We start from the raw sequence: 72,089 nt of genomic DNA on the forward strand, positions 1-72,089 counted from the left end.
GAAATAATCATCTTTTCATCTCTATGAAGCAGCAAACTGAAAATCCTCCTTAATAATTCAGTTCACTTACTTATTCAGCACCCCTTCTCAGCTATCAGTTTTGCAACCTCAACAGCTTAAAATGGACAGGAAACAATTGGTCAATGTCAGTTTCCAATTTATTGGAACCACGGATATGTTCCATGGGAGAGGCATATTGTCTTGAAGACTTTAATGTGAAAAACCACCCGATTGCTATTTTGGCGGGAAGGAAAAGAGAAAATCTGTAAATGATTTTTTGGTATAATAGTGGGAGGGGTCACTTTCTACCCCAAGCAACCTATGATGCCATTCCCCCAGGCCAGGTTGGGGGAGAGAGTGACCCTTCCCTGGGCCTGCTCCACAGGACCAATCATGTCCACGCTCATCAGCCTTAGGATGCCTCCTGGCCTCTGGCTTCCTTTGGTTTGTCTAGGGGCTCACAGTCCTAGTCTGATAAGTTCACCTGTAGAGCCTGACCAACATCTGTTGTCCAGTACCTGGAGAACCAATGCCAAATATCCAGGGAGATCCTTGATCATTCCCAAAGGCTCTCAAAGAAAGCAGCACAATGCCCACCCCTGCTCGGCCTTCTAGGGGTAGGGAAAGGAACAGAACAAGAAGTGGGAATGAAACCAAGAAGGGGTGCACCCCCTCTCCCTCCATCTTTTCTATGGGTTGCCCTACTCTCTCTCACTCTACTTCGAGCTAGTGCCACCTTGAAGGAAAAAAGATGAAGGGGCTCCCTGCTGTGTATGGAGGGGCCTGTGCTCTGGGAGATGATCATAACACACAGCTCCATGATTACGGTGCAGGGTCTCTGATCATCACCCAGTGTGTCATGTGTATTTATACATGTGCATGCTCGCTAATACTATTTCTTCTTAGTGCCAGAGAATCCAGTGCCTGAAATACTTTCTTTTTAACCTCACATTTACCCCCAAGACCACAGTTGTGAGGAAGCATGTGGCCAGAGAAGACATCCTCTTACCTATATCTGCATTCCTAGCCCTAGCCCTATTCCTAGCCCACTTATCTGGGGCCTTTAGCCCTGGCGCCTCTGCCTGAACTTCCTTATGGGGAGAGGGAAAGAAATCTTCAAGACACCTTTCTCTATGTGGACTCAGTACTCAGAACTTTTTCACTCCAGGCCTTCCCCTCTCCTTATTCCCAGGTCCATAAAACCACAGGAACCTTTGTTCAGGGATCCCTTGACAGTGAGACTATTCTTCATGCCTGTGCTGATCCACCTGACCCTTGAGTCAGTGCTATTCCATGGGGGAAAAAGGAACAGGATGGAGTTGGCACTTTCTCTGGTTTAGCCTCTTGCTTATACTATCACAGTGAGTGATTAAAGGCTTGACTGTTACTTTCATCTTGACTTGTTGTCCTGACAGGTACTCTGACACCTAGCAGCTCACCTCAGCCTTTGACAATGCCAAGAAAAAGAACATTACCATCACCCCCAGAAACTCCTCGTTCTTTTTCCTCATTTATTTTTCCCTCCTTCCTTCCCAGTGGTAGTGAACTACTATCGTAACTTTGAACATTATAATCTGGTTTCACTAGTTTCTAATGTTTATTTAAATGGACTCATACAGAGATATTTCTTTTGGTCTGAACTCTTTATTCAAAATCAGGTTTGTGAGAGTCATTCACATTCTTGCATGAAGTTTAGTTCATTCAATTTTGTTGCTATATAGGATTTTATTGTACTAATAGAGCACAGTGGACTTAATCATTCTAATGTTGATGCTCATTTGGGTGTTTCCAGTTTTAGATTTTATAAATAAGGCAGGTATGAATGTCCCTGTATGTGTGTTCTGGTAAATATGTATTTCTGTTGGGTATATACCTAATCGTGGAATTGCTGATAAAGTTTTGAGGTCTTTGAGATGCTGCATGTAATATAAGAAAAGTAATCAACAGTCTGGACAGGAGAACTTAGAGAAAAATGTGTTCTTCCAATCCTGCTAACAGCCTGATGCACACTGGATGTCTCTTTCATTAGTAGCTCTCCCACTAGTGAATTCTCACTTTGGTCAGTGTGCTCACCCTTGGGTTTATTAAAAGGCTTCAACAAGGTCAGGCATGGTGGCTCACTTCTATAATCCCAGAGCTTTGGGAGGCCGAGGTCAGAGGATCACTTGAGGCCAGGAGTTCTAGACCACCTTGGGCAACATAGTGAGATCCCATGTCTACAAAAAATTTAAAAATTAGCCAAGCAAGGTAATCCCAACTACTCAGGAGGTTGAAGTAGGAGGACTGTTTGAGCACAGGAGTTCTAGTCCAGTCTGGGCAACATAGCAAGAACCCATCTAAAAATAAATAAATAAACAATAAATAAAAAAATTAAATGATGGGGATGGTACTCAATCAGGGCATGGACAAAGCAAGCGCATGTGCGTGCATGCGCACACACACACAGGCATAAACACACAGATGCACAGAAATTACTTAAAATATCTCCCTGCAGGCATTCCACACTGATAGTTCATAATTAAATTCAGTCCTCTGAGTTGAACTCATAATCTACAAAAATGGTGTGATTTCTGTGCTTTACATTCAATCATTGGCCAATGTCATTAAGTTTTTAGGGACTTCCACTACTCAGATACCTGCAAAGAAGTCCTTTAAGTTCTTTCCCAAGGACACACAGCTAGTAAGTTGCAGAGGCATGATTGGAACTAGGTGTGTGTTATCTGTAGCCTGTGTGCCCTTAACCCTACAGCACCTAGAATGACATGGAACTTATCTGCATGTGGGGGCAGGTGAACAGATATTCATTAAAGGTATGTTGAAAATGAAGATAAGGAAAACTAACTTTTTTCTTGCCATCTAAACAAAATGCTTTTCATATTTTTTTTATTTTCATCTTGTCCTTACTTTGTATATACACACATACACACACACAATATATATAATTTTTCTCTCTCAACTTACAGTCATTCCACTAATGTTATTACTTTGTTTTTGTAACCTGTGTTTTTAATCTTATTTGAAAATAAGTGCATTCTTTCTGATTACAAAGCTGGTTTCTTACTGCAGAGACTTTTAGATTCATAATTTCATAATGGCACAAAGCAGAGAATAAAAGGTGAACTATACTGCCATAATGTCAATCATCCAGAGAGAACAACTCAAATTTTTACTTTTATTCATTTTTTACTTTTTAAAATATTTGTAAACATTTTTATATATTTCCTTCTACTCAGTTCTCTACATACCTACCCATTTTTCCTGTTATAAAACTGGAGTCACGTGAAAACTTTCAATTGTACCTTCATTTTGCTCAGGACAGAGTCTTGAAGACACCCACATGTAGGTGGCAGGAATGGAGGAGTGCATTAGGTAAATGGTGTCAGAGGAGGTAAATATTGGAATCCTAAATGCAAAGAGAATTCCAAGCACTCATCAAATGCTTCTGAGGGGTGAGATGTAAAGGAGAACTGCTAAGAGGAAGTGGCGTTCACTACCGAGACGTTCCCGTATGTCATTGGAAAGCAGGCCAGTAGGAGTCTAGAGCGTCAGTTCTAGACTCAGGGCAAAGGAGGCAGGGAGGGGTCAGGAAGGAGAGGGAGCAAGGACAGGGTGTTGTCTCATGTCAATTTGGTGTGCGAGGTAAGCAGAGAGGAAAGATGATGCAATTTAAGGATTTTGGGGGTTGAGAAGCTCTGAGAGGTAGAAGATCTACTGTCATGTGAGAGAGGGATGAGATGCAAGGAGAAGGAAGGTCACTGATGCAGCTGGAGCCAGAGCTCGCAGGACGGGGAGGGATCAGAGACACAGTGAACAGAGGAGGAAGCAACAGTTATTCCAGTTGGGGGTTGGGTGCATCTGTGGAAAGGTGTGCTCAACAGAACTGTTCCTCTCTCAGAGAACATTCCTTCCCCTTCCTGTTCTTCACTCTCTTCTGTCTCCTGGTTTCTGCATAAGACAGGTAGGCTCAGAATTGTCACTGCAATGCGGGGTAGAGAGGACTCTAGACAGCTGGGGCAGCTTGAGGGCACTGTACACCTGAGTGGGTGTCAGAGGATGGAAGCAGATGGTACCCATCAGTACCAAAGATTCCAAGAAAGCATGCAATTACAAGTACATATTTCTTTTCTTTAACTCAGGTTTTCTCAATTTTGTTTTAGCATGGAGAACTTTCATCCATATAATAGCTGATAAAAACTGCTGTTTCATGAAGTTCGTCTAGAGAAATTTCCTAATGTACATGTAAGCATTTTGGCAACACTTGGAAACTCTGCAGATGTTGACACTTCCTAGTAGATCTGTAATTTGACGTAACAACTGAGCTGATCAGAAATGTGACTCTCTTTATAACTCATCTCAATGTGCTCATAAACTCTCAACCAAACCTTGCCACTTAAGGTGACTCAATTCCTTCTGATTTAAAATATAATCACTTTTGGGCAATTAATTGCTTATTTTGTTCTTGACTTCAGTTGTGTAGATTTAAAGTTCAATATCCTTATGAAGGCTGCCCTATCCTCTCATGTGCCCTTCCCTACTCTCCCTCCTTATCCTTCCGCCTTTTCCTCTTCCTTCATCCCCTCCTCATGCCCCCTTCTCTTCACCTCCCTCCTGCTATTCTTCCTCCTCTACTTCTCCTCCTTTTCTCCTTCTTGTCCTCCTCCTCCTTCTCTCCCTCTCTCCCTACCCAGTCCTCACTTCCTTCTCCTTCAACTCCTCTTCTGCCTCTCACTCTTCTTCCCTTCGTCTTCCTCCCCAAGAAATTATCTGGCTACAGATGATTGCAGCAAGGAGGATGGGCCTGTCCCTTTTGCTCTCCCGTCTCCCTTGGTCTTTGAGTGTTTGCCATTTTCCCCTCTATCTTCGACAGATAAGACTGACTCTTCCTGGCCTTTGGCACACAGATGCTGGTATTGATGGTTTCCATCATGGCCTCCAGTTAGGACAGCTACATACTCTGAACTATTCTCTTCCAAGTCCTGGTCCTTGTCTTGCTGACCAGTCTTCTCAGTGCCTCTATGGAGTCTCTTTCTGGGCCTGCAGCTGGAACTCATTCATGCTACAAATGACCCATAGGGAATCTGACAGCACTGTGGCAAGACCTCTCTTTCCTAAATGCCAGGCTGTCGTTTTTGAACTCCTGTTGCCGCTTCTTGTTGGTGTGGGGCACTGAGGGCAGGTCTCACTCCTAGAGCTACCAGTAGGATGTGGGGCAGCATGCCATTATGCTCCAGGATTCCCAATCTTTCATGGTTCCTGTCTCAATACTCCCTACTTCTTTCCCAAGCCTCCCTCTAGGGTCACTGCATGCATTTACACATATTGTGCACTCTGCAATTAAAGTAGATTCATTCACATGCAATATATCCTGGAGTTGTGCAGTGTACAGCCTGCCTGACAGTACATATTAACCCTGTGGCCAGCCCCCTCCCTCACTCCACCTTGCTCAGCTCTAGAAGAGCCCCTACTCCCTCCTAGGGGTCAGATAACAGCACCTATATCTCTCCGAAAGATCTGAAGTTCAGCAAATGTATACTTAAACACAAGTTTAGCTCTAAGAAATTGTACTCTGAACTTCTCTCCATATATAGCAGTCACTGAAAGAGCTGTGCACAACTTTGGGCACCACAGTACTTAAACAGTGATAGGAAGAATGTGGAGATGGTCCCAATGAAGGGAGACAAATTCAGAATTAGTGCAAATGCTTTTATAGTTGTGATTCACTTTATGTACTTGATACATGAAAACAAACTTAAGCGTTATTCTTTCTTCTCATGTGTAATTCAATGTAGAAATTATGTCATATTTAGGTCTTGTTTTATGTTTTCCAGACTTTCCCAAGCTTTTTTCCATGAGGATTTTCCTACGTATGGAAAAGTTGGAAACATTGCTCAGTAAACACCTGTACACCCTCCACCACAATGCAATGATTAGCTTTTGGTCATATTTTATGGGCATCATTTTTAATCTCTAAAAATAGTTCATCAAATCAATGCATCTTAATTTTTTTAGACAATCCCCCCATTTGGGATATATTCCTTGACTCCAAATTCCCAAAATTATAAGTAGTAATGCTTAATGATAATCTCTGAGCACAAAGACCCTCCTTCCTGAATTTTTAAAGCCTGTGACAGCTGATAAGCTAGAATGTTGATGCCAGTGCCCCTGAAATTTTCATCTTTGAGGAAGGGTCTAAAGAGACTAATAGAGAATAGAAATTATAAGTGAATTCAGAAGAACAAGTACCTTGATATTGCTAGGAACACAAAACTTAGAGAAGGCACAGTCTCCTGGGACTCTGTGAGTGTGTGTTTATCGGGGAGGTGTGTCACTGGATTCTACTTGTTCTGCCCAGGAGTACAGGCGTGAGTCACTGCGCCCAGCCCATGAAATGTTAAAGTGGATTTATCATATAAGATCTGCTTACCCACGCTGGAGGATCCAAAAAACATACGTCTCATGACTGTGAGAAACAGATTTGTGAGGGGAGCCCCTGCAACCCCAAAAAGCTTTGTAATCGCTCTTGTTTATAGGTCAGAAATTCTAGTGGAAACTACTGCCACTGAACCAGTATAATTAAATGCAATGAGGATAGCTGGATTTTGGGGTGGCAAGGGCCAAGTGGGGGCACTTAATTGACAAAGACAAAGTGTGCATAGTTACTGTAATGGGCAGCAGATCCAATGCAGCAATAAGAATAGTCTGACTCACAGAGACATATGGCATTGATTAGTCGATCATGGTGTCCCGTGAAGAGAAATAGATGGGCAGTCTACTAAATTCTTACTTGATATATATAAGTGGATGAATTCTAGACTGAATGCACAGAAGTCTAACCTGAATCACCAAAATAGTCCTAGCCCTTCGATCAATTCCCAGATTTGAGCCAATTTACAGACCCAGAACACTATGAATAAAGAAGGACTCCACTACAGTACACTGCCAAAAATATATACCGCTAATTTTCTGGAGCTTTCCCCAAAGAGATCTATGGCTTTAGGGGTCAATGTGCAGTAGGGAAAATGAAATAATCAAATTTTTCAGGGATTGCTGTATATTGCTTCTGAACTAGCAGTGATTCCAAAAGCCTCAAAATGTCACTGCAGTTCACCTGTCAGAGTTAATAGTTTATGGTGGTCAGGTGATTAATGGAGTTTTAGTTCAGATCTGTCTCACAATGGGTCCTCTGGGTCTCTAAACTTATCCTATGGTTATTTCCCCAGTTCCAGAATGTATAATTGGAAGAAAAATACTCAGCAACTGACAGAATCCTCATACTATTTCCCCGATCTGTGGAGTGAGGACTCATGTGGTAGGAAAACCCAAGTGGAAGCCACTAGAACTGTCTTTACCTAGGAAAATAGCAAACCAAGAGCAGTATCACACTCCTGGAGAGATTGCAAGAGATCAGTAATACCATCAGTGACTTCGAATATGCAGACATCCCCATTTAACTCACCTGTTTGGCCTATGCAGAAGCCAGATGGATCTTGGAAGACGGTAGTGGGTCATTGTAAACTAAGCCAGGTGATGACTCCAATTGCAGTGCTGTTCCAGATGTGGTTTCATTTCTTAAGCAAATTAACACATTCCCTGGAACCTAGTATGCACCTCTTGACCTTGAAAATACTTTTTTTTCTCAATAACTGTTAGTAAAGACCACCAGAAGCAATTTGCTTTCAGCTGGCAAGACCAGGAATACACCCTCACCATCCTACCTCAGGCATATTGTACATCAATTTTCCAGCCCTACATCATAGTTTAGCTCACAGGAATCGTGATCACCTTTTCTACAAGACAACACACTAGTCAATTACATTGATGACATGCTAATTAGACCTAGTGAACAAGAAGTAGCAACTACTCTATACCACAGGGCTCCTCTAAGTATCCACTGGCTCCAGTTTGAAATCTCAGTATCCACTGGCTCCATGACTTTCATGCTGTTTTGTAAGGAAAAGGCTCTTCTGAAAACACTTCTGTGCTAGGTCTATGATGTATGATCTAGGAACCAACCTGCCATCGCTTATCATCATGACAGGGCTCAATAGAAAAGAAAAATTATGACAGGAATCTGAGGGTAAACTTTCAACAGAAAACCACAGTCTGTCCCTTTGGACCCAACAAGAGAAAGGGATGGTTTAAACTCAAGGTTTTTATGATGCCATGACCCTGAGTTAATGTGTGTATGTGCTTGTGTGGAGGGTGTGGGGAGAAAGCCCATTTCAGTACACACATGTTCCCCATAGGTCTTCGGTCCCTCCCCCACCTTCTCCTGATGCTCCTGTTCCTCTCATTTAGACAAGCTTACTTGGGTGCCCCTGGGACAGTGACCCCAAAGCCTCAGTGCCAAACTGTCTAAGTTCACAATTAACTGAGACCCATCTCTGCAGAGACCAGACTGCTGCCCCTAACCTAACAGCAGCTCACAGTTTCAAGCACTAGCTGTGTGCCAACCGTGCGATTACCACGGACATACTGCTCTCCCTTTAACCCTCCAAACAACCCCAGAAGGGTCTATTACCCTTTCTGCATTTGACCAATGCAGAAAGTGAAGCCCAGCCAAGCAAGAGTCACTTGCCCAAAGTCGCACAGCTAGTAGGGAGCAGAGCCAGGAGTTGAAAGCCCCCTTTGATCTACCTCCAGAGCTGACACTATGACAGCGACACTGCCTCCCTGTGGAAACCAAAAGCAATAGGTCACTCTTCACTGCACTGGGGGGAAATCTGGAGGATGAATGTTCCAGAGAAGACTATCAAAAAAAAAATAATAATAATAATCACTGGCCCGTGTAAGGTCTACTGAGGGCAATCAAGAAAATCTGAATGGGGAACTAAGACAGCGAGATATCTCAGTCCTCTGGACCCACCAGACCCAGAACCCTGTGAATAAAGGGGAGGCTGGGCCTCCTTGAGGAAGATGGCAGATAAAACCTTTCTCACTCACCTATTCCCTCACTTTCACAAGCTCTATCTTTTAAAAGTCATACATATACTTTAAAAGAGTTACAGCTTCTTCACAGCTCGCCTGTTGCAGCTTCTGCACCCTGCTGTGGATGTCCTGGGACAGGATAGTCAGAAACTGTTCCAGCACCAGCAACTCCAGAATCTGCTCCATGGAGCGCATCTCAGGCCGAAGTCACCCATGGCGAAACTCTAAGAGCAGCCTGCGGGTGTCCCGGGCACCAGCAGCCTCTTGGAAGCAGAACCCTCAGAAGCACAGGTGGGAGGCCGCCAGACTAAACCTTGAGTCGGGCGGTAGCAGCAGGAGTTCTGGCTCCAGGCGTAGGAACTTCCATAGTTTCCCTCTCACGGGAGGGGAACCCTTTCCGCTCGTGGGAACCCAGGCCAGAAGTCACCGTCAGGCTCCCAGACCACCTTGGCCCCGAAACCAGTTGTCCCCGCCGGCGAAGGCGCCCAGGGCCAGGAGAGAGGAATGATGGCTTCAGCAGGAGTCCGACATGCCCGGGTTTCAAGTTCCAGCCGGTAAGCCCAACTTTGGACCCGGCGGAGCTGTCTCCGGTAGCTTCGCCTCACTGGGCTTGGGACAGTGCAGCTCCTGCCCCCGTTTCGCTTCCACCAAGGCCTCCGGGAGGCACAAAAGCAGGCAGCTTTCTCCTGTCTGTCTTGGACCCACGCAGGACCAGGCCCCCTGTCCACACGCAGAAAGTCCTAGCACTGAAGTTTGACGTCCACAGACCAATTTGTCAGCTTAGGACCAACGATAGGGCTGCGTTTCACGAACGACACCATTGCTTCAGGCGGCCATTGGATCAGGTCTCGCCACAACTCGCAGCTGACCAATCAGAAAAGAAAATTTGGCTCCAGGACGGGACCAGCGAGGGACCAATTGAAAGACAAGAGGCGGGGCCAGCAGGCAAACCTTAAGACCCCAGAGACTTCTGTGGCTATCGAAGGCAGAGGGTAATGGGCGGGGTCGCGAGATCGAAGCTTAGGTCTTGAAGATGGGGGATACTAAAAAGCAAATCCAAAGCCACTGTGAACTGCAGGCTGACGACCGGAGTCAAAATCTCCAGAATAGTTTATTAAAATGCGAATCCCCGGGTTCCTGTGAGATTCAATGCATCGGGGTAGCGGGTGGAGCCCCGAAACACGACTTTTTAACAAGCTCTCCCTACAAATTCTCCCCACACAGCCAGGTTTAAGAATCACTGACCGTGTCATAACAGATTTAAAGGTGGTCCCCACCCGCTCCAGTTACTCCAAGGCTCAAGGAGCAGAAGCGCTCATTTGGATAACGACCCGGGGTTCACCCCACCCAACACCCTGGGACTAAGAAGCGCTTAAACAGGAAACAGGAGCCCTTCCAAAACAGCTTGAGGCTGGTCGAAGCCAGGAAGAGCCCCAGCCCCTCCCACGTCAGCATCCCTGTGGGCGCACAGCGCGGCGGGCGGCGTGTGGCCTGTCGGGAGATGTAGTCCGCAGCGCAGCCCTGCGCCTGCGCCCTGGGCAGTTGCCGGTGAGCTTGGGAGAACCGTGGGCGCTGAGGCGGTGAGTCCCCGAGCGGCCAGAGGGCGTGGCCGTTCCCTGGGGCGCGGGCGCGGGTAGCGGGGCTCCTTTCCCTGGCCGGGACCATGCCAACTGGGTGATTCCAGCTGTGCCCCGGACGGCGGGCGCGGGAAGGAGTGGTGGGCGGCGGGCCCCTATCCGGCCAGGGTCCCCGCCGCCACTCCCTGCGACCCGACCGGGCCTTCCCGGGAGTCCTTCTGGGCTGGGAGCTCCCCTTCAAGTGGCGGGACCTCGTCACCCAAGAGTGAACAGGGGCCGCGCCCGAGACACTAGCATCCGATTTTGAACCAGCTTTTAGACTTTTTAGGGACGTGTCACTCTTGCCGTTCCTCGAGTGCTCTCTACACACATCGCTTTTCTTATAGGCCCCATGAGGGTGGATTCTCTACGAGAGGGTTTGGAGAGAAATCACTGGTCCCATAGTGAAATGAACGTTTCTCTGGGAAGGGTCCATCAAAGGAAACCCGAAGGGTCAATTCCCTGGTAGACGTGGTGGATGGTTTTGGGTCAGTCAGGGAAGGGCTGGCCAGCTGTGAGGCTGGAGCAGATTAACGGATGGGTCCAGAGCCAAAAACAGCACAGTTCCTGGATGCCCTCCAGCAACGGTTAGGTGCCTAGACTCTGGGAAATAGAGGCCCCCTAGGAATGACTCCTGACAAGCAATAAACTTTAATTGAGTGCTTCCTCTGTGCTGGGCATGCTGCTATTCGCTTCCCATGCAATTGGATCCACGCAGAACATTTTATAAAGTAGATGCTATGATTATCTTCTGTTACAAACAGAGGCACTGGGTGTCAGGGTCACACAGCTAGCAGGTTATCATACCTAAATCGATCTCCTAAAGTCAGGCTACCATCATGGTAAAGGGGGATACAAGGACAGAGTGCTGATTTGGGTTGACTGGGTAGGAAGAGAGTCATGAGTATGTTTTTTCCCCTTGAATCCCCTCCAGATAAGAGAACAACTACAGCAGCTGTCTCAGCACATGCAGAGAGAGAGGAACCATGGCACATGGGCAGATACAGGTCTTGAGACGTGTAGAAACATGTATATGACTGTCTCTGTGACCTCAAAGACTACACCAAGAACATTTAGACCTTTTGATTGCTGGAGAATATAGATTTTGACATAATCACCATTTCCCTCTGGCATTTACCATGTGACCTTAGACAAGTTGTTCAATCCCCCTAAGCCTCAAACCTCAATTCCCTCATCTGTGTCCAGGGGATAATACTAGTACCCAGCTCCTAACCTTGGGTGAGGGTTAATTGACTAGTATATGTGGAATGCTTAGAACAGTATCTGGCACATAGCATGAACTCAATATCCCTCGTTGAGAATGCATAGCAAATTCCTAATGGCCTCCCTATTGCAGTGTATTTTTCACATAGGAAATCCTCTTGGAATGCTGTGGTGGAGAGGAGTGGGGAAGGAAAGGCATGGGGTTAATGGGGGAATTACGCAGACTCAGTAAGGGCAAGAATGAGAGATGGACAATTTGCTGCCTTTGCAAACCATGGCTCTACCTAAGTTCACTTTGATTGAAGGCCATTAGGGGGTACTTAAAGCTAGATGGACTTTCAAAGTTTTATGGAAGTATTGTTAGTATTCCTTCTCCATTTCTTTTGAGAGCTACATATATTCAGAAACACATGACAATTGGAATTGAACTGGGAATAGGTTAAATGCCAAGAGATCTATAAGGGTTCGTTTATTAATAAATTCAGGATCCTTAGCCTGAGACCATGGAATTCTAGAGCAGAGCTGTCCAATAGACCTTTTTGCAGTGAAGTCTATTAAGCATTTGAAATTTAGCTAATATTACTGAGAAGCTAAATTTTTGACTAAACTTAAAGTGTCACATGGGGCTGTTGGCTACCATATTTGACAGCAAGCACAATTCTAGAGGCTTTGAGATTATATAAACTTTTGAAACTAGATGCAGAATAGGACGTGTATATGTATTTTTCTAGGAAGTGAGTCTGAAGCTCTCATCAGATTCTCAAAACCAAGAGAAAAATAATGAACTGCTTTAGGTCTTTGGTAAAAAAGAAGTTAACGGAGGTTCTTTGGTTAAAAAAAAAAGAAGTTAACGAAGGTAAGTAAGCCCTCTTGTGACCACTCCTGTTTCTCCTTTCTCATTTTTTTCTGTCCTTAGCTGTAGGTGGCTCCCTCCCACCCCAACGATTTCAGAGAGAAACGAGTTGGAATCTGAGAAGTGAGGCTCCAGATAAACTGTAAACTGCTGGAAGGGGGCGATGGCTGTGGCCCTGGGTTGTGCAATCCAGGCATCCTTGAATCAAGGCTCTGTGTTTCAAGAGTATGATACTGACTGTGAAGTTTTCCGTCAGCGCTTCAGGCAGTTCCAGTACAGAGAAGCAGCTGGGCCTCATGAAGCATTTAACAAGCTCTGGGAGCTTTGCTGTCAATGGCTGAAGCCAAAGATGCGCTCTAAGGAACAAATCCTGGAGCTGCTAGTGTTGGAGCAATTCCTAACTATCCTGCCCACAGAGATAGAGACCTGGGTGAGGGAGCACTGCCCAGAGAATAGAGAAAGAGTTGTGTCACTGATAGAAGACTTGCAGAGAGAACTTGAGATACCAGAGCAGCAGGTAAGAAAAGAATGTGGGATCTTTGTGATTGGTCCAAAGGAAGTAGCTGCGGCAGCTGGGACTACACCACACATTTGTCTCTGTGTCATTCCCCAGCCTCAAGATTTCTCCAGAGTCCTTTTCCTTTTTCTCTTCTGCTGAACTCAGCAAATGAGTCAGTGCTTTTAACTCTATCAGACTCTTTCCCTTCTATAACAAATAGTTTGTAATGTCCACTTTCCTATGCACAAATGAAATTGATAGATAGCATAATCTACCCACATACGTCAACCCAAAGCATCAGTAAATTGCTCAATGGCCTGAAGGCCAATTCTAGCCTGTTTATCTGTACTCTGTATGTAATGGTTTTTATCTTGTTGAAAGGTCATTGAAAAAGAGAGGAAGAAGGAGAAGAATTAACAGTGAATGTGCCCCACAGTGCCTAAAATGTTTACTATTTGGCTCTTTATAAAGTTTGCCAACCCTGAATCAAGTCTAGAAGGAATAGAAAGGAAAAGAAACATAGTTTGTTACAAATTGATAGGGATTTGTACATACACATGCTGAGGCCTGACCGAACGTCATGAAGTTGTCAGATGCTTGCATCTGTGCTTACAATCATTGTGAATGGGACAGCCAGAAATTCAGACTGATAAAGCTCAAGTACTATGAACAGTTTTCCTGCTCATCATGTGATTTTCCAAAGTGGCATATGACTCTTGGTAAATCTGAACAATAAGCAGTGTAGTCTTTGCTTTTCACATTAGTGCATTCCTAGAAAATTTCATTTGTGCTGAAACTATGCAAAAAAACACAAAACAATTGTACTTATTTGACCAATAGGGTGGGGTTCTTGACAGGTTCTTTTTACTCACATGAATGTTTGAGTGGGACATTCCACACTTGGTAGGGACCTGGAACAATTCTGCATTGTAAATTATGTTCCATTAAATTCTGATAGCCACCACCTGTCAGCATATCCAAAACTCCCCATGGGGACAATGGCACTGTCTGCCATTCAGAATGACTATGTAAAGCCTCTTTTCAGAAGTGCCATGACTGAGAGAGTGCAGTATCTTTGGGAAAAGGGAGCAGGAGCTTCCAGATGGGCATCAGGGATACTCCGATCTTGTCTATGGGGGTTCTCTGCAGGAGCTGTTAGCTTCAGGGCTCCTGAACAGGAGTCTTCTGAAGTTTTCTGTCTCCCTAGGGTACTTGGGTTGGTGGTTGCCCTTCCTTTCTCTGTCTCCTTGGTTTTGTTTACTATATAAGATTTTATCTTCATGTGGTCTAGACATTTGCTGCTGAATACAGTCACTACTAGTCATGTACAGCTCTTGAGCCCTTGAAATATGGCCAATGCAAATTGAGATCTGCTGTAAGTATGAAATACACACCACATGCAGAAGACTTGGTATGAAAAAAGTAGGTGAAATATCTCACTAATAATTGTTCATATTGATTACATGTTGAAATCCTGATTGTTTGCATTGGATTAAGTAATACGTACTATTAAGATTGGCCTTAACTTTTTAAAAAATTTATTCATATGGCCACTAGAAAATTTAAAATTACATGCATGATTCTCATACAATTCTACTGGGCACTGTTGGTCTAGACTTGAGAGTGATGGTTCTGGCATTTCCCCCAGGTTGATATGCATGACATGCTCTTGGAAGAACTGGCACCAGTGGGAACAGCACACATACCACCAACCATGCACCTAGAGGCACCTGCACTCCAGGTAATGGGACCTGCCCAGGAGGCCCCAGTAGCAGAGGCGTGGATCCCACAGGCAGGGCCACAGGAGCTGAACTATGGTGCTACTGGAGAATGTCAGCCCTTTCTGGACCCTGGTAAGACAAGGGTTTCTCTCCTTTCTTTTGTTTCTGTTTTGAGAGTTGAGGAATTCTCAAGGGTTGCGGTTGGGCTACAAACACCAATTACCCAATGGAAACGGACCACTCAGATAAAGAAGAGGAAAAAAATCTCTCTGGGAATAGTAGGGAACAGAGTACTTTGGATAGAACCCTGGGATTAGGAACCCTTTAAGCTAATGACCCTGATAAGGAGTCTTTTGATCAAGAATGTTACACAGGAAAACTATGGGAGTCTGGATTCTGGATAAGGACTCATTTCTCAGCCCAATTTTAATCAACAGGAACTGTGATGTCGTGGGCCCCTAGGGCCTCGGTTGCTTTCATGGCATCAGAGCCTTATTCAAACTTAATACTTTAGTAATATAGTCTCATTAGATCCTGTAAGATCAACCACTTACCACAGTCTAAAGGAAATATCTACCTCATTAAATCAGTACCTATTACAGTGTTTTTCAAACTGTAGTAAGCAGACCATTCGCAGCATGAACACCAGGGGTGTATGTTTAGCAGGCTCTGCAGGTGAGTGCTACACACACTAAAGTTTGAGAATCACTGGCCCAGACACAACAGGGGTTAGTTCTAGAAGGAGAAAGTCCAAGTGGAGAAAGGCAGCAGGATCACATAGTCCAGTTGCTCCTATATTTTATTCCCCATGGGGTTTTCTTCTTTTCTTTTTTTTTTTTTTTTTTTGAGACGGAGTCCTGTTCTGTTGCCCAGGCTAGAGTGCAATGGCACAATCTCGGCTCACTACAACCTCCACCTCCCAGGTTCAAGCGATTTTCCTACCTCAGCCTCTCAAGTAGCTGGGATCACAGGCATGCACTACCACACCCAGCTAATTTTGTATTTTTAGTAGAGACAGGGTTTCACCATGTTGGCCAGGCAGGTCTTGAACTCCTGACCTCAGGTGATCCACCTGCCTCAGCCTCTCAAAGTGCTGGGATTACAGGCATGAGCCACTGCACCCGGCTTCTCCTTTGGGGTTTTCTTACCCAGTGTTCCCTGTACCTCTTCTACCCCTCACATTAAAGCTTTGACCCAAGTGTGGCCAGAATCCTCTCCCCTGACTCCTCCAGGCACTGTTTCAACATGGTGGCATGTTCAAGAGACTGTTAAATACTGAGATCACAGAAGACACATAAGAAATGAAAATAAGAACTGTCCAAGTTATAAAATGTAAATGTCTGATCCATCCATAACTAGCTCAGTACCCAGGATTAGTAACCATGTCCCTTTCCACATCATATTAATATCATTTAGTCATTTGACCACTATCTACGAGCACCTTTGAGGAGCCAGACACCATGCCAGACCCTGGGGATTCAGTAACATACAAGGCAGAAAAGCAGCTCTGGTCATCCTGGAGATTACAGTTCAGTGGACAATTCAGATATGTCGGTAGGACTTTTTGTCCTGTATGTGACAGAAATCGGAGAGTAAATTGTGTGTTGGGAGGAATAGAATGCCCGGGAGCATGGATAAGGGCCACCTAGCCAACTTTTGGCTGAGAGGGAAGTCTGGAGGAAGGAGGATCTGGGTTAAAACCTACAGGATGGATCAAGGTGAGCCTGTGGAGTGGTGTACATGGGAAGCAGAGAGGGCTGGGATCAAAAGCAACAGCATGTGCGAAGTCCTGAAGGGAGAGAGAAGACCTCCTGCTGCAGTGCAAGGGACATAGAAGAGCAGTGGGATGGGAGTGGCAATAGAAGAGGCTGGAGAGAGAAGCAAGGTCCTAGGTCATGAAGAACTTGTAGCCTCATGGAGAAGTCACACTTGATTATCAGGGAAGTGGGGAACCATTTTGAGGTTCTCCAATACCAGAGCAATACACACAAATTTGCATTTTAGGAGATTATTCTGGCTATAGTAGGAATGGGTACATACCACTGAAAGCAGGGACCCCATTTGGGAGGTTGTTGCCATCATTCAGGTGAGAGGATGTTGTTCTAAAGCAAGGGCATGTTAGTGATGATGGAGTGAAAATATAGTTCAAAAGATATTTAACAGGTGTGAAATAACAGAGCTTAGTGATTGACTGGGTGTCAGGGTGATGGAGAAGAAGGGATTAAGGATGGAATCCAGGTTTCTGGCCATTCAACTGGGTAGATGGTAATATTATTCGCTGACATGACAAACAAAAGAGGAAGATCAGATTCGACGGGTCAAGTTGAGTTTAGATTTGAACATACAGAGTATGAGGTGCTTGTGGGTCTCCAGCATATTTTTAAATAAAAGTGACAAAAGAGGAAAACTTTACAAGTATACATATTGTGGTCAAAGCAGAACTATGTAATATTGCCATTTATGTTCCAGTCTTTACATCATCTACATTTCATAGTCTATTGAGGAATTCTTAAAAAAAGTCTGTGTTTATGCGTATATGCCTGGAACAAGTAGTAAAACTTAGCTAGTAATATTTGAAGTATAACTCTTTCTGTATTTGCATTCTGTTTCCCCATGTTAATTCGCTCCTTTTGTCAACATTGCAGGTACAGATATCACATAGTAGCAATATTTATCTGGTGTCAATATTTTGCTCTCTAAAGCACATGGAAATCTAGTATATTTAACAAAGGATAGATATAATTAAAAGATAAAAATTACAAATTTGGAGGACAGGAAATTATCCTTTTCTTATGACCGTTTAAAGTGATATATTATGCTTTGGAAAATGTTGCAAGGCTTATTCTATTATTTAAAGGTTACTTAAACCTTTACTTTAAACGAAAGTATATTTGATGTATCACATGAAATACGTTCTATTGTAAACTGAATGGAAAGTACAAGATGCCAGCTGAGTGGAGAAGAAATTCAAAAGTGATAGAAGAAGTCAATTGATTTTATATTAACGTTTGGAACCTATTTCCTATCAGCAAAAAATTAGGTTGTTGAGTATATGTGAATTGTGCATATATATTTTTTTCATGTAATATAACTGAAAACACATATACACATTCATTGCAAACTAAAAGAGAACTTAAGTGAACAATATAAAGTGATCTAAGGAAGACATAAACTTTAAAACAAAATCCCTTATTTGAATTCATACTGGACACTTTGATGCCAGAGATAAGCAATAATATTAGAATGTCTGCAATCAGAAAAGCAGCAAGGAGACGCTGGTCCTAAAAACATAAAATATATCATGCTTATCTTTGAAAATATGGAGTTCAAAATTTGTATACCAAAACTGGATTGCATTTTGAGTTGTCAAAGCCTTGGGTTTTTCGTTTCAATTGATGAGGTTTCATTTGGAATGTCTGTGAAATGTGAAAGATCACATCTTTTTGGTGATGAAGGATATGAGAGATGAAAATTTAAAGTAAAATATAGGACAAACAAATGCTGTCTAGAAAGCATCAGAAGATTCTTATAACTTAAACTTCCTCAGATTATTCTACTATACCAAAAAATTTACCATAAGCTAATATCTAACCCCTAACTATAGTGATGACATTTCTTGGTGTAGTGAAGCTCTTATGAGACAGTCTTTGCTAATGGGGCTTAATGAAGCCATTGCCTGAGTATAGGATGAGGAGAACATTCAGTGAAGCACCTTCTTTGTTAATCTCCAATTGCTTTTCCCTCTTTGCATTGGATAGCTATTGAAGGGTAATTAATTATCCCCAAAACTTAGCAGCTTAAAGGGAAAAGTATTTATCATGTTACTGTTTTTGAGAGGAATTCAGGAGTGGTCTACTAGATGTTTATGGCTCAGAGTCTCTCTTGTAGTTGTGAAGATGTCAGCAGGGACTGGCAGGATGCCTCAATTCCTTGCCAAAGGAATTTCTCCATAGGTTACCTAAGTATCCTTATGATGGGGCAGCAGGCTTCCTCCAGAGCAAAGGATCCAAGAGAAAGCAAGGAGGATGACACAATGTCTTTGATTTTAAATCAACCATGCCTGGACTTAATAGCCTTTTACTTAAAAAAAAAAAAAAAAAATCAAAAACTGATTTCCTTTTTTTTCTTCAGTTAACTTTTCCTAAGTAAAATTTCTTCACTTAATTTGGTCAAATATAATATATCTTATCATGGATCTCTTAGTTATAGCCAGAGGATGAGTTTAACATCCTGGGCAATATAGTATTGTCATTGGAAAACTAATGTTCTAGACTATGGTCTCCAAACCAGGAGACATGATTAAATTTAAGGTAACAGGCTTTGGTTTCTATCTGTAGGGCCCTCTTTTTTTTCCATTTATTTATTTTTTGAGATGGAGTCTCGCTCTGTCGCCCAGGCTGGAGTGCAGTGTTGCGATCTCTGCTCACTGCAAGCTCTGCCTCCCGGGTTCAATTCTCCTGCCTCAGCCTCCCGAGTAGCTGGGACTACAGGCGCCCGCCACCATGCCCGGCTAATTTTTTATATATTTAGTAGAGTTTCACCATGTTAGCCAGGATGGTCTCAATCTCCTGACCATGGCCTCCCAAAGTGCTGGGATTACAGGCATGAGCCACCGCACCCAACCTTTCCTTTTATTTTTAATTGATATGTAATAATTGTACCTATTTATGGGATACAGAGTGATATTTTGATATGTGTGTACAATGTGTAATGATCAAATGAGGGTAATTAGCATATCTATCACCTTAAACATTTATCATTTCTTTGTGTTTCTCATTCCTGTGGGAGCTAAAAAAAAAGGGGGCTCATAGAAGTGAAGTGTAGGGCCCTTCTCTTTTTACTGACCAGCAGTTAATGTTTCTTCTATTACTGTAAAACCACTCATCCAATAATAGTACTTTACAGATAGCTTACATTGAGGGTAAAGAGAAGAGCCCCCTGACAGAAGTAGGCATTAATGCCTGCTTTTTTATTGCCACTCAACTTTGACCCAGAAGCCATAGAGCCAAACTAGAAAACATTTGGAGAATACAATATATGCAGGTATTGATATGATAAATTTCTAGAATTGGGATTGATTGATTAATGGGCATTTAAAACTTTAATAGATATTGTCAAATTGCCTTCTGAAATTATTGTACCAGTTTATTCTCCCACCAGAATATATAGGAATGCCAAATTCTGCTCGTCTTCACTTATCTTTGCTATGTAAGAGCTATAGCTGTTCTCGCTATGTTGGCCAACAGACAAGGGCAAATATATCTGTGGAAACGCTTTCAGTAAGCGTCAGTTTTATTCAGCATTCGTGGTGGTATTTTATTCAATATGTAAGAGTAGAGGATGGGAACTGATACCTAAAAGGTGAGACATGGGTCAAAAGTGAATGGGAATTGGTTTTAGCTGACTTGGACTGTGAAAATAAGGTTGAGAAATGCAAATAAACTGATAATAGTGTCCAGAAGTATCTGAATATTACTCAGGACAACAGGGTTGGGGTGGGGTGTGCTACACATATAAGAAGTGCTTTAGGTTGACATCCATGAAGAAGCTCAAGTTTGAGCACCATGTTTTCACATCCAAGGTGTGGAGACTCCTGATGCACCCAGTTTGGGGCCAAGCTTTTTGAAAGCTGGCACCAGGAATATGATGCTGGGGACAAGGAACCAAAGCAAAAGTACTCAAATCTCTGTAATTTGGTGCTGTGCAGAAAGTAGCAGCTAGACTTGAGGGCCAATATGGGAGGCCCATGAGAGGCCCATGAGACGCAGCTGCCTTTAGATCTCATGGGTACCAGATTCTGCTTCCAGGGCTACATTTAGTCCTTCAACTAGGTCATAGAGCTTCTTTTACCTAAGGAGCAGGTGTCTGGGCTTGGTTTTGAAGTGATATTTGATGAAATCTATAACCTTAAGAGTTTCAAGTTTGTGCTCTGTAAGATGAGAATAGCCATACGAACAATTCCTGTCATTCCCAAAACTGTTTTTCTGGCTTTCATATTGAAATCTCCTGGGCCTCCAGGCTTCTACCATCCTAAGTCTTTGCTACTTGCTGCTCTCCCCAGTTTCAATTCCTTCTCCCTTCTACTTGATGGCAGCTTTAATCAATGAACTCCAGTTTATTTTTTCCACTAACTTAAAAATTTTTTTTGTTTAATTTGTGTGGGTACATACTAGGTGTATATATTTATGAGGTACATGAGATGTTTTAATACATTGCATGCATTGCATAATAATCACATCATGGTAAATGGGGTATCTGTCTCCTCAAGTATTTATCCTTTGTGTTACGAACAATCCAATTCTACTCTTATTTTTTAAATGTATAATTTCTATTTTTGGGGGGAGGCCTGTTCCACCACATCATTCAATTATCCCACTCCTGGGTTTAAATCCAAGCATTGTTAACAAAATAGTGAGTTTATGAAACATTTTATTGGAAGTGTATTTTATATTTCTTAATCTAAAATCTATTGTTTTTTTCCCTGTGAAAATATGAAATAAAGTATTTTACACTACTTCCTAGGATTTGATATAATGTACTGAAATCTAAATTTTACTTCAGATTAATGTTAGCCAAACTAATTTGTTAATATCATTTAATGATGTCAATATTTAAATGTTTTTTTCTACATTTACATCTTTTTTTAAATAGCATTATTGAAATATAATTCACATACCATATATTGTCACCCCTTTGAAGTGTACAATTTAATGTTTTTTGGTGTATTCACAATATGTACAACTGTCACCGCAGTCAATTTTAGAATATTTTCATCACCTCAACAAGAAACCCTGTACCCTTTAGCTATCACCTCTTGGCCCCCATCTCTCCCACTCCGAAGCAACCACTAATTTACTTTCTGTCCCTGTAGATTTGCCTATTCCGGATATTTCATATCAATGAAATCATACAATATGTGGTCTTTTATGACTAACTTCTTTCACTGAGCATATTTTCAAGGATCAACTTTGTTGTAACATGTATCAATACTTTATTCCTATTTATGGTTGAATAGTCCATTGTGACGTTATACCACATTTTGTTTATTCATTCAACAGCTGATGAACGTTTAGATTGTTTCTATAGTTTGGCTATTATGAATTATGCTGCTATAAAAATTTGAGTATGACATTTTGTATTTATATATGTTTTCATTTTTCTTGGGTATATACCTGGGAGCACAATTGCTAGGTCATATGGTAACTCTATGTTTAAACTTCTCAGGAACTTCTCAACTTTTACAAACTGGCTGTACTCTTTTACATTCCCACCAGCAGGGTACAAGCACTCTTATTTCTTCACATCCTGGGCGACATTTATTATTATTATTATTTGACATTTTTATTCTAGCCATCCTAGAATAAATGAAATAGTGACTCATCGTGGTTTTGATTGTTTTGATTGTGGATTTGATACTCTTCTTTCTTTGAAGAGTAACAATGCTGAACATGCGTTCATGTGCTTATTGGTCATTTGTATATTTTCATAGATCTATTTAGTTCCCTTGCCCATTTTTAATTGAATTATTTGTCTTTTTATTATTGAACTGTCTGTGTTCTTTATACAGGTGACCCTTGAGCAATGTGGGGGTTAACGGTGCTGACCTACTGTGCAGCTGGAAATCCATATACATAACTTTTGTTTCCCCCACATTTAACTACTAATAGCCTACTGTTTGACTGGAAGCCTTACTGATAACATCAGTGGTTAATTAACACATATTTCATATGTTATATACTGTATTCTTACAATAAATAAGCTAGAGAAAAGAAAATGTTATTAAGAAAATCATAAGGCAGAGAATATATTTACTATCCATTATGTGGAAGTGGATCATTATAAAGGTCTTTATAGCAACACAAATGAACTAAGACAGTGTGGTACTTCCATAAGAATAGACATGTAGATCAACAAAATAGAGGAGAGTTTAGTCTCAGGGGTGGCAGAGGTGGAAGAAAATCTGCCTATAAGTGCATTTGTGTAGTTCAAACCTATGTTGTTCAATGGTCAACTGTGTATTCTAGATAAAAGTCCCTTAATTAGACATATGATTTGCCGATATTTTCTCCCATTCTGTAGGCCGTCTTTTCACTTTCTTGATAGTGTTCTTTGTAGCCCAAAAGATTTTTTTAATTTTGATGAAGTCAAATGTATTTGTTTTTTCTTTTGTTGTTTGCCCTTTTGATGATTTAAGAAATCATTGCCTAATCCAAGGTTACGAACATTTTCCCCTGTGTTTTCATCTAACAGTTTTATGATTTTAGCTCTTACATCTAAGACTTTGATCTATTTTTCATTAATTTTTAATAGGGTGCAAAGTAGAGGTCCAAATAATATTTTTTTTTTTCCCATGGAGACATCCAGGTGTCTCAACATGATTTGTTGAAAAGACTATTCTTTTTATATTGAATATCCTTGAAACCCTTGTCAAAATCAGTTGACCACAGGACAGATATATGGATTTATTGCTGGATTCTCATTTCTATTCTGTTATGTTTAGTTGGTTTATAGTATTTTCTTTGTCTTGTATTATTGATCTTCTGCCTAGATTTTCTATCTGTTAGTGCAAGGAGTTATTGAAGTGTCCAACTACTATTGTTGAATTATCTGGTTCTTGTACTATTTCTGTCAGGTTTTGTTTTACATATTTTAGTACTCAGAAATTAAGTGCATACATGATTATAATTGTTATATCTTCCTGATGGATTAATATTTTTATCATTATAAAATGATCCTGTATATCTTAGTAATGAGTTTTTTTGTTTGTTTTAATGTCTCTTTTGACTGGCTGTCTTGTGGTTGCTACTTGTATGATATATCTTTTTCCATCCATTTACATTCAATCTATTTGTATCTTTGAATCTAAAGGATACCTCTTATACACAGTATATGGTTGGATCTTTTCAATCCAGTCAGACCTTCTCTGCTTTCTGATTAAATCATTTAATCTATTTACATTTAATTTTATTTTTGATGTGGTTAGATTTATATCTGCCATTTTGCTTTCTGTTTTCTATATGCCTCAAGTCTTTTTTGTTCCTCTATCCCTCTTTTACTGCTTTCTTTTTCATTAAGTAAATATTCCTCATGTAATATTTTACTTTAATAATTTTACTACTTTTGTTTCTTTAGTGGTTGCTCTAGGATTTACCATGTACATCTTATCATTGGTTTCAGAGTTATACTAACTTAATGCCAGTGAGATATAGAAATGTTTCTCCTATGTAGCTCTGTTCCCTTTTCCCCCTTTTTGTGATATTACTATCATATATATTACATCAAAAATGTTTTAAACCCAAGAATACATTGTTATAATTATTGCTTTATATAATTTTAAGACTCTTAAGAAGCTGAAAGAAGAAAGGAAAATATATATTATAACTTTTGTTATATTAACATTGTTTATCATTTCTGGTTTTCTTCATTTGTTCCTGTGGATTTGAATTACCAACTGGAGTCATTTCTTTAGTCCCATACACTTTGCTCTTACCCACCTCATTTCTGCTGTTATTGGGAAATATATTACATTTCTCTATGTTGTATGCCCAGCAATACACTATATACATATTTTTATACAGTTGCCTTTTACATCTTTTAACAAAAGAAAGAAGCGGTAATTTTCATTTATACTGTCTTTTCTCATTACATATTTATTTTTACTTATGCTGCTTTGTCATGTGGATTCAGATTACCATGCATTTAGATTATAAGTCAGTATTTTGTATCTAAGCCTTTGCTATTCTCTCCTATTCCAAGTTTCAATGGAAATTCCATCTTTTACTTCACAGCAGCTTTCTTTTGATCTATTACCTTCAATTTTATTTGACCTGTTTCATATTACCCTGTAATTTCACTCTTAGCTTTGAAATCCAAATGAAAACAAAATAGTGAATTTAAATAGCACTTTTATTTGAAATTCAGCTTTTGTTTCTTAATCTTGAAAAGGAAATTTTTGTTCCTGAAAAACTAAAATGAGATGTTTTAGTCCACTTCCTCTGCCTTGAATATAATGTTCTGGAATTTAAATTTTCCTTCAGATTAACATTAGTCAAAATAAATTCCTAATGTCATTTTAATAATACTAATATTTAAACATCAGCCTACATTTAGATATCAAATTAGTAATTTACAGCCTACATTTCATTGAAGACCAGTAAACTTGACCAGAGATAAAGGAGGAGAAGAAGGGGCTCAGAAAAGAGGATGTAAGCAATACCAGCTGTCAATGAGGAGAGGGGTGGTCAGACAAGGGGAGAGTGAGTGGTTAGAAACTTCACCTGGCTGTCCTTAGATTGACACTTTGAAATACTATTTTGTAGTCATTTTGGCTAATAGTCATTTTTACCTGTATGAGTCATTTGGGCTAATTTTAAAAGAATCCACTTTTAGACTTTAGCTGAAACCAACATAAATACTGCTTTTGCTAGGTTCAACCCAGTTCAATTTTCATTTAAATTCAAAAGACTCCACTGAAAATTTTCCAGTAAACACTTTAACTACTACTTTCACCTCTCTCTCTTCATTTAGCACTCAATAGCAGTGTTTTCCAGTATTAATATGGCAAAACTTTATGATATTTATTTCATATTTTAGCTCTAACCTAAGCAAATCTAGTATCAAAATAGATGCTGAAATGATTTAGTGCATTGATTTCAGCGCACAATTTATTCACTCACCTTCCATAGATTAGAGAATAGCTTTGAATTGAACACAACCTCATTTTCATTTTGCTCTTATCTTTTAAAGAAAAGACTGTTGTAAGAGACTTAGGTGAAGTAATAGTAATGGAGTAGGAAGTAGATACTAAGAGGCTATGTGTCCAAGAAATCAGCCTAAATTTTGGAAAAACCTCTGATGAACCAAACTGTAATGCTTCCCATCTTTCTTCTGGCCAGGATATCCATTACCGAAACTTGACATGAACTTCTCATTGGAGAATAGAGAAGAGCCATGGGTGAAGGAATTACAGGATTCTAAAGAAATGAAACAATTACTTGATTCCAAGATAGGTAAGTAATTGTTCTTTGATATACTAGGGGAAAAAAAAAGAAAAATTTAACCTAAATAAAGATAAAGAGTTTGGAATTCTATTTAGGAATTTCTATGTTCCTACCACTGGTTTAACATAACTCTTCATTTTCCTTCACTTTCTTTTCTCCATGGAACACAATATCATCTGCAGTTTCTATTTCTTTTCTCAGGTTTTGAGATTGGGATAGAAAATGAAGAAGATACTTCAAAACAGAAAAAAATGGAGACTATGTATCCATTTATTGTAACTTTAGAGGGGAATGCTCTCCAGGGTCCCATTTTGCAAAAAGACTATGTACAGTTAGAAAATCAATGGGAACCCCCCCCAGAGGATTTACAGACAGATTTAGCAAAACTGGTAGATCAGCAGAACCCCACTCTGGGAGAGACACCTGAGAACTCCAACTTGGAAGAACCTCTCAACCCCAAACCCCATAAGAAAAAGAGTCCAGGAGAGAAACCTCACCGATGTCCTCAGTGTGGAAAATGTTTTGCTCGAAAGTCACAACTTACTGGGCATCAGAGAATTCATTCAGGAGAAGAACCTCACAAATGCCCTGAATGTGGGAAAAGATTCCTTCGTAGTTCAGATCTTTATAGACACCAACGACTTCATACAGGGGAGAGACCCTATGAATGCACTGTATGTAAAAAGCGATTCACTCGGCGGTCACATCTCATAGGGCACCAGAGAACCCATTCTGAAGAAGAAACATATAAATGTCTTGAGTGTGGGAAAAGTTTTTGTCATGGATCAAGTCTTAAAAGACATCTGAAAACTCATACAGGTGAAAAACCTCATAGATGTCATAATTGTGGGAAAAGTTTTAGTCGACTGACAGCTCTTACTTTGCACCAGAGAACGCATACTGAAGAGAGACCTTTTAAGTGTAATTATTGTGGGAAAAGTTTTAGACAGAGACCAAGCCTCGTTATTCATTTAAGAATCCACACAGGGGAGAAGCCGTACAAGTGTACTCATTGTTCTAAAAGCTTCAGACAGAGAGCTGGCCTTATTATGCACCAGGTCACTCACTTTAGAGGACTTATTTAAGAATCGCTGAAACAGGTCCTACACAAATTGACACTAACTCAAAAAAAATCTTAACCTGCAGCAGGCTGTTTGTCTTGGAAGCTTTTGTTTAAGCTTATAAGATAGACAACTATTTTTTTTTTTTTTTTTGCTAGTTTTAAAACCCATCTTCCAAGCTATATGAATTTTAGAGTATTTATCTATTCTTGTGATTTTCTTAGATTTGATTTCTTCTGTCAGCACAACTCTTCTTTTTTTAATTACAATGAAAAATTTTGTGTTCCAAGGCAACTGTATCATAGGTGTAAACATAAAGCATATAAATTATGACAATCCTTTTAGAGGTAGGGTCAATATAGTGGATAAACATGTCTATCAGATGTATTGATTATAGCAGTACTATAGTTATTCTGCTGTCATTATTAAAGATGATTATATTCATTCAAAGCTTTAGATGTGTCCCATGTGGCAAGAAAGGAGACAGTGAATTTTGTCAAACAATAAAAATGTGTCAGGAACACAAGGATGAAGGGGATGTCATTTGCCTGGTAAGAACTGGGTTATTTCTACTGAAATTTTTTATGTTTAAAGAAATTAAGATTTTAACCTTTACTTTTGAATTTTGCAAAGTTTGCTAGTCTGCTTAGTCAGCAGTCTGTGGTAATGCTGCTAAAAGCAGAGTATTAATCTGGTAATTTATTTTGTTCACAGAATAAGTAAGCTCTATGTCTGGAAGAATCCATTTGGCAATTGAAATTATACGAGCAGGATCTAATTTAATTGTGATTGACTGAAGAACCAGGGTCTTTTGCTCTCCTTTGGTATTTCACTCTCCTTTGGTATTCAATCATGTGTCTTTCAGTGCTTTTTAAAATTTTACCCATTCTTTAATTTAGTGTCTCCATATGTGTGTGTCATAGAATACTTAGTTCTGCTAGATATTCTGCAAATATATTTGGGAATTGCTTCCTGCTGTTTCGCCTTCTTAGATTCATAGTGCACATCAGCATGTGAGAATCTCTGAGAGGTCTTCTAGAAAGGAGAGAAAAAGCACCTCTTTTGGCTCAATGTTTTCCAAACTTATTTGACCCCAAAACCTTTTTCATATACCCAATAATAAGCTACAGAACTAATAATCTGCAAATGTCTCTTGGAACACACTGCCTTAAACAGATATTTCTATAGCTATCAGTATAGTTAAGTTGCTCCCAAGCCTAGTTATCTCCAGTTGTTTTAAGGGTGTTATGAAAAATTCTTAAAATATATATGAATTTGTATAACACACACAGAGACACACACACACATATACATACATACTATAAGGGGGTGAGGGTCACTAATTCAGATAATTTTTAAGTTGCCTAGTGATTCTCAATCTCTTTGAATTTTACTTATATTTACACACACACACATAGGTATATACACATATCATTTTAAGAAGATGAGGATCACTAATTCAGATAATTTATAAGTTGCCCAGTGATTCTCAACCTCTTTGAATTTTACTTATAATTACATACACACACACACACACACACACACACACACACACACACACGCTGCTACTTATATAAATGTTCTCATGTAATCATGGTAACAGCTCAAATTCCCAAAGCAAGGGAAGACTTCTCATTGTCAGTTAAACCTGTTAAAACATGAAAATATTCATTGAGCCTAGTTCCTTGTTGTAAAATACAAGAAATAGGACATTCAAGCATTTTCCCTTTATGAAGATACTCAGTCATTCTTTCCTTAAACTACAATTAGGGAAAGTATATCTCTTCTATTCCTTTGAAGTTCTCGAAAGTGATGTAAGTACTTTGGGGGTATCTACTATGTGCCTAACTAGTCCTAGTCCTGTTCTAGGCTTAGTGGAAGCTAGTAAAGAAATGTAATTCATGGATCAGGCTCATAAAGATTTTATAATATTTTTAGTTAAACAAGAGTTGGGAAACAGGTGGAGAAAAATGCAAGAGAGTTTGTAATTAAGTGCCAATTATACCAATTGCTAGACCTAGGATGTATCTTTAATTCTTGTCATCCAGGTCCTTGTGTGATGCTGCTATAAGTCTGGGGCTCAAACTGATATCCCAGTAGCAATAAACGTATAATATGGGAGGAGTCCAAATGTAGAGATGAAAAATACAGAATGTGATGGCTTCTCTTTTCTCTCTTGTGGAATTGCATTCAAACCAGAACAGTGCCTTAGAATGGATGTGCCCAACTGCTCTGTATTTATGCAATATTTTAATAAAGCAGAAATGTATGTGCTCTTCCTGCTTCACTTGCACTAATTAATTTTTTGAACAACTTAGAGCTTCTTCCCTGAACAGTGGCAACAAGCATGGCAATTGACTCCTGTCCTCATCCCAAGTTGGAATCGCTTTTCTCTCTGCAACCATGGCACTGTGATTATGCATCATTTTTAGCATTTAATATAGTCCATTTTTGGCTAGTAGGGTTAGTTGCAATCATAATATGAGTTGTATCCTCCCTCTCATTTATATCAAGTATACTTGACTAGATTTTTACAAGTTAGAGAATGTCTAATATTCTTTTTTACAGTGCCCTATATATAAGAATTAATACATATTTGTGGCATTGAATCAAGAAACATGTGAAATAGTTCTTGGAAACAGATAACATATTTAGAACATTACATGGATAATTATACTTCTATGCCTAATTGTACTTCTGAGCATTTCAAAAAGATAAAGGCAAAATATGGTACCTACCTCCTAGCTATTATAAAGGGGAAAATACAGTACCTACCTCAAAAGTACTATGAAGATTAAATGAAATATATTTGGCTCTGGCCCTACACACTGTAAGCTTTCAATAAATGTCCCCCATGTTATATTCTCATTCTTTGTAGTTTAATGATAAAAGTATTTAAAGCTATAGATTTCTTCTCTTTATGGCTTTGGACATCATAACTTTTATATGTAATGTTCTTATTGATTATTTCAAAATTGTTTTTTTCATTATAATTCCTCTTTGACTTAAGAGATGTACAACGTTGCCATTTTCCTCTTAATTTTTGGTTTTGCTACATTGTGATTAGTCTGGGCCCAGCCCCCTGCTTCTTTAATAGTCCTCTGTAACAGATGTGAAATGGATTGGTAAGAGAGCTCATCTCTTAGCCTCTCCTTAGCATTGATAATCAGTTTACTCAGTTCCCAATCCCTGAGACTTTAACCACTGGGATTGGAAGTGGTGGTAAATCTCTTTCTCCTGGAGTGATATATAGGTTAGCCTCTATCCAGCTTTTTGTGCCTTGTGAGAAAGGACTTCTCAGAGTTCTAGCAAGACCTAAGTTTACATTTCCTAAGAATTCTAAGATAGTAAAAAATACTAAAATATTGATATATTTTAAATATTTACATTTAATGAACATCTTTATCACCTAATACAAGAATATAAATGTATTAATTACTGAAGATAACTTCAAAACTCTAAAATGTGAGGCCTTTCCTGAAAATCAGACCTTACCTGTTGGCCCTAGAAGAGATCTGTTTACCTCTACTTTGAAGTGTATTCTACAGTAATTCTTCAGCCACCTCTTCTCAACTAGATTCCTTTCCTATGAAAGTAGAGGGTGAGCAGTGAAGAACTAGAGGCCCTTCATCTTAACCTGGAGTGAAAGGAAACACTTGTACTGCCTTATCTCCCGAGAAGTACAATTCATCTTGGGAAGACTAGAGTCCCTTTTCCTAAGATGTTACTTACATGCTGCTGTAACACACACACACACCCCCCACACACACATGGGTATAGGGAATAGGGAAGAGAAAAAGAAGTGTGTGTGTGTGTGTGTGTGTGTGTGTGTATGTATATATTTTAGACGAAGTTTTGCTCTGTCACCCAGGCTGGAGTGCAGTGGCATGATCTTGGCTCACTGCAACCTCTGTCTCCTGGGTTCAAGCAATTATCCCTCCCTCAGCCTCCCAAGTAACTGGGATTACAGGTGCCCGCCACCATGACTGACTAATTTTTGTATTTTTAGTAGGATAGGATTTCACCATGTTGGCCAGACTGGTCTCGAACTCCTGGGCTCAAGTGATCTGCCTGCCTCGGCCTCCCAAAGTGCTGGGATTACAGGCATGAGCCACCGTGCCCGACCAGAAGTGTACAATTCTTAACCCCAATTCCTCCATTTTCAAGCAGAGAGATGGTATAATTAACACTGAGAAGTTCTATGTTTACCAAACAAATGACCTTGACAAAGTCTCCAAGTCTTGATTTCTTTACCTGTTGTGGGAATTTTAAAGTATACCCTCAAATTATTTTCCCATAAAAAATGGAGTCTCTGTCCCCTGCCCTTGAATCTGGGCAGGCTTGAGACTGCTACTAAAGGAATAAGTGATACTCTGTTACTTCTGAGGTGGGGTCATAAAAGATGTTGTAGCTTCCATCTTGTTCAGTAGAAGCACTTGCTCTTGGATCCCATGTAGGAAGTCTGATCAATATGGAGAGGTACCTGTAGGCTGTCTGGTGGTTATTCTGAACTGAGCTTGTTCTTCAGCCACCTCGGCCATCTCATTTTGTCTTAGAAGTGGATCCTTCAGCTCTAGCAGTTGCAACCCCAAAACATTTGAGTCATCCTAGCTGAGGCCCTACATATCTTGGGTAGAGAAGAGCCATCCCCCTGTGCCCTGTCCACATTCCTAACTCACATAATTTGAAAGCATAATAATATGACTACTGTTTTACACTGTTGAACTTTGGAGTGGTTTGTTACACAGCAGTAGAGAGTGGTAATATCTTTAAAGCAGATATAACATCTGGTAAGATGAACAACTGGGAAACAGACACTAAAGCATTTAGAAAACAGACCTACAAATAGCTAATGGGTATATGCTCAACATCACTAATCATCAGGAAAATACAAACTAAAATGACAATGAGATATCATGTCACACCTGTTAGAATGGCTGTTATCCAACAGCAACAACAAAACAAGATAACAAGTGTTGGTGAAGATGTGAGAAAAAAGAACCCTCCTATACTCTAGGTGGGAATGTGAATTGGTACAGCCATTATAGAAAACAATATTGAGATTTCTCAAAAAATTAAAAATAGAACTACTGGCCGGGCGCGGTGGCTCAAGCCTGTAATCCCAGCACTTTGGGAGGCCGAGACGGGTGGATCACGAGGTCAGGAGATCGAGACCATCCTGGCTAACATGGTGAAACCCCGTCTCTACTAAGAAATACAAAAAAAACTAGCCGGGCGAGGTGGTGGGCGCCTGTAGTCCCAGCTACTCGGGAGGCTGAGGCAGGAGAATGGCGTGAACCCGGGAGGCGGAGCTTGCAGTGAGCTGAGATCCGGCCACTGCACTCCAGCCTGGGCTACAGAGCGAGACTCCGTCTCAAAAAAAAAAAAAAAAAAAAAAATAGAACTACTATCTGATCCATCAATACCACTTCTGCATATATATTTAATTAAAATCAGTATCCCAAAGAGATATTTACACTACCATGTTCATTTGAGCACTTTTCACAATAGCTAAGATATAAAATCAGTCTTAGTGTATATAGACTGATAAATGGATGAAGAAAATGTGAGATATGTATGCAGGGATTTTGTTGTATTGTGCCTCACTTTATTGTGTTTTAAAGATACTGCGTTTTTGACAAATTGCAGATTTGTCGCAACCCAGATTTGTGGCAAAAACATGTGCTCACTTTGTGTCTCTTTGTCACGTTTTGGTAATTCTCACAGTGTATCAATTTGTTTCATTATTACTATATCAGTTATGGTGATCTGTGATCAATAATCTTTAATGTTAGTACTGTAATTGGGGGTGTGTATTAGTCTGTTCTCACCCTGCTATAAAGATACTACCTGAGACTGGGTAATTTGTAAACAAAAGACGTTCAATTGACTCACAGTTCCACATGGCTGAGGAGGCCTCAGGAAACTTACAATCATGGTGGAAGAGGTAGGAGAAGCAAGCAAGTACCTTCTTCAGAAGGCAGCAGGAGAGAGAGTGCAGAAGGCAAATAGTAGACACTTATCAAACAACCAGTTCTCCTGAGAATGCCCTCATTATCACAAGAACAGCATGGGGGAAACTGCCCCCATTGTCCAATCACTTCCCACAAGGCCCCTCCCTCAACACATGGGGATTACAATTCAAGATGAGGTTTGTGTGGGGACACAGAGCCAAACCATATTATTTCACCCCTGGCCCCTCCCAAATCTCATGTCTTTTTCATATTTCAAAACAAATCATGCCTTTCCAACAGTCTCCCAAAGTCTTAACTCATTCCAGCATTAACTCAAGAGTTCAAGTCCAAAGTCTCATCTGAGACAAGGCAAGGCCCTTCTTATGCTTATGAGCCTGTAAAATCAAAAACAAGTTACTTACTTCCAAAATATAATGGGGGTATCTTGGGTATTACAGTTACATAAATGTTCCCATTTCAAGTAGGAGAAATTGGCCAAATAAAGGGGCCCAGGCCCCATGCAAGTCTGAAACCCAGCAGGGCAGTCATTATATGTTAAGGCTCCAAAATGATCTCCTCTGACTCCATGTCTCATTATCAAAAGCATGCTGATGCAAGGGGTGGGCTCCTACAGCCTTGAGCAGCTCTGCTTCTCTGACTCTAGAGGGTACAGCTTCCATGGCTGCCTTCATGAGTTGGTATTGAATGCCTGAGGCTTTTCCAGGTGCATGGTGCAAGCTATCAGTGAATCTACCTTTCTGGGGTCTGGAAGATAGTGGGCCTCTTCTCACAGCCCCACTAGGCAGTGTCCCAGTGGGGCCTCTGTGTGGGAGTTCCAATCCCATATTTCCATTCCACACTGCCCTAGTAGAGGTTTTCTATGAGGGCTCTGCCCCTGCAGCACAGTTCTGCCTGGACATCCAGGCATTTCCATACATCTTCTGAAATCTAGGCAGAAGTTCCCAAAGCTCAACTCTTGTCTTCTGTGCACCTGAAGGCCCAACACCAAGTGGAAGCCACCAAGGCTTTGGGCTTGCACCCTCTGAAGCAATGGCCCTAGCTGTACCTTAGCCCCCTTTAGCCACAGCTGGAGCTGGAGCGACTGGGACACGGGGCACCAAGTCCTGAAGTGGCACAGAGCAATGGGGCCCTTGGCCCAGCCCATGAAGCCATGTTTTCCTCCTAGGCCTCTGGGCTTGTGATGGGAAAGGCAGCCTTCAAGATCTCTGATATGCCCTGGAGACATTTTCTTCATTGTCTTGGCTATTAACATTTGGCTCCTTGTTACTTATGCAAATTTCTGTAGCCAGCTTGAATTCCTCCCCAAAAAATGGGTTTTTCTTTTCTACCAAATGGTCAGGCTGCAAATTTTTCAAACATTTATGCTTTGCTTCCCTTTTAAATGTAAGTTCCTATTTTAAATAATCTCTGTGAACACATATAACTGTACGCTTTCAGGAAAAGCCAGGTCATATCTTGAATGCTTTGCTGCTTAGAAATTTCTTCTGCCAGATACCCTATGTCATCTCTCTCAAATGCAAAGCTCCACAGATGTCTAGGGCAGGGACAAAATGCCACCAGTCTCTTTGCTAAAGCATAGCAAGAGTGAATTAAACCTCTTTTCTTTATAAATTACCCAGTCTCACATATTTCTTTATAGCAGTGTGAGGACAGAGTAATACAAAAGTTGAGGTCATTAAGAGACCACAAGCATGAAAATGAAAATGACTACTATAAAAGGCATGAAAGTGAACATTAGAATAAAGGTGAAGTTAGGTATAACACAACAAACATAAAGATGACCACTGGAAAAGTTAAGATCGCATGTGAGACTTCAAGTGTAATGATGACTGCTGAAACAATGTCAGTGTTCAAAGTATGAGGCAAAAAGTATAAGGATGATTCTGAAATAAGCCAAGGTAAACGTTCAACAAGCATTATGATGAATTCTGGTAAACGTTAAGGTCCTGTGTGAGACGAAAACCATGAGGATGACAGCTGGAATATGTTAAGGTTCAATGTGCAGCAGAGAGCTAGAAGGACACTACTGGAATAATGTTACACTTCAGTGTGAGACTGCCAGCAAGAAGTTGACAGCTGGGATAAGGATAAAGGTAAGACCTAAACAATAAGGATGAAGGTTACTACTAAAATAAGGGTAGTATTCAGTGTGAGATAGTAAGCAGGAAGGTGACCACTGGAATAAGGATAGCATTTGTTTTGAGAAAGGAGGCATGAAGATGACCTCTGGAATAAGGCAAAGTTTCAGTATGAGAAAAGGAGTATAAAAATGATGGATAGAATAAGGCTATAGTTCAATGAAACTATAATAAAAATGAAGATGACTGCTGGAATATGTTTATGGTTCAGTGTGAGACAAAATACATGAAGATGATTGCAGAAATAATGCTAAGTTTCCCTTTGAGACTTCAGCCATGAAGTGGAATCATGGGATAAGGTTAAGTTTCAGTGTATGAAAATTAGCATGAAAATGATTGCTTGAATAATGTTCAGGTTCAGTGTGAGACAAGCATGATAATGACTACTGGGATACATTTCTAATTCGCTGTGAGAGCAAGAATGAAAATGACCACATTAATAAGGTTATGTTTCACAGTGAGGAAATAAGCATGAAAATTACCACTAGGATTAGGTAAAAGTTCAATTTCTGACAACGTGCATGCAGATGACCACTGGAATAAGATTATCCTGTGTGAGAAAACCACCGTGGAATGACGCTGGAATATGTCTATTTTTTTAGTGGGAGACAAAGAACAGGAATGTGAACACTGGAATAAGGAAACAGTTTAGTGTGAGAGTAGCATGAAGATGACCGCTATAATAATGTTAAGCTTCAGTTGAGACAGCAAGCTTGAAGAATAATACTGGAATATGTGTATACTTTATTGTGACACAACAATAGGAAAACATCCAACCAAATAAAGGTAAGGTTCAGTGTGTGACAACAACTATGATGATGAATGCTAGAATAATTAATCTCACCTATAAAATGGAGATAAAAGTGGTATTTATAGGGTTTTTGAGATGATTAAGTGAGATAGACATAAAGAACTGAGCACAATTCTTGGTTCTAGTAAGCTTTAAATCATTGGTAACTGTGGCTATTTTCTTATTATCATCTTTACCAGCAACAGCAGCACCATCACAATGGTCATAATAGTAATTTCCAGGAAATCAGAGCCCCTTTTAATTGGCTGGTGCTGTATGGGTTCTTCTGTTGGCTGGGTTTAACAGGAAATCTTCTTTCAGGAAAGAATAGACAGAGTTACATTTTTTTTCCAGTGGTTAATGTCTCCCATCTGTGGTTGGAAACTAGGCTAAAAATAAATAAATAAATAAATAAAAATAAAAAATTTAGCCACTAGGAAGATGAAAGATAGCATTCAAAGTGGGAGGTGCAGACATAGTTTCCAGTGGAGAAGGTTCCTTTCCCCTATGTAATGGTAAATTTTAGGTGTCCACTTTACTGTATTAAAGGATATTCAGATGGCTGGTAAAGTATTGTTTCTGGATATATCTGTGAGAATGTTTCCAGAGGAGACTGGCATTTGAATCAGTAGATTGAGTGAGGAAGATCTTTCCTTACCCAATGTGGGTCAGCACCATCCATTCCACTGAGAGCCCAGATAGAACAAGAAGGCAGAGGAAAGGTGAATTTGCTGTCTCTTCTGAAACTGGGACACCCTTCTTCTGCCCTTGGATATCAAAGCTCCAGATTTTCTGGCCTTTGGACTTTGAGATGTACACCAGTGCCCACCCAGATTCTCAGGCCTTGGGGCTAGGACTGAGAGTTACACTACTGGCTTCCCTGTTTCTGAGGCCTTCTGACTTGTACTGAGCCACACCACCAGCTTCCCTAGTCTCCACCTTGTGGATGGCCTATCATGGGAATTCTCAGCTTCCATAATTGCATGAGCTAATACTCCTAATAAATACCCTCCCATGTATCTATATCTATTTGTCTTATTGGTTCTGCCTCTTTGGAGAACTAGTATACCCTGCCGACAACTTTTTAAAGTAAATAGGGATACTTTTCTGTTACTCCCACATATCCTTACTTCTACAAGAATCCTGAGGGAGGGAGGCACTTTGCAGCTGAAAGGGAAACAGTAAAACAGTAAGTTGGATGTGTTGGGTAGATATCACATTTAGAGAAGAAAGGAAGTCACCCTCTGAGCAGGAGGTTACATAGGTTCCTTTGTGCACCATAAATAGTCCTACTTCTCTCTCTACTCCTTTCCCACCATGTCTCTATCCAGCATCTCCTACTCAATCTCCTTTAGTGAAGCCCTTGCCCAGACATCAATCAGTGCATCATCAGAAGGGGAAGGACCCAAGTAAGATCTGACTCTGATAGGAAAGCTCTAGTGAAAGCTTGTAGGTCTGCTCTTTGGGAATATAGCAGTTACTAGGCTATTCTGTGCCACTTTATGCACTACTAAAAGTAGAGACACATAGACATTCTATCCAGTATAGCTTGGGATTTGCAACCTAATCAGCTCTTTCCAAGCCTTGACACAGCTTCTTGAGTTGTGTCTTTATATGTAGACACAAAAACACTAGGCCTCTTCAATGCAAGGTTTGAAGTGGCTAGTCAGTGCCTCTTGTCATTTGGGAAACCTGATCTAACTCTGACAACCTTTTCGAGGAGACACCTTATTCCTAGAACCAACTCAGAACACCATAAGTACAAATATCAACAGGAAATAGAAAATCCCTTCGTTTACTTCCTTTACCTTTCTAAGCCAGACTGACAATTAGTCTGCACTAAGCCATACAAAGAAACAACGAATCTTCCTGTATGGATGATAGGCTTTTCATCACTCCTATATGTACTAAATTGAAGTTACACCTTTTGGATTGCCACTCCATACAAATCTTTCCAGAAAACTGTATTTTAAAAAAATTAGCATATCTAACAAATTCTCACTGAAGGAGCTGTCATTATGCCTTTTCTAACAGCGAGCATAATGTTTGCGTATGAAAACACTTGAATGTAAAAAAAGAAACCACTGAATGAAGTCAAATATCTGAGTGAGAAAGCATAAAGGTATTTGCTAAAAATCAATGTCAAAGATCATAATTAAAAAGTGGATATTATCAAAGGAAAGCCTAACTAGAAATGCATGAAAATGGAACAGTGGGTATAATTCTAGGTAGACAGATTTTTGGCAATTTAAAATTTCATTACATGTTTCTGAAGTCTCTAGACCTTCTACCTAAGCACATATTACATCTATAATTTTAAAAATTATTCAAAAAATTTTGAACACATCCAGCCTTTTTGTGTGTTGTGATTTTTCATTAAATACTAGGAAAATTGTTTTCTACATAGATAATTCATAGAGTCAATGTCAATAGCCTTGCCTTAAAATTTCAGTTATAATCAATTCTCTTTCCAATAATAACAACAAGGGGAAGGAAAACACACTTAATTTGATAATGTGTTTGATATGGAATACATCACCTTAGTAATTAATATTCTCACCAATAAGGAACCATGCACTGAACAGAAGGAAGATGAGTAGAAGGCCGAAAAGTGGCCTAGGAGTCATCTCCTTGGGAATGATCCAAGGATCCATGTTCTGTGACAAATCTGAAGACGAATCACCTTTTCTTTCCCTGGGAAGGGCCCCTAGTTCTGGAGATTGCCACCAATTACTGTCACCTTTCTTGGACTCCTCCACTTTGTGACCCCAGAATGCCAGTCCTCATCAGAATTGCTCATTGAACCAAACAATGCTTTGAGGTCTTCCTCAGCCTAGTGCAGTAGAGATATTCAGGATGACTGAATTTCTAAGGTAGAAGAGGTTTCAGAGATAAGTTCCAATTTCACGACCTTCTTTATCTACCAAATAAGCAATGTTTTGGTCAAGAGCCAATTAAAGTCTGGATGGTGAGTGGCTGGCCCTTAGTCACCGTCAAGTCACCTGATGGAAGACCTTGGCTGCCATGGCTCAAATAAGTGGTCTTAAGCTTTTTTTGAATACGTGAAGCCTCAGTTTCTCACAGGTAGAAAATAACAATGATCCTAACCTTCCTAGGCTTTAACATAATTTAATAAATTATGATAATAAGTGAAAAGGCTTTGAAATATCAATATGCTCTACAAAAGTGAGGTAGGGTGTTTAGTTTCTAAGCAAATGGAAATTTAGGGGTTTTGATCTTCATGTAGGGAATACCTGGATTCATGGGTGTACAAACCTGTACATTTGAACAAAGCCCCATGCTTGGTTTAATGCTTTGCTGTTGGCATCTTGAAATTCTGGATAATTTTTGCAAAAGAGAATCCTGATTTTATTTTGCTCTGGGGTCCTGCAAATTATGTAGCTTTTCCTGACATCAGGTGCATGACACCTCCCTGTGAAAGAAACCCATGCCTATAGAAGAATAGAATCACCAGAGTTATGTACTGAGAAGAAAGGTCAAAAGGATAAAAGTAAAGATCAACAGCAGCACTTACAGTGTATATTTGAGAACATTTTATAATAGCTCATACTTATATTTAGAAATTCCTCCCCTGAAATTATCAAAAGTCTTGGCTTTGATGATTCTTTGATCATCAATGAATTAATCATGTGTGTCCAGAAAAGAAGTGACTTCACATAGGCTGGAAAAGAGCAGAGACCTTTCTGGCACTGCTAGTTAACAGGCACCCTCCAGCCCACACAGCTGGACAGATCATAGTAAGTCCTGCTGAGCACTGAGCTAAATCAGCATCCGTGTAAAATGTCTTGAGTTGGCCAGAAAAGAACATGGCTCAGAGCAAGGAAAAAGCCCTGGGTTCTGGGCCACCACTTGCTTTCCTGCAGCATTACAGAGGTGTAGTTTCCAAAGATAAGCCCATGTAATCTCTGAGGAAACTTGCTGACCCTGGGAAAGGAAACAAACAAAGGAAATGATGACAAAAGTCTAATGTGCTTGAGTGTGCGTGGGGGATGGGAGGTTGTGTGGGAAGAAATGCTAAACTAGGCACCATAATGTTCTGCTCCAATATTTGGATTAAGAAAATGGGGTACTAATTATGGATTAAGGAAACAGGGGTACTACCTTCTATGTGCTGGGCGCTTAACAAAGATAATCACACTCAATCCTACAACATCCCTGGTAGCAAGGTATGATTCCTATTTTATGACTGAAGATACTCAGGCTTGAAGATGAAAGTTAGTGAGAATGAGCCAAAGGTGTTTCAAACTCAGACACTGGAGACTTATTGTGAATAAAAGATGCTTTGTGGTGTCAGCAATATCTGCAAAGCAAGAAAATGGACAATGATGTATGGAAAGTAAAAATTTTGAGAAGTATTTGCCTACATATTATGTTAATTGCTGGCTTATGCCGCCAGGACCCCTAGCACAAGCCCACTCCACTCCATCAAAGCTAGGAGACACTGGCAGACTACCACTCCCCACCATCCACTTGGTCCACAGGTTCCATTTTCCCCTTTTTCATAGTTAAAGCTAGCTTTAAATAACATTCCAATCCATGTTGTCACCCCTGAGACAAAGGCACCTGAGCAGCACTCCCACATTCCCTGGACTCCTGAAGTTTGTTTTCTAAAATCTCATCCAGTCTACCCTCCTGCTGCTTCCTGCTATGTCAAGGCTTTCCAAAAAAAAAAAAAAAGAGATGAAAATAAAGATCAAAACTTTGGTGTTAAAAAAGTCAAAATCAGGTTTATTTGAAATCAGAACAGTCTAAGTTTGTCAATGTCTCTATAATAGCGGCACCCATAGGGTACATGAGGAACACAAATAAGGACTAGAAAAAGATCCTCCTGTCTAATGAAAGGAACAGGTTATAGAAACAGGGTCTCTATCATGGAGTAAGTCAGCAGTACTTAAGGAGTGACTGCTACTGTTGGTAGTCCTTCTCTTTAGCATCTCCAGGAAGGGCTTTTCATACCATCGTTAATGATGCACAGGGGACAGGAAGAGGGAACTGCCCTTCACAAAACACCTGTAACCTTACACACCATAAGGGTACCCTGAACTTGTCTAGGTGATCTTGACAAGTGATTCCAGTTCCACCCTCTTCACATTACAGGCCTATAGGCTCACCAGTACTGGACTTTTCCATCACAGGTTCTGTAGGAGATGGTGACTGTATGAATCTGCCAAAAGACTTGCCTGTGAGTGGACAGCCCAGTGCCACTGCAGAAAAATTATGTAACTTGGAAACTCATTGGGTAGTTGGAACACACTTCCTCTTTGCTTTATCCAGAGGAACTTCTGAAAATGGTTGTTGACCCCAGGGTACTCAGTCATGCAGCCTGTGCAAAGTAATCCAAAAGAGTGAATGGTAATGCCAAATGGTGTAGTAGACTGAATCATGTCCCCCAAAATTCATGTCCATCAGGAACATCTGAATATGACCCTATATGAAAATAGAGTCTTCGCAAATATAATTAAGGATCTCCATGTGGAATTATCCTGGGTTTAGAGTAGGCCATGAATCCATTATGGGTGTTCTTCTAAGAAGAGGAGAAGACATAGAGACACACACAAAGGAGATACACAAAGGAAGGCATGTGAAAATGGAGGCAGAGATTGGAGTGATGCATCTACAATCTAAGGAATGCCAAGAATTGTCAGTAGCCCACGGAAGCTGGGGAAAGACAAGGGAAGATTCCTCCCTAGAACCTTCAGGGGGAGCAGGCATTGCCAATACCTTGAATTCAGACTTCTGGCCTCCAGAACTGTAAAAGAATACATTTCTGTTGTTTTTAGCCACCCAGCTTATGACAGCCTGTTGCGGCAAACACAGGAAACCAATACAGGTGGGGACTGCATGAAAAAAGCCACAGTATCAGATAAGATTGCTGCCTCAGAGGCCTGAACACCCCTTACAAAGGAAACATAGTTCATCCTGGTTTAATGGAACATTATAAAGTAATTATAAAATATTACATTGAGAGGCAAAGCCACTTATTTGTTAGAAGGGAGGACAAAAGAGTTCAGTTTATTCTTCAGTATCCAGGCTAATGACTCATTCAGAATTATGGGTAACCCTTAAAATGGGGTTTGAGTTCTCCTTACTTTGTTACCAATTATAGACACTCACATACTATGCAAGATCATGGCTAATAAATTTTTGAAATGGGTTTTGTGCGCTCCTTCCTATGTTACGCACTACAACACTTAATGCCATGAAATGCACATGATACAACTGCATTTTATGGTATATTAGTGTCATTAATTGGTAACATAGTAATTTGGAAAATTTCTTACATTAGAAACAAACTAATAACATTCAAAACAATTTTGTGAAGAATTCCATATTATAAATGGGGTTGCTGCCATCTGACAACAAGCATAAGCTCTTGGAATAGAAAACAATGGATGAAATTGAACATTTGCCCATATAATATAGGATTTGGGAACTTTGTTCTTAATTGGAAAGTATGCCCCTAGGATCATACTGGAAATGGGGATGCAATTAAAGTGCCTTCAGGCCTGATACCTGGGCCTGATTTCCACACTTAGATGATGTTCAAGGTCTAGGGCTCTGACCGAATCCAGGATTTATGAGGCTAGGTAATGTCCCAGTTTCTGAAATTTGGGTGACATGGAGTACCAAGGGCAGAGGTGTGTTATGATCCAAGTACCAGCAATCCATCCTTCTCACTTTAAATGTAATCCAGGAAGGTGATATTTGGAGAAAACCAATGTTACTTCACTAAAGAAGTCATTGAATTATTTCTACATGAGCTAACATATGTAATACAAGTCAATATCAAGAATGAACCAGACAAATGCTAATAAGCAAACTTAAATAGAATGATATAAAAGGGAAGAATTCTTGTTTTATCTTAAAGCAAGATTCAAGTTACTGTCAGTAATTATGGTTCTCAGGTTTTTGAAAGAGACAAGAGTTTTTCCTTTCTTTCAGTTCTCCCCTTGACTACACATTAGTTGTCACAAAATGGAGGCATAAATATAAATAGGCACTCAAGGAACTCTTTCATCAGCCAATATGTGCACATTGGAAGTATTAAGGCACAGTCAGCACAGAGTGGCCAAAGGGATGGGCCCAGTGAACCCTAGGATAGGGAAGCCTATTCTCACCATTATTTGTCCTGACCAGCCTGACTCCTGACAACTCCCTGACTCCTGACAACTCCCATCCTCCTTGTTTGTAAATAGAAACCATGACAACTCCCATCTTCCTTGTTTGTAAATAGAAACCGCAACACACATCTTTTTTATGCAAGACACCTGGGAAAAAGGGTTGAGTCCAAAATTAAAAGAAATACCATTATATTAAATACACAATTACGCTGTCAAATGAAATTCAAAAGTGTATAACATGACCTCCAATAGCCATTCGCTTCCTGAAAACAAAGACTACTTAATTTGACCATTAATTTCCTCATTTGTAAATTGAACATGTTCCACTTTTCAAAGGGAAATTTACAAAAAAAGAACAAATGGTCAAATTCAATTGAATAACATGACATTCAACATGCAATTGTTTTGGTGAATGCAATCCCAAACTACTTTCAGTGGCACTTCTAGGCATTTGCTGTTATTAAACAACAGGGGCTTGACCAGTCTGATGCTCAATGTGTGTAATTTTACACTGGAAATACCACAAAAAATTTAAATATTTTAAAAAATACTAGTTGTATTACTCAGGGTTCTCCAGAGAAACAAAACCAATAGGGTATAGGGTGTGTGTGTGTGTGTATGTATATATATATATGCCCTAATATATATGTATGTGTGTGTATAAGTATATGTGTGTATATGTGTCTACACACAGGTACATATATATTAGAGCATATTGTATACACATAATATAGGATATTTATTATATATATTTAATATAATACATGATGCATAATATATATAATATATAGTATTTGTATATATATGTATCCTATTGCTTATATATGTTATAAGGAATTGCCTAACACATTATGCAGGCTGACAAGTCCCAAGATCTGCAGAGTGAGTCAGCAAGCTAGAGACCCAGGAATGCTCATGGGGTATGTGAAAGGAAAATAAATCTTGGGACCCCCAAATCACTGAGCTAAAGGGAAAAGTCAAGCTGAGAAATGCTTGGGGCAAACCTACCTCCCATTCTATTCAAAGTCATCCCTCTGCTACTGAGATAAATGCATATCTGATCGCCTCATTTGGAAAGGCTAATTAGAAACTCTTATCTACCTATGCCTTGGGACTCCCCTCCCCCTTTGAGTTGTCCCACCTTTGCTTCCAGTTGTCCCACCTTTCCGTACCAAGCCAATGTTCATCTTACATATATTGATTGATGACTCATGTCTCCCTAAAATGCATAAAACTAAACTGTGCTCTGACCACCTTGGGCACATGTTATCAGGATCTCCTGAGGCTGTGTCACGGGCGCGCATCTTCATGGCAAAATAAACTTTCTAAATTAACTGAGACCTGTCTCAGATGTTTGGGGTTCACAGGTAGTTCCATTCTAAAGGCTGGCAGACTTCAGGCCCCACAAAAACCAATGATTCAGATTGAGTCAAAAGGCAGGAAAAATTCCTTCTTACTTGAGGAAAGGTCAGCCTTTTTGTTCTAGTCAGGCCTTCAACTGGTTGAATGAGGCCCACTCACCTGAGGGAGGGCAATCTACTTTACTCCATCTACTAATTCAAATGTTAATCTCATCCAGAAACACCATCACAGACACACCCAGAATAAAGTTTGACCAAATATCTAGGCACCCATTGTCCCAGTCAAGCTGACACATAAAATTAACCATCACATTATTAGACAAAGAAAGCTATTAAATAATAAGAATTTTTAAACAGCAGAATGTTATAAAAAATACATGTATGTTATAAAATAAAACACAAAACTATCCTTGCTGGCAGCTTGAGGATATTCAGTGGCATAAAACCACAAGCGATTAGCCAAATACTTTCCTTATTTGTAAATTAAAAAAAAGAGAGTAAGTTAAATAAAGCTTTTGAAAAAGACCAGTCCCAAATTTTAGTTAAATAATAAAAGGACATTACATAACAATTGTTTTGTATAACAAAATTCCAAACTGTATTTTTTGGCAACTGACTGGAGAGGCTGAAGAGCATCTACTGTCATAAAACCACAAGCACTCAGTCGGATGATTCATTTCCCCACTTGTCATTTTTAAGAAAATGTATGAAAAAGAACCAAGAGCAGAATTTAAACACCCAAAACCTACTTACGTATTTTCTCCTTTTTCTTCCCCCTAAAATTAGGCTTAGTGGTTTGGAATTTTAAAAGCTCAAATCAAGAATGACTCTCCAAGGAAATGTATCCATAGTTCCATTAAATTGGAAACTGACACTGAGCTATTGTCCTCTGTCCATTTTCATCCCCGTGGCCCAAAAAAACTGATAATTGAGAAGAAATTACCAGGCTGAAAGAGTGAGTGACTCATCCAGACTACCAAAGGGAATTTGGGTTGCTGCATCACAATGGGGAAAAGAAGACTACTTCTGGAACTGAGGAGATTCACTGGGCCATCGCTTAGCACTCCCAAATCCAGTTTTAAAGTTCAGTGGAAAACTGATGCAACTCCAGGATGACATCACCTGCAAGGACTCAGATCCTTTGGCAATGAATGCTTGAGTCACCCTACCAGGTAAATATTCACCAGGAACTTGAGTTGCCAGCATAGATTAAGGAGAACATGGAATTGATGTCACAGGAAGAAAAGTGAGAATGCTTTCTCCCTATGATTTTCATGACTATTGAAAAAGTACTGGTGATCATTTAAGGTTATAATTTGGGTCACAGATGAGATTATGATTGATTTGACATCACCCCATGATGATATGTAGACTGATGAGCCTTTGTATCTTCCTTATGTTGTGAAGAGTGTTTTTTCATCTGAGTCAATGGCAACAGTAGATGAGTTTTAGCAATTTACAATAGGGATGAAGTGTGTTGGATATTTTTGTTTTGTCCAACTAGATATATCCTGTAACCTTTTCTGCATGCTATGTGCCCTAGGAGACTGAGGCTTGTAGACTACATTACCTGGGCTTCCTTGCTTTCATCTAGTAGTTGGATTTGGCCAGTGGTAGGCAACTGCAAGAAATCCAAGAGTGGGAGGAGAGAGGTCAACCTCACCACAAGCATTATTTGTCACTGTGTCTCTGGCAGTGGAGTTCTCACTCTATAATTATAGCTGTTGGTTAGTGGTCCTTCTTTTTTAGTGCTAGCCAATAACACTATTTCTTCCCCTTCCCACTGAAATTCCAGGTTTCCTAAAAACTTCCCATTCTTGCTGATCCAAATAGCCTATGTGGTATCTTCTCTCTACCTACATATGCAAGTGGTTCCTTTATTAGAGTATGACTACTTGAACTATCTGATTCAAATTCTGTTTGCTATTAGGTCCCAAATAGATATGGTAGTATATTTTTTAAATCCTTGTATAGCAGACTCATGTGGTGGTCTTCTTGTATCCCCTCAAGTCTCACCTCTAAATCTAAAGGCTAGTTACTAAAAACACCTATGACTCTTGGCTCTGCAGAGCTAAGTCTCACCTTTGGATCTATAGGGCTACTTACTACACATGACTCTCTGCCTTAGGGGCTTTTTTTCTCACCTTTGGACCATGCTGGACATCAAACAAGGCAAGATGGAGGTGACAGAGATTTATATCACCCCTGGGGGAAGTGCTTTAACAAGTATGATTGGGTATTTGGTGGCTAAATACCCCCAGCCTCTTCACCCTACACTCGGGATGAATGTGAGGTATACGTTCCACACGGGCTCCCACAGGGTCCCCCTGAGAATTAGCTCCAATTGCCCACAGTGGTAACCTGATAGATAGTTCTCCCCACCCTTGGTTGGCTGCCTTCCTTGTATGTCTCACGTCCCCACACTCCTACCAGCGCTATCTGGGACTCCATCCCAAGTAAGCACTTTCTACTCACAAGTGTGTCTCAGGGTCTATTTCCAGGGAAAGCACACTTGAACACCTTGCATGCTAATTTACCCTCACACTTGAATGTCTGGCTAAAAGTAATGTAGGCTCAAAGTTACTTTGCACCAAAAATTCAAAGACAATTCTTTATTTCTGGGGCATTTATAGTTGCTTCATTAGTTCCCTTTATCTTGAGAGAACTCCCTCCCTGCTTTACCAACCACTCCCATTTTAAATTCACTTTTGATTCCAACTTTTAATCACTGTCTACTCCAAACATCAAGGGAGATAAATCAAGACCTCTAAGTGGGCTCCTTAAAGCCCCCTCCCAATAGAAATTTAGGGCTGCAGGGCCTCTCCATGTGTCCACTCGGCCTCCCTTCCAGCTTCTCTAAACAGGGCCCTTCTTGACTCCAGCACCCCCAGACTCTGCAACATTAGTAAACACCCTTCAAGGGGGAGTAGATAGAGTTCATCTGCTTGTGACCTCTGGTAGCACAGAGATGGCTCAGAAGTCAAGAAACTACATGAACAAAAGCCACGTCCAACCAAAAGCAACACAGTTTCCATTTGTGATGGTTGCTTCAGGGGAAGAATTTATTGATCCACACTATTTTCTTGGATTTTCCATCCTCCCCGGAGGGCAGAGGTGAGTTGATGGCATGGTGTGTTGGCAAAGGCCAGCTCCAGCCTGGTGTGGCTTGTGCCAGCATCCACAGTGACTGTCAGATCCATATCATTTCTGTGATTCCCAAGCTGTCTACTGAGTAAAATGCTCAGCACGGATTTAGTGGCCAGGGTGGGTCTTAAGTATTCATCTGCCTTCCTTCTTATGCTCCGTGCAGATGTGCTGGGACCGACTTCAGAGTGTCCCTGAGTCATGACTGCTTGACTCTACAGATGGCTTCAGGAAGACAGCACAGAACAGAGACCTGTGAAAGTTGATGGAATTCAGAATTACCTGAAGGAGAAGCATCAAGTAGTCCTGGAAACCCCTCTGCATTTCCCCTCCCTAACACACACACACACACACACACACACACACACTTGACCAAAAGAGTCGGCTTTGCATGAATATATTTCTAGAATCTATGTTGGTCCGTGGACATGTCTATCAATTCCTGTTTCATTTACTAATCCTACAAAGTAAGTTTCAAGTCCAGAATGACAAGCTCCCCCTTTAACATAATCCTTCACATTTTTTTGCAGTATAATTTCATCTGGTCTTCCAGTTACACAAACACTCAAAATTCTGCTGTGACTTATGATTAGGATTGCACTGGATTTACCGATTTATTTAGAGGATAATTGATGCCATTGCAAAAATTGATCTTCCTCTTAAGAAAAATGTGGTATTTTAAAATCTTATTTGAATATTCAAACTGGAAGCTCATAAAAAGTTGCATGTTTGTTTTCCTTATATGTGTCTTTATCATTTTCCTAGGTGTTTCATAACGATTGTGACCAATGTAAGTAAGATATTTTATTTCTATTATATTCCCTATTTATTGGAAGAATATGCAATTTTTTCATTTATTTATTTTTGTTGTAGAGATGGGATCGCCTTATGTTGCCCAGGCTGTTCTTGAACTCCTGGGCTCAAGTAATCCACCCCACTCAGCCTTCCAAAGTGCTGTGATTATAGGCGTGAGCCACTGTGCCTGGCCTACTATGCAAATTTTTATGCTTTTAACTTCTGTCAGTCAGCCTCTCCTGGCCTACTTCCTAGGTGATTGCCTGGCTTTTCTAGGATGTCAGTTCCTTAAGAGAAAGACAGTTTTCCACTTTCTTTGTTAATAAAATATTCTATACCTATAAGTTCTCTTCCCTCTTCAAATTGTTTAGGACACTGAACGTGGCCTCATGGTCTTTACATGGTTCTACGTGGGGTAGAAGAAAACCCGGAAGACTGAGCCTTCCTTCCCTGCTACTCAAGAAAGGGAGTGTGCTGTGTCCCTTTACAGGAACCTCAATTTCCTCAGTTCTTACATAAGTTTGAATGGGCAGCCGGTGTGTAGGCAAGCCACGTCTCCTCATAATAGTCATTTTAGTTCCTCATGAGAACCCCACTACAAAAAACACAAAGCACGATCCTTACCGTTATCCCTCTGTGTGATGGTTAATACTGAGTGTCAACTTGATTGGATTGAAGGATGCAGGGCGTTGATCTTGGGTGTGTCTGTGAGGTGTTACCAAAGGAGATTAGCATTTGAGTAAGTGGGCAGACCTATGCTTAATCTGGTGGCCACAATCTAATCAGCTGCCAGCGAATATAAAGCAGGCAGAGAAAAATGAAAGGTAGAGACAGACCTAGCCTCTCAGTCTACATCTTTCTTCTGTGCTGGATGCTTCCTGCCCTCCTGATGATGAAAGTGATAATGAGGCTGGGTGCAGTGACTCATGCCTGTAATCCCAGCACTTTGGGAGGGCAAGGCGGGCGGATCACCTGAGATCAGGAGTTCGAGACCAGCCTGGCCAAAATGGTGAAACCCTGTCTCTATTAAAAACACAAAAAATTAGCGGGTCACAGTGGCGGGCTCCTGTAATCCCAGCTACTTGGGAGGCTGAGGCAGGAGAATCACTTGAACCCAGGAGGTGGAGGTTGCAGTGAGCTGATATTGTGCCATTGCACTCCAGCCTGGGCAACAAGAGCAAAACTTTGTCTGAAAAAAAAAAAAGAATGTGATAATGAAAGCAAAATTTTTGCTTCCTGTTCCCGTGACATTACATTACATTCTGCTGGCCTAGAGGTCTTACTTCCAGAGGAAGGAATGCTAGGAGACACAACAGTGATTCCATTAAACTGGAAGTTAAGTTTACAACCTGGACACTTTGGGCTCCTCCTACCTTTAAGTCAACAGGCTAAGAAGGAAGTTATAGTGTTGACTGGGGTGACTGACCCGGACTATCAAGATGAAATCAGCCTACTACTCCACAACAGAGGTAAGAAAGAATACACATGGGCCGGGCACAGTGGCTCATGCCTGTAATCCCAGCACTTTGGGAGGCTGAGGCGGGTGGATTACTTGAGGTCAGGAGTTCGAGACCAGCCTGGCCAGCATGGTGAAACTCCATCTCTACTAAAAATACAAAAGTTAGCCAGGTGTGGTGGCACACGCCTGTAATCCCAGCTACTCAGGAGGTTGAGGCAGGAGAATCGCTTGAACCCGGGAGGCAGAGGTTGCAGTGAGCCGAGATCGTGCCACTGCATTCTAGCCTGGGTGACTGAGCAAGACTCTGTTTAAAAAAAAAAAAAGAAAAAAAGTGTACGCATGGAATACAGGAGATCCATTAGGGCGTCTCTTAGTATTACCATGCCCTGTGATTAAGGCCAATGGGAAACTACAACAGCCCAATCCAGGCAGGACTACAAATGACCCAGACCCTTCAGGAATGAAGGTTTCAGTCACTCCACCAGGAAAAAATCCATGACCTGCGGAGGTGCTTGCTGAAGGCAAAGGGAATACAGAATGGGTAGTAGAAGAAGATAGTCATCAATACTAGCTATGACCATGTGACCAGCTACAGAAATGAGAATTGTAGTTGTCATGATTATTTTCTCCTTCTTCTTTTGTTAAAAACATGTTTGTGCATGTATACACTTGCACTAAGAAAATATCTTTATTTCCTTTTCCTTTATCATGTGACATAAGATTTATTGACTTTATATCAGCATTTAGTATTGTTAACTTTATGTAATAATATTTGGGTTGGGGATTGGTGCGTTTCCGGTTGTACGAAGGATAGTTGTATTATGTTAGACATAATTATGACCTTATTATTGTCTTTATTTGAAGATTATGTGTGCTCTCAGGAGATGTATACGGGTTCAAGTTGACAAGGGGCAGACTTGTGGTGGTTAATACTGAGTGTCAACTTGATTGGATTGAAGGATGCAGGGTGTTGATCCTAGGTGTGCCTACAGGGTGTTGCCAAAGGAGATTAGCATTTGAGTAAGTGGGCTGGGGAATGCAGACCCACCCTTAATCTGGTGGGCACAATCTAATCAGCTGCCAGCAAATATAAAGCAGGCAGAGAAACGTGAACGGTTGAGACGGGCCTGGCCTCCTAGTCTACATCTTTCTCCCCTGCTGGATACTGCCTGCCCTCGAACATCGGACTCCAAGTTCTTCAGTTTTGGGACTCAGACTGACTCTCCTTGCTCCTCAGCTTGCAGACAGCCTATTGTGGGACCTTGTGATCGTGTAAGTGAATACTATATATATATATATATATATATATTCTATTAGTTCTGTCCCTCTAAGAGAACCCTGACTAATACACTTGGACAGCCTGGAAAATCATGTCCTGCATCTAGACAATACCCACATGGGTCACACTTTAATGGCAACAATATAGTTATTCTAGATCAGAGACTTGGAAGGGACTATGGCTTGAGACATATGAGTGTGTCTCAAGGAACTGGACCAGTTTTAGCATAGATTTTTTGAAGCATTAAAAGCCCACCTACATCCTAGTTTCCCATAATGAAAGTGTGGCGCTCCACTGCACTGAGCTTTCGGAGGGGGTTAGGTGTGTGAGACACAGCAGTGTCAAATTGCAGTGTTTAATTTCTGCGACTAAATAAACACTCCATTTACATGAATTGTGTATTATAGAAGGGAGTAATTGCAGAGTCATGACCAAGGCAGGATGCAGAGATTGACAAGTAAGTGGGAAATTTGACCTGAGACTAATTCCCTGATTGGAGCATGGCAAAGTTGCTGATCACTACCCAGGGAACCTGGCAAGATGCAGTGGGTGCTGTTAATCTACACAAAGAAGAAATTTTAACGAAGGGATTTTGCACAAGCCAGGAAGAAGTTCTGAGGTCAGGATAGCTGAGTGTTTCATCCAGGAAAGAGACACGCAGATGGCGCCCAGCCACAGGATATACCTCCTTCCTCACCCAGCAAATTTCCTCACCCTATTGAGTCCTGAACCAGAAGGAAGCCAGGTGATGGTGGCCAGCGTTTAAATCTTGCAGACTGTTGGCAATTGTGAGTCACCATAGTAACCATGACTTCACTTGGTACCGAACCAATAAGGCCCTGGGACTCAGGGAAAGAGAAAGAGTGCCAAAGCGTGTTTCCTCTTACTGTTTACCCTCTGGTCCAGATCGTTCTTAAAAAGCAATCTGAGTGGCCTGACAGGTAAAATATCCTGATATACCAAGATCATAAAGCATCCTGTTGTGCCATTACCTAACTAACTTATCTGATAAACCCCAACCCTGTTTGGTAATCGGGGGAGGGTATGGGAGAGTCATTTGTTCAAACTGATACAGAGACACTATAGAGGAGTGGGTAGGAGCACAAGGCTTCAGATACAGGCTTTCTCAGTTCCAGTCTCACCTGTCTGTAACCTTGGGCAAGTCCTTTAATCTCTCTTGGGAGCCCAAAATTGAGAACACAGTTGGCATCCACCCCTGGCCTTGGCATTGTGCCAGATTCAAATAAAATACCACACAGCATTTTTGGGGGTGAGATAGGGTCAGGTATCAGAGGTGAGTACAATCTTTGAATCACTGAGATTACATTCCCTACATGGAAACTCAGCAGGATGGGCCTTAGAAACAGAAACTAGGTATTGCTTGAGAATGTACAGTTTATTTCTTACACAGGGGGTTGGAGTAAGAGCCATACCTGCTTCACCAATGATTTTCAAAGGAGACAGAGGTGAGAAGGAGGCAGCTCTGCAAAAAAGCAACATAAAATTGAGTTAAAATTAGTGTGGATATAAGAACGCTTGAGTTTAAGCTAGTGCTTCGAGTGCAATCTAACAAGTCTGTGTGTGTCAGATGAAGATCGGGTTGATGCAACAGTGTGTCCTTAATGTTCCGGGTCCCATCAGGCTCCTATACAGCCCCATGTGTGAGACAGATTGAATAAATGATATAGTTGGCATTTCAAATCAGAAGATGGCCCAAAGCAATCGCCTGTGACTACTGCTGGTAGCTGAGTGTGTTTGTGTGTGTGTGTGTGCACGTGCGTGTAATATGTGGCTGTGTCGGTGTGTGGCAGTGAAGAAGAGGTCCCAGGTCCACTTGATTACCTGGAATTCACCATCTTTTTCAGGCTTTCTTTGTTGAGCTGTCTTCCTGAGGTTGTTTGGAGCCGCTGTGTCATGGATAAAGAACTCCCTAAAGCCAGTGCCAACAAGCTTGCGCTGAACATCAAGAAGCCTGACAAGTCCTTCAAATGCAAGAAGCCCACCAAAAATGTGCTGGTCTTTTTAATCAACAGACAACTGGGCAGGCACAGAAGTGACATCGACCTGTCAAGGTGGCTATGGATGCTGTCATAAAGCAACCCCAGGGTGAACATGACTTTGGACAAAAGTCATGTGGCTTATGTGCTGAGGCCTGCCCAGAATTTTGAGAAATTAAATATAATTAGAACAATAAACTCCTCCCATGTTTGAGCCATTAAAACAGAGTCTGTCATTTCATTCTTTTGGGTTGGATGTATGTTTGCTGACAGGGCTTAGTTGGGTTACACTGGAAGGGGCTTCTCTTCATCCTAACACACAGTGCAGGGGTGCTCAGACACAGAGCAGAGGGTGAGATCATGTTGCACAAAAGATGTCCCCCACCATCAAACTGAAAAACACTGTGAAGTCGTAGTGATGTAGTACTTGGCATTCAAAGAGCAAAGAGTCTTCTCCCTAGCCATTTTGGAGAGACAGCCCCGGTGTTCCCCTCTAAAACCTAATGCTTGTCCTAGTGAAAAGACATTGTTTAAGAGCAGACCAACACCAGGGCTGGGAGTGTGGGGTATGCTTTAACATTGCAGATATCATGTCCACAGAGCCTACCAGAGGCAATTGCCCTGCTCACTGTCCCCAGGAAAGTAGAATGTCCTGGTGGCTTTTTTTTTTTTTTTTTTTGGCATGTCAAACAAACCTTCAGGCCACAGCCATTCAAAGAGAGTTAATTTTCCTGAAGGGAAGCCACCCAATAGTTCAACAAAACATGTGAGATGGCTCCCATTCAAAAAGCTCTGTCCCCAAGGAATGTGCTGAGCAAGTCAGATACTCACTCCAAGAAACCTGAAATGGGAATTATATGGGCAATTTGGTCACTAAGAAGTGACAGCTAAAGGTGAAGTGGGGACAGGGAGTGCAAAGAGGTCAGAGCAATGGTGGATATTGGCAAGCTCAAGTTAGGAGTAAGATGAAACTTACATAAGGTGAACCACAAAAGTGTTAACTTATGTAAAATCACAATGTATAAATTTATAAAAGGAGAGAAAGAGACTCTATTTCTTAGAAAGGGTTGCAGCCTACACAGCAGCCATGCCACAGGCTGGGAAGAGTGCCTCTGGCCAAGACCACAGACTGGCACTTGGAAGGAGGAAGGGTTGGGGCAGGAGCTTTATGCTGAATGGGTTGGCTGAACATACAAATTCTACAAGTTACAGGAGGAGCTATGAATATTCACAAGGAGGATCTGACACATTCGTTTTCAAGAAACATCCCTGTAACATACCACCCGTGTTCACCTTGGAGTGCATTTAACTGTATCACATTTAGGCCCTATACAGCAACAGATCTTTCAGGGCACGTAGGCACATAAGTGCTCAATCTCTATAATCCAGCCAGAGCCAGTCCATGGTCGGTGGTTTCTTATTAGGAGAGAGTTACTGCAATCAATCTATTGCCCAGTGAAAGCTGTAGTTATGGCTATGGTACAGGAGACTGAGGGTCAGTCAGCATCTGGCAATAAGTGAGTTGCAATTGTTTCAATATTGCTTATCTCTAGGTCAGTGCTTGTTTAACTGCTAGAGAAAAAGAAAAGCTTGTGGCAGTGGGAACATACTTTATTCTTTCAGCGTAAGGGTGCATGACTTAACCCTTGCCTGACATCCTTCAATCCTGTTTATAACTTTGTATCTTATTGCCTCAAAAAGTCTGTTCTGTCCTTATTATGATGTCTATTTGAACATTAATGCTGATGAGTTATGTCTAAACCATAAAAGAGAGGGAGTATAATGAGGCTTGTCTGACTACAATCTACTCATGGCCAGGAACTCAGTTCTAAGGTTCTTCTAGGATCCCCTTGGCCAAAGGAGGGTCAATTTTGTTGGTGAGGGCTTAGGATTTTATTTTATTTTATTTTTATTTTATTTTATTTTATTTTTTTTGAGACGGAGTCTCGCTCTGTCGCCCAGGCTGGAGTGCAGTGGCAAGATCTCGGCTCACTGCAAGCTCCCATTTCTGGGTTCAAGTGATTCTCCTGCCTCAGCCTCTCGAGTAGCTGGGATTACAGGCACCCGTCACCACGCCCGGCTAATTTATTTTGTATTGTTATTAGAGATGGGGTTTCACTATGTTGGCCAGGCTGGTCTCAAACTCCTGACCTCGTGATCCTCTCACCTCAGCCTCCCAAAGTGCTGGGATTACAGGCGTGAGCCACTGCACCTGGCTCAGATTTTTATGGGGTAGAAAATTTAACCCCTCTATGTCCTTTTCACCCTCCTCTCTGTCCCTGTCGCCTTCTCTGTCCCTGCTCTGATTCAGCATTGCCGAAAAGGAGCCACCAACCTCTCCTCAGAGGATGCAGCTGGCTGTAGGATGGAGGGGATGAGTTAGAGGTTGCCAGGTAGAGGGGCCTCCTGGGTGCACTTTTGTGGGGAATGCTGCCTGGACACTCCTGCGTTGGTGACTGTTTACCTGCAGTCCAGCATCAAACAGTGGCTGTGAGGTGGAGAAGAGGTGGGGAATGGAGGCTGAAAAAGCAGCAGGTAAGGCAAGAAGGAGCCAAAGCCACAGGAGCAGAGGCTGATAACAGTCAACCTCCCACACTCCATGGCCACACAACAGAAGAGACAGAATTTAGGATACACAGTTACATGCAGATAAATCTCACTATTATACTGAGTGAGAAAACAAGTAGCACAGAATTATGTACCAAATAGTTACTCAACTGTGCCAAGCAGTACTTGGATATATACATAGTCAGTAAAGTTATCCAAACTAGAGCAGCAGCACATTCAAGTGAAACTCTGTCCAGTCTCAGACTTGGCTAGTGCCCCAAAACAATTGATACCAACTAACTCCCATCTTGCAAGGAGTTGCCTAACAATGGAGCCCTGGTAAAGAAGGCAATCATAAACAGTCATGTGACCTCTGACCACTCACCCACCTGCGGGTGTCTACTCACACTGGAAGTCTGGGTGGGTTGGAGATCAGGAAGCCCACTTCACAGGAACTGCATGGTGTGCTGAGTTCTCAAGAGGAAAATCCACTACACTTCAAATTTACTGGAAGGTTGTGGCTACTCAGCATACCCTTAATGGGCTTGACTTGTGTCCCCAGAAGTCAGACTCACAAATAAATTTTAGAAGGGCAGTGACTACAGGAGAGCGATGAGATTTGGCCAGATTCTCCTAAAGAGATTTTTCTCAGATCTTAGTGGAGGCCATACGTAGCCCCCTCAGGGGGAAATCTGGATGCAGCTGACTGCCAGGGATTAGAGGCTGAGTGGAGAGTGCACACACGGTGTCAGGAGACACTCTCTTCTTCTACTCTTTCATTTCTGGTTGCTGTCTCTCATTGCTCAAATCATCTACTAACCAGAAAGCAAGGAAGCCAAAGTGATGCGGTCCATGGTATCAGCATTCTGGAACATAGCCTTGTAGAGAAGCATATATCTGGTTGAACAAACTGAGAATAACCTAACCAATTCACCACTTTTTTTCCATAGCCAGGACCCACTGTTACTTTGATCAGAGAAAAAAATACTCTTGCATAACACACAGTTTGAGGTCGATTTGATTATAATAAAACACGGGTCCTAAATTGTAACTTTAGTGGTTACAGGAAAGTTTCCTACACATTCTCATGGAATGGGTGAAGGAAAAGTCATCTTATCTCCCTATGAAACTAATTTCGTATACTCTGTCAGCACCTGGAAATGTTGGTGGGTGGATGTGTACCTTGTGGGAATAACCTAGGAATTTGTTGCTGTAATATATGAATTTTTGGAAGTGATACCATTATGGAATTGCATCAGTTTTCTGTGGAACATTACAGCTCGACACGGAAGTGCTAGGTGGCTCCCCAGTGAATCCCCTCAGGTGCAGAACGAATCATCTTTCTCACATTAGGAAGCAGCAATCCAAACTCCCCTTGGTCACCTGGATCACTCACCCATTCAGGACAATGACCCCTTCTCAACCCCAATTTTTGTTACCCAAAGACTTGAAAATGGACAGGGGACAAGAAGTAAATGTCAGTTTCCAAGATAATGGAACTGTGGATATTTTCCAAAGAAGAGGCATCTTAGCTCAAATATTTTAGCCTCCAAACTATCCAAGTCCTATTTTTGGAGAGAAGGAAGGGGAAAAATCTGTGAATCATTTTTTGGGGGGCATAAGAGTGGGGAGAGTCATTCTGTATCCCATCCTGGCAATGGAGAATGGCACTATAGGTTGCTTACAGGTCCAGAACTAGAGCCATATCCTATAGGACAGCCCTCCAACCTTGAAGATTTCTGCTTCCTACATAATGCTACAATTGACTTTTCAACAGGCCATTCCAGCACTGTATAAGGCCAGATGCTTCTGGGTGATGGTAAGACTGGTAGATTACATGGGCCGGAGCTCATGTACCATCTTCAGTTGCCATTAAAAGAGTTATTGGACAAAAGTGATATTTTTGAAGAAACCACGGTGTTGGGGAAGTAGATCAGCAATACAGAAATGTATAGGTAACAGTAGAGGAACTGCCTGTTTACTCACCTCCCAGCAAATAAAATGCAACTTAAAACTAAAGGACTTCATTTGTTCCTCACGTAAGCTCAATTCTGAATTTTGGACTTGTCGTTCTCATGTCTGTATGGCTGTTGTGTAAAATAAGTAGAGGCCAAATTCAAATTATTTTGTCCCATAACTCCTCCCAATGTCCAAACCACGTCCATTCTGCTGGGTTCTTTCATCTCTGCTCCCTATTATCAATCCTAGAGTTAGCCCTACACATTGTTTGATCACTGCTAGATAAGAATGTGTCTTTTGTGACCTTAGTATTCCACTTGGTCAGTGTTCAGTAATTTGTACACCCTGTCCAAGATAATCATCACAACTCTAATCTTCCAGTATCAAAGCTTCTCACTTCCCCCAGCTCAGGCTGGGTCCGGGCTGCAGCCTGCAGTAGGAAAGGGTGGTGATCCTTCCACTTGTACTCAGACAACATCTGCAACCCTCCCCCTCAGCAAATACTTGTCCACCAGAGTCTGTTGAATAGGGGGAAAGGCAAGAGTTCCAGGTCAGTAAACATCTCCCTTATCTGGATGGAGTTTAGCAGCTGTTTAAATCTGATTTTGTTTTCTTCAGTGAGTGCTTTAATGGCTGTTCAGGGACTAAATCGCTAGGTCGCTAGGTCTCAAGTCCCTACAGTTCCCTGACATAAGGCCTCCACACAGATCTCTTGAGAAAACTTCCTTTAGAATACTCCAGACCAAACCAAATACTATTTTTCTCTCTCCCTTTCTCTTCCTCTCTCCCCTTTCTCTCCTCTCCTCTCTTTCTGCTATCCTACTTCCTGTTTAAATTTCTTTGTGATTCTATCTTTTGAGAAGATGATCCAAGGCCTTCTTGTGGCCCCTGTGAAGTGCCATCACTCCAGGAAGTTTGAGGTGAAGAGTATTTTCTTCCTGTAAGCTGAGGACACTGTTCAACCTCTGCTAAGTGGGCCTCTCTGCTCTCCAAGTCACCCAGATCCTCTAATGTGAGTACACACTCACACATGGGTGAGTGGTCAGAGCTCACATGATTGTTTGTGATTGCCTTCTTTACCAGTCCTCCACTGATAGTCAGGCAACTCCTTGCAAGATGTGAAGCACTTGGTACCAATTTTGGAAGCATTAGCTAAGTCTGAAACTAAATAGAGCTCCACTTCAACATCCTGCTGCCTTTTGGATACCTTTGCTATTCACGTGTGTGTGTATCCAATATATGCACACACACACACACACACACACACACAGCTTGACAAGTTTTTCTTACTATTTGGTACATACTTTTATGCTACTTTTTTCCCACTCAACTATTATAATCATGAAATTTACCTACGTTGGTGTGTATAGCTCTATATCCTACACTTCAGTTTTTCTCTTGTATGTCAATGTACTGTAGCAGGTTGGATATACCCATCTGTGCTTCACTGTATGTGTTGTCTGCACCTGTTACATCATTGGAAAAAAGAAGCTCAGTGATTGGTGGGTAAGTTTTGGATTTTGTAGGCAACATATACTACACTGGAGTGTGCTATGTTATCCCATAATCCCAGAGGTCTAAGTAAGACTACTACTTTTCACTGGGGACATTTTCTGTGCATGACAATCAATCTAATTGTCCATCTGTCCCACCTCTTGCACAATGGTCTTATGGGCACAGAAACATAGACTTTCCGTAGTGAAGGCTGATCTGGCTACCATTACTGGTGAGGTCCTAACCTGACAAATAGCAAAGAACAACACTATGCCCCAGATATGGCAACGTTCCCTGGGCAAACCTGCCAGCAACTTGGTGGCAGGACAGTTACATTGGACCTCTTCCACTGTGGATGTGTGTCACAGTCCATTCAGGCTGCTATAAAAAAATTCAATAAACAAGGTAGCTTATATAGAACAAAAAATATTTATCATAGTTCTGGAGGCTGGAAAGTACAAGAATAAGATGCTGGCAGATTCGGTGTCTGGTGAGAGCATGCTTTCTGGTTCAAACATGGTACTTTCTCACTGAGTCCTCACATGGTGAAGTGAGCAAGGGGACTTTCTTGGGTTTCTTTTATATGGACACTATTCCCATTCATTAGGGCTCTACCCTCATGACTTAATCATCTCCCAAAAGACTTCACCTCTTAATATTATTACCTTGGGGATTAAGATTTCAACATATGACTTTGGTGAGAGGGATGGGACACAAACATCCAGATTATGGCAAGGAGGCAGATATTTGTCATCATAATAGACACATATTCAGGGTATGGATTACCTTCTCTATCCATAATGCTTAACCAGCATCACCATAGGTGGACTCACAGAATGCCACATACTTCATTATGGTATTCCACATAGCATTTTTTTGATCATACAATTAATTTCACATCAAAGGCAGTTCAGTACTGGTCTTATATAATCCATCACCCAAAAGTGCTTGATACAATTGAAAGGTGGATAGACTTAATGAAAAATCAGGAATCCCCTGGGTGACAACACCCTGAAAGGATGGAGTTCTATCTAAAATGATGCAATATATGCTTTAAAACAGAGACCATTATGTGGTGCTGTTTCCCCCATAGATAGAATACATGTGTCCAGGAATTAAGGGGTGGAAGAGGGAGTTACTTCTCTTACTAGGACTTCTTAACAGCCAACTCATAGACTTTTTGTTTCTTCTTCTTGCCACTTTTAGCTCTGCTGATTTGGAAGTGTCAGTTCCCAAAGGAGGAATGCTTCCATCAGGGATCATATGAGTGGTTCCACTGAATAGGAAGATAAGACTGCCACCTGGCCATTTTGAATACCTCATGCCATAGAAACAACAGTCAAGTAGGGGATTATGTTACTGGCTGAGATGATTTACTCTGATTACTAAGGGGAAATCAGATGCAGCTACATTATAAAAGAGGGAATGGGGGAGGGCTATATTTGGAATCAACTCAGGATTTTCTTGGGTTCCCCTTGGTGCTTTTATGTTCAGTACTAAAAGGTAATGAAAAGCTACAGCAATTAAAACGAACAGGCAGTACCATGGATGACTCAGACCTCTCAGAAATGAAGATCTGTGTCACATCATCAGGCAAAGACCCCCAACAGCTGAGGCATGGGAGGAAAAAAGTGATGGCTAAGTAAATAAGAAAATTGTAATTACTTTTAAATGTGTCTGAACCTAATAATATTATATCCTTAAAACACACAAATGTGGCCGGGCACAGTGGCTCACGCTTGTAATCCCAGCACTTTGGGAGGCCAAGGCGGGTGGATCACTAGGTCAGGAGTTCAGGACCAGCCTGGCCAAGATGGTGAAACCCAGTCTCTACTAAAAGTACAAAAATTAGCTGGGGGCAGTGGCAGGTGCCTGTAATCCCAGCTACTCAGGAGGCTGAGGCTGGAGAATTGCTTGTACCCAGGGAATGGAGGTTGCGGTGATCGGAGATCATGCCACTGCACACTCCAGTCTGGGCAACAGAGTGAAACTCCTTCAAAAAAAAAAAAAAAAAAAAAAACAGATGTTGAGAGAATAACAAGTAGAAATATACAAATCCACAAATACAACAGATTATAAGACAAATATCTTGGGAAATGGAGAGAACAACCAGAAATAAAATATCAGGAACAGTATTAAAAAATTTAATGCACCCCAATCTTTGAGCACTTTGAACTTTAAGTTTATTCATTTTAGTATCCTGATTCTAACACTCTTTCATTCCCACTGCAAATTCCCATTCATTGATTCTATCACATTTACTCAAACCTATGATGTCATCTCTCCTCTCCTTACAGGGCTGAAATTCCGTGTTAATCATTGTAATCACTGGGTTGCTGACCATCTCAATTACTGACCCTTGTCTTTCTTGGTCATAGACCATTGACAAAAACACAACTCTGGTCAAACATAAGACACTACTTTTCTCTGTACCTGTATTAGCTAGATGAATTTGGAGGGGAACTAACAAAAGAATATGCAGACTTGCCACTAATTCACATAGATGAATGCTTTTACTCCTATCTAAGGTCAAATCTCTAACTTGCACACTAGATGCGAAATCTTACCTTCTCAAGAGCATCACTCCACCAATTCTTTTTTCTCTGACTCTTTAGTCATCTATTCTTTTTCCCCTTTGTGCCAAAATTTTCTTGTCTACATTTTGTGTCCCCAATTAACTGTTTCTCTTTTTTAAATTTCTTTTTGTTTTTCATTTTTTAAATTTTTCATTTCTTTTCTATGAAGCCCCATGCATGTAAAATTTAAATATTACACACATTTTGATTTTGTATCCCCAGTTAACTCTTTCTGTTTTATTCGTTTCTTTTTTGTTGTTGCTTTTCATTTCTTTTGTTTTCCTTTTTTATTGTTTTAATTTCTTTTCTATGAAGCTCACACACAAGTAAAACTTAAAGTATTAACATCAATAAAAACTGCAAACTTTTTCTCCTGTTTGCCTGTCTTTTGTCAGTTTAATTCACAGGCCCCAAAACAGAACCTAAGAAGATAAAAGAAAAGTTTGTCCTCCTCAACAATATCAATAGAACTTGAAACACATTTGACAAATTACAGCATTCATTCATGATAAAAAAAAATTTCAGCAAACCATAAATAAAAAGGAATTTTACCAACTTGATAAAAAGCATCTATAGAAAACCCGCATATAACATCAGGCTTAGGGAAATGCCAGTTAAAACCAAGGAAATACCACTTTACCACAGTGAAATGGTTAAAGCAAAGGGACATTAAAAAATTTTAGGGAGGATGTGGAGAAATTAGAATCCTCATACACTGCTGGTGGAGCAACCACTTTGGAAAACAGTCTGATAGTTCCCCAAACAGTTAAACATAGAGTTATCATATGACCCCAAAATTCCACTCATATGTATACACCCATGACCAGTAAAACATGTGCACACACAAAAACTTGTGTAATAATCATAGTGTCATTAATCACAATAATATAAAAGTGGAAACAACCCATAAGTACATCAACTTATGGATGGACTAACAAAATGTGATCTATCCATACAATGGAATATTATTCAGCAATAAAAAGAAATGAAATAATGATACATGCTGCAACATGGATGAAATTTGAAAACAGTATGCTAAGTGAAAGAAGCCAGACACAAAGGACAACATGATTCCACTTGCACAAAAAAATCCAGAATAGGCAAATCTATAAACAAAAAAAGATTTATAGTTACCTAGGGCTGAGTTTACCAAAGAGAACCAGGGAAAGAAATAGTAAAGAAGATTTCTCCTGGGATTAGAACAAACCTCAAAGACTTTCCCTAAAAACTACATTTCCAAAGGGACTGAAATTTAAATGGAACCTAACAGGTGTGATCATAGAAAAAGATAGTCAAAGATAGCCCTACTAAAACCACTGTCATCTCAGGATGACTGTGCACAAGCTCAAGTTCATGTGCACATGCTCAAGTTCAAGAACAACCTCATGGGCTTTCTGCTAGGGGGTGGGGGACAACTTCAATAAAATAGTCTAGCCAAGTCACTAAACAATCAAGCAAGCAACACCAACAGTAAGTCCACAGGAGATCAATATTCAGTGTTACTACAATATATTATCTAAAATGTCTAGTTTTCAACATAACATAACATAACAAGGAGGGTGATGTCAGTGAAAATGGCAGAGTAACAACCACCAAAAGTTCTCTCCTCCAAAATATCAACAAGGATAATGGCAATAATGGTTAGAATCAACATTTTCAGAACTATAGACATAACCCAAAGGCTTATAGCTAGCCAGAAAATATTTATTCAAGAAAACATGGCTGAATCAATAAAAATAGCAAGCTTTATGGCATTTTAACTTGCCCTAGTTCCATTCTCCACTCTCTAGCTCTGGCATAACTTAAGAAACTGATGGGTCATGTTGAAGGTGAAGCCTGACAGCTGACAGAGTTGCAGAACAGAGCTGGAGCTCTTACAAAGCTTAATTCCCAAAGAATTGTCATTATTGGACCCATCTGTCGGCTCCCTGGAAGATCTCACTCACGAGACTCCTTGTTTTTGAACTGACTTGAGGTTCACCTAGTACAAAAAGCTTTTTCTCTAGTGACATTTGTAAGGGATGTTTTATAATGATAGAAGTGTCAATCCGTCAGGAAGATCAATGTATAAAAGCAATTTTATTTCTATTAACTAACAATGTATCATTGGAACATGAAATTAAGAAAGCAATTCCATTTATAACAACATCACAGAGAAGAATATACTTAGGAATAAGTTTAACAGAAATGCAAGAACAAAGTTGAAATAATTACACTACCTGATTTCAAGTTGCAGCAATCAAGATAGCGTAATATTGCTTTAAGACTACACAAAGTTGTTCAACAGGGAAAAGAAAGTCTTTTCAACAAATGCTGCTGAGATAACTAGATTTTTAAAAATATATATTTAAACAATGAAATGAACACCATCTCCTATCTCATGCCATACACAAGCATTAATTTGAAATAGGTAACAGACCAGAATGCTAAGCAAAAACTGTAAGACTTCTAGAATAATACATGGGATAAGGTTTTGGTAACTTTGGAACAGGTACATTTTTATTACACAGGACCAAAAGACATGAACCATAAGGAAAACACTGATAAACGTCATCAAAGTTAAAATCTTCTCCTCTTTGAAATACAACATTGCAAAAATTAAAGGCAAGCCACAGACTGAAAAAACTATTTGCAAAACGTACATCCAACAAAGGCTTTGTATCTGAAATATATAAAGACCTCTTATAACTCGATACACAAACAACCTAATTGTTAAAGGGAATAAAAGATTTAAATGGACATTTTACAAGAAAATACATGTTGAACGGCAAAATATGTAAAGATACTTAGCATTATTAGTCATAAGGGAAATGCAAAAGAAAATAACAAGTTACCACTATGCGCCCATTATGATGGCTAAAATTAAAAAGACTCACTGCCAAGTGTTGCTATTAAATGTCTTATAGTTGGAAACAAGTAATTAATTATGGCCCACTTTCAATGCCGGAGATGGCTCAAGGGAGTAATACCAGGAGGTAGGGATCACTGTGGGCAATCTTAAAGGTTCCCTACCACAACAAATACATGAGTAAACAAATTGTGGTGTATTTCTACAATGGAATACTCCTTAACAATAGAAAGGAACTAAATATTCATACATGCAACAACATGATTGTATTTCAAAAATGTTATTCTTAGTCGAAGAGGCCAAGCATAAATGAGTTCATTCTGTATGACTCCACTGGAAACCAAAGAGTTAATCTGATTAGGTCTGCCAAACAGCCTGCCCTACTTGCTTGTGGTTGCTTGCTTTTTGATATTTTTTCATAAAGTTGAAGGTCATGGTAGCTGAAGGCCACACTGCTGAAGGCTAAAACTTAACTTTCACTGGCTACCTTGTAGATAACATTTAAAAGTCACCATGGTAACGGTTGCTTCAGTTGTTTTTCAGGAACTTGGAGCAGCTCCTGTCCGGTTCAAACCAGTTGAAACTACTGATGCTTTAATTGGGCCTATGCAAATGCCTGAGAGGTGGCCTTTTTGACTTTTTTGTCAGAAGGCCAAAAACTCCAGCTACAGATCATGCTAACAGTAACATTTTCTGAACATACGTCCTATGAAATTCCATAATCCCCAAATACACTTGCATAGATCATTGATTACTTCATTTTTTTCCCCACTACCAATCACCTTTCCCCATGCCTTAGACCACCTCGCTTCTCTAACCCATAAATATCCCTAAGCTTTATCTTTGGGGAAGTGAATTTGAGACCTATTCTCACACGTCTTCACTTGGCTGCCTCATGAATAAATTCTGTTTTGCAAAATCTGTCACCACAGTGATTGACTTACTGCACACAGGCAGCATGAACCTGCATGTGAATGATAACAAATGTATGTGAACCCCTAGGAAAACAAATCCAATCATTAGTGACAGAAAATAGATAGGGGTGTCCTTGGCCTGGGTGCAGAGGAAAGGTGTTGATTAGGAGAAGCACAAGAGAACTTTCCGTTGTGATGAAAATGTTCTATATCTTGATTGTGGTGGTAGATACACAAAGGTACAAATTTGACAGAACTGATCACAATATCTACTTGATATGGTTGCATTTAACTGTATTGTTATACCACAAGCATAGGGAAACTTTGAAAGGTGTGTTAAAGCAAAATAAGCAGGATGCCACTAGCCTGAAGTTGTCTCTGTAACCAGAGCTCTTATGTAAGCAAACTGGGACTTAGAAACATTTCTTCTAACTGACTTAAAAGAAAAACAAGCCTCAGCCAATCACAAACAGCCAACCAGCTGATTGGCTATGTAATTAGAGACTTCCCATCAGCCCATACTCAAATAAGACAAATACCTAACTGTATAGCCAATCAGGTGATTTCTCTACTTTGAGTCAGTGATCAGGCTATCAAAAACCTGCTGCTCACATTGCTGGGCAGAGCTCTTTGAACCTTTTCTGGTTCTAAGTGCTGCTCAATTCATAAATCATTCTTTGCTCATATAAACTCTGTTAAATGTCATATGTCTAAAGTTTTTCGTAACAGTTGGAAGTAAGGATTGCCTATGGACCTTGGGACTTGAGGAAAGACATGGTAGCAGTGAGTTACCTGGGTGTTCTTTTCTGAGACAAGGTCTCACTCTGTCACCCAGGCTGGAGTGCAGTGGCACGATGTTGGCTCACTGCAACCTTCCCTCCTGGGCTCAAGTGATCCTCCCACCTCAGCCTCCCAAGTAGCCGGGACTACAGGCACATGCCACTGATATGGTTTGGCTGTGTCCTCACCCAAATCTCATCTTGAAATGTAGCTCCCCTAATTTCCATATGTTGTGGGAGGAACCCAGTGGAAGATAATTGAATCATGGGGGCAGTTTCCCCTGAAGGGGTGGCCTGCCCCTCCACACCTGTGGGTATATCTCATCAGGTGGGATGAGAGACTGAGAAAAGAAATAAGACACAGAGACAAAGTGTAGAGAAACAACAGTGGGCCCAGGAGACCGGCACTCAGTATACCAAGGACCTGCACCGGCACCAGTCTCTGAGTTCCCTTAGTTTTTATTGATTATTATTTTCATTATCTCAGCAAGAGGAATGTGGTAGGAGAGCAGGGTGATAATAGGGTCAGCAAGAAAACATGTGAGCAAAAGAATCTATGTCATAATTAAGTTCAAGGGGAGGTACTATGCCTGGATGTGCACGTAGGCCAGATTTATGTTTCTCTCCACCCAAACATCTCAGTGGAGTAAAGAATAACAAAGCAGCATTGCTGCCAACATGTCTTGCCTCCTGCCATAGGGCAGTTTTTCTCCTACCTCAGAACTGAACAAATGTACAATCGGGTTTTATACCAAGACATTTAGTTCCCAGGGGCAGGCAGGAGACAGTGACCTTCCTCTACCTCAACTGCAAGTGGCTTTCCTTTATTACTAATCCACCTCAGTACAGACCCTTTACGGGTGTCGGGCTGGGGGACAATCAGGTCTTTCTCATTTCACAAGGCCATATTTCAGACTATCACATGGGAAGAAACTTTGGACAATACCTGACTTTCCAAGGCAGAAGTCCCTGCGGCTTTTAGCAGTGCATTGTGCCCCTGGTTTATTGAGAGTAGAGAATGGTGACGACTTTAACCAAGCATGCTGCTTGTAAACATTTTGTTAACAAGGCACATCCTGCACAGCTCTAGATCCCTTAAACCTTGATTCCATACAACACATGTTTCTGCGAACACAAGGTTGGGGCAAAGTGGCTGGGGCAAAGTGACTGGGGCAAAGTTACAAATTAACAGCATCTCAGCAAAGCAATTTTTCAAAGTACAGGTCAAAATGGAATTTCTTATGTCTTTCCTTTCTACACAGACACAGCAACAGTCTGATTTTCTTTCTTTTCCCTACATTCCCCCATCCTGTTCTTATGGTAGTGAGTAAGTCTCATGAGATCTGGTGGTTTTATATGGGGTTTCCCCTTTTGCTTGACTCTCATTCTCTCTCTCTCTTTTTTCTTTTTTTGAGACAGAGTCTCACTCTGTCGCCCATGCTGGAGTCCAGTGGTGCTATCTCAGCTCACTGCAAGCTCCGCCTCCCAGGTTCACGCCATTCTCCTGCCTCAGCCTCCCGAGTTGCTGGGACTACAGGTGCCCACCACCATGCCCAGCTAATTTTTTTGTATTTTTAGTAGAGACAGGGTTTCACCATATTAGCCAGGATGGTCTCGATCTCCTGACCTCATGATCCACCCACCTCAGCCTCCCAAAGTGCTGGGCTTACAGGCGTGAGCCACTGCACCCAGCCTGCTCTCATTCTGTCTTGCCTGCCACCATATAAGACGTGACTTTTGCCTTCTGCCATGACTGTGAGGCCTCCCCAGCCACGTGGAAATGTGAGTGCATTAAACCTCTTTCCTTTATAAATTATCCAGACTCAGGTATGTCTTTATCAGCAGCGTGAAAATGAACTAATACAGCCACCGTGCCCAGATAATTTTTGTATTTTTCATAGCGATGGGATTTTGCCATGTTGCCCAGGCTGGTCTTCAACTCCTAGGCTCAAGCAATTTGCCCAGCTCCTGGGCTCAAGTGATCCACACGCCTCAGCCTCCCAAAGTGCTGGTATTACAGGCATGAGCCACTGTTCCTGGTCTTCTGAATGTTCTTTTCGCCTCTCATATATCCTTGATTGGGCACTGGAGAAGCCAGCAACCAAGAACTGCCAACAAAGAAAACCTCCAAGAAAAGCTTATTTCCTCTAGCCAAAGGTTTTAGAGGAAACGGTGGCTAAACAGAGCAGAACATCTTTTTGACAAACCCACCTCACTTCAGTCAAAGTGACCCACTCCTCTGTGCAGTTTCAGTAGGGCTGAGTGGGCAGCTAATATTCAGTCCCCTACTTCCCATGTGGAAGTAAGTGGTGGTGCTCTGATGTCTCTGATGACTGCACCAGGAATCCAATCTTCCACTCCAACCCCCTACCCAATAGAAACAAGCAGCACTCTTCTGGAGTTGTGTCAACAAGGTCTAGAGGGAGCGGGACTTCTTCCACAAATCATCACCAAAGAGGGAGATGAGAAAGTCCAAGGGAGAGCTAGTTAGTTGGCATTCAGCTTTTCCATTCACCCAAGTGTCACTCCCATCTGGCACCAAGGAAATTGAAGGAGGTGGTTCAGTTGCAGACAAGACTAGGCAGCCCTCCACTTTCCCATCCATTGTCAACCACTAATTCTATATCTAGCAAATATATCCTTCAGGAATACAGAGGAAATAAAGACATTCTCAGATTAATAAAACCTAAGAGAACTGGTGATTAGCAGCCCTTAAATAATGGTTAAAGGAAATTATCTAAACAGAAAGGAAATGATAACACAGGAGGTTGGAACTTCCGGAAGGAAGAAAGAATAATGGAATGAGTAAAAGCGGGGGTAAACATAACAGGATAACTTTCTCCTCATGAGTTTTTAAGATCATGTTTGATGGTTAAAGCAAAACTTACAACATTAGCTAAGGCAGGGTCAATGTACATAGAGGAAATGCTTAAGCTATTTATATTTAGATGGAAGGAGGGTGAAGAAAGTTAAATGGAAGTTAAATTTTTCCACTTCACTCAAAGTGGTTTAAATGTTGATGCCAGGAGATTGTGATGTGTAATGTATATTGTAATACATAGAGTAGCCAACAAAAGATAATAATATAAAGAACTATATTAAAAAACACTACATATAAAGCAATGGCAACAAAAGCCAAAGTTGACAAATGGGATCTAATTAAACTAAAGAGCTTCTGCACAGCAAAAGAAGCTATGATCAGAGTGAACAGGAAACCTACAAAATGGGAGAAAATTTTTGCAATCTATCCATCTGACAAAGGGCTAATATCCAGAATCTACAAGGAACTTAAATTTACAAGAAAACAAACAAACAAACAACTCCATCAAAAAGTGGGCAAAGGATATGAACAGACACTTCTCAAAAGAAGACATTTATGCAGCCAACAAACATATAAAAAAAAGCTCATCATCACTGATCATTACAGAAATGCAAATCAAAACCACAATGAGATACCATCCCACACCAGTTAGAATGGCGATCATTAAAAAGTCAGGAAACAACAGATACTGGAGAGGATATGGAGAAATAAGGACACTTTTACACTGTTAGTGGGAGTGTAAATTAGTTCATTCCTTGTGGAAGACAGTGTGGCAATTCCTCAAGGATCCAGAACCAGAAATACCATTTAACCCAGCAATCCCATTATTGGGTATATACCCCCAAAACTGTAAATCATTCTACTATAGAGACACATGCACATGTATGTTTATTGCAGCACTGTTCACAATAGCAAAGACTTGGAACCAACCCAAATGCCCATCAATGATAGACTGGATAAAGAAAATGAGGCACATTTACACTATGGAATCCTATGCAGCCATAAGAAAGGATGAGTTCATGTCCTTTGCAGGGACATGAATGAACCATCATTCTCAGCCAAGTAACACAAGAATAGAAAAGCAAACACTGCATATTCTCACTCATAGGTGGGAGTTGAACAATGAGAACACATGGACACGGGGAGGGGAACATCACACACTGGGGCTTGTCAGGGGATAGGGGGTTAGGGGAGGGATAACATTAGGAGAAATATCTAATGTAGGTGATGGTTTGATGGGTGCAGCAAATCACCATGGCACATGTATACCTATGTAACAAATGTGCACATTCTGCACATGTATCCCAGAACTTAAAGTATAATAAGTAAATAAATAAATAGAAATGAAACAAATGACTATAATGACCACAGAAGAAATAGAGACAATGAAAAGTTACCTTTACTGAACTTTATATATATTTATACCAGTATAAAAAATAAAAATAAATATTATAGTACAAAAAAGGAAAAAAAACACTACATATAAATCAAAATGGAATTTTTACAAAATGTTCAAATATCCTACAGGAAGGCAAGAAAAGAGAAACAGAGGGATAAGAAACAAAGTGAACAAACAGAAAGCAAATAATAAAATAGCACACTTAAGCCCCAGCATATCAATATACTTACTTTAAATGTAAATAATATAAGAATAGCAATGAAAAGACGGAAATTGACAGTGGATTAAAAAAAAACCCAACTCTATGCTACAAGAACCTCACTTCAAATTTTTACGACATTTCAAAGATTTATTCATTTTCAAGCATGGTTTTATGCTTCTTATAAAAAAATATGTTTTCCAAGGACTACACTTAATTTTATTTTGTACGAATAAGCCAACTACAAAAAGACAAATATTGTATGATTCCACTTATATGAGGTGTCTAGAGTAGTCAAATTCATTGAGACACATAGTCGAATAGTGGTTTTCAGAGGATAAGGGCAGGAGGAAATGGGGAGTTATAATTTAATGGGTATAGAGTTTCAGTTTTGCAAGATAAAAAGAGCTATTTTGATTGGGTGCAGAACAATGTGAATATAACAGTTAACGTGATCAATTTTATGTTATGTGTATTTTACCACAATTCTAAATTTTTTAAATAAAGGAAACAAAAAATGAGACAACAGAGAAACTTTTTTTCAAAAAAACAAACAAAACTCCCTACAGTTAACATTGTATCTAGTGGTGAAAGACTGAATGCTTCCCCCCAAGATCTCAAACAAGGCAGTGATGTTAGCTTTTCACCACTCTTTTTCAACGTAGTACTGGAAATTCTATCCACTGCAATAGCACAAGGAAAGGAAATAAGGATTGGGAAAGAAGCAATAAAAGTGTCCCAATTTGCAGATGACATGATTATCTAGTTAGAAAATTCCAAGGAATTGACAAAATACTCCAAGTGATACTGGTGGGCTGGGGGAGGTCCCCAAACACTGGTTAGACTTCAACCCCAGCTAGTGTCCAGGCTCTTGACACCATTGCGAGAAGGAATGCAAGGATAAGTCAGAAAAGAGTGGAAAGTACAGTGATTTATTGCAAAGCAAAAGTACACACTCAAGAAAGGGGAGTGCAGGCATACTCAGAGTGAGTCATGCAATGGAATTTGGGGCTTCTACCTTTGTAGGTTTCTTTAATCAAGGGGTGGAATATTCACAAAGTTCCTAGAAAAGGTTAGAGATTTCTTAGACCTGTGGCACCACCCATTTTTACACCAAATATGGGTGTTCCTGGAACTGTCCTGGTGCTAGTGGGTGTGTGATTTACTATGTTAATGAGGGTATAATGACGTCCTAGGTAACACCTAGGTCAAATCCAGCACCATGTTGTGTCCAGTTGATCTTATCCAGCTTGGTCCATACCCTGGTTTTTTAGGTTCTTATCAGCCCCTAGCTGCCGAGACCAGCTCAGTCAGGGAGACCCTAACCCGGCGGCGCTAGAGGAATTAAAGACACACACACAGAAATATAGAGGTGTGAAGTGGGAAATCAGGGGTCTCACAGCCTTCAGAGCTGAGAGCCCTGAACAGAGATTTACCCAAAAATTTATTAACAGCAAACCAGTCATTAGCATTGTTTCTATAGATATTAAATTAACTAAAAGTATCCCCTATGGGAAATAAAGGGATGGGCCGAATTAAAGGAATACGTTGGGCTAGTTAACTGCAGCAGG

At 40.7% G+C, this 72,089-nt stretch overlaps 1 protein-coding gene and 1 long non-coding RNA gene across 3 annotated transcripts; both read left to right on the plus strand.

Moving 5' to 3' along the window:
- The first annotated feature begins 10,443 nt into the window (after positions 1 to 10,443).
- On the plus strand, positions 10,444 to 27,502 carry ZNF449 (zinc finger protein 449). Of its 2 annotated transcripts, XM_011978379.1 has the most exons (6): positions 10,469 to 10,508; positions 11,479 to 11,573; positions 12,685 to 13,138; positions 14,769 to 14,973; positions 25,737 to 25,850; positions 26,043 to 27,502. In XM_011978379.1, the coding sequence occupies exons 3-6, from the start codon at positions 12,785 to 12,787 to the stop codon at positions 26,924 to 26,926; spliced, it is 1,557 nt and encodes a 518-aa protein (XP_011833769.1). In that variant the 5' UTR covers positions 10,469 to 10,508; positions 11,479 to 11,573; positions 12,685 to 12,784; the 3' UTR covers positions 26,927 to 27,502. The 2 variants fall into 2 exon arrangements, with proteins under 2 accessions (XP_011833763.1, XP_011833769.1); XM_011978373.1 differs by lacking the exon at positions 11,479 to 11,573 and having other exon boundaries at positions 10,444 to 10,508.
- A 24,393-nt stretch (positions 27,503 to 51,895) lies between these two features.
- On the plus strand, positions 51,896 to 53,223 carry LOC105538507. Its single transcript, XR_001005919.1, has 2 exons — positions 51,896 to 51,926; positions 52,851 to 53,223. It is a non-coding gene; the product is annotated as an uncharacterized LOC105538507 (long non-coding RNA).
- The last annotated feature ends 18,866 nt before the right edge of the window (positions 53,224 to 72,089 follow it).

The sequence above is a fragment of the Mandrillus leucophaeus genome, unplaced genomic scaffold (assembly GCF_000951045.1).
Source record: "Mandrillus leucophaeus isolate KB7577 unplaced genomic scaffold, Mleu.le_1.0 Scaffold1032, whole genome shotgun sequence".
NCBI lineage: Eukaryota > Metazoa > Chordata > Mammalia > Primates > Cercopithecidae > Mandrillus > Mandrillus leucophaeus.

Coding starts and splice junctions, on each gene's coding strand:
- ZNF449 (XM_011978373.1), top strand. CDS start 12,785: ATGGCTGTGGCCCTGGGTTGTGCAATCCAGGCATCCTTGAATCAAGGC. Junction 14,974..25,736: donor TCAGCCCTTTCTGGACCCTG/GTAAGACAAGGG, acceptor TCTTCTGGCCAG/GATATCCATTACCGAAACTT. Junction 25,851..26,042: donor ATTACTTGATTCCAAGATAG/GTAAGTAATTGT, acceptor TTCTTTTCTCAG/GTTTTGAGATTGGGATAGAA.